General features: G+C 31.1%; 3 protein-coding genes and 1 long non-coding RNA gene across 4 annotated transcripts; all 4 read right to left on the reverse strand.

The window, feature by feature from the left end:
- Nucleotides 1-14,203: 14,203 nt before the first annotated feature.
- LOC131622511 (uncharacterized) lies at nucleotides 14,204-15,555 on the reverse strand. Its single transcript, XM_058893547.1, has 2 exons — nucleotides 14,803-15,555; nucleotides 14,204-14,725 (listed from the first exon to the last, which is right to left on the reverse strand). Exons 1-2 carry the CDS (start codon nucleotides 15,553-15,555, stop codon nucleotides 14,204-14,206), a joined length of 1,275 nt encoding a protein of 424 aa, XP_058749530.1.
- A 5,363-nt stretch (nucleotides 15,556-20,918) lies between these two features.
- Nucleotides 20,919-23,694, reverse strand: LOC131622469 (peroxidase A2-like). Its single transcript, XM_058893506.1, has 4 exons — nucleotides 23,419-23,694; nucleotides 23,110-23,301; nucleotides 21,698-21,863; nucleotides 20,919-21,605 (listed from the first exon to the last, which is right to left on the reverse strand). The coding sequence occupies exons 1-4, from the start codon at nucleotides 23,641-23,643 to the stop codon at nucleotides 21,127-21,129; spliced, it is 1,062 nt and encodes a 353-aa protein (XP_058749489.1). The 5' UTR covers nucleotides 23,644-23,694; the 3' UTR covers nucleotides 20,919-21,126.
- Nucleotides 23,695-45,040: 21,346 nt separating this feature from the next.
- On the reverse strand, nucleotides 45,041-46,070 carry LOC131622419 (uncharacterized). Its single transcript, XR_009289895.1, has 3 exons — nucleotides 45,881-46,070; nucleotides 45,466-45,771; nucleotides 45,041-45,383 (listed from the first exon to the last, which is right to left on the reverse strand). It is a non-coding gene; the product is annotated as an uncharacterized LOC131622419 (long non-coding RNA).
- A 15,894-nt stretch (nucleotides 46,071-61,964) lies between these two features.
- LOC131622470 (peroxidase 15-like) lies at nucleotides 61,965-63,661 on the reverse strand. Its single transcript, XM_058893507.1, has 2 exons — nucleotides 63,312-63,661; nucleotides 61,965-63,018 (listed from the first exon to the last, which is right to left on the reverse strand). The coding sequence occupies exons 1-2, from the start codon at nucleotides 63,531-63,533 to the stop codon at nucleotides 62,170-62,172; spliced, it is 1,071 nt and encodes a 356-aa protein (XP_058749490.1). The 5' UTR covers nucleotides 63,534-63,661; the 3' UTR covers nucleotides 61,965-62,169.
- Between the last annotated feature and the right edge of the window lie 8,428 nt (nucleotides 63,662-72,089).

Here is a 72,089-nt window from a genome sequence, read left to right on the forward strand (position 1 = left end):
ACAGTAATTTTAAAGTGTTTGACTCTTCTAAAATAGAGTTAATTCTGCCTCTAAAATTAATTATATTTGAAATAGTTTTTATACAGAAAATAACGTGTTAATTCACTTTTACATAAATGAACTTAAATATAAATAAATTTAAATATAAATTAATTCTTCTAAATTTAATTATATTAAAAACAGTGCTACTAAACTTTACTATTAAAATTAACAGGGATGCTATCTATACACTATTATTTCTTACACAGGTATGTACACCGTAAAAAACAACAAAGCAAATGTTGGTCGCACAAAATCCAAGAAAATATAAATTAATAAAAAAAATAGAAATAGTATATTAAGTGTAGATTTATACGGTGTAGTGTACACTTTCAGTGTACATATATCTTTTCTGTAAAATTAATTATGTCCATGTTGATTCAAACACACACTAATTCTCTATGTTAAAGTATGTTCATTAAAAAACTCTTAGTCCTAGTTTATTTTAGGTCTTATTTGTCTGCAGGTTCTTTTAACTTTTTTTTTTCTTTCTTCTTTTTCTCTTTTTGAATAAAGAATATCTAGAAGTTGGCCTTGATAATTTATTTCAGATTTCTTTATCTCTATGCACTCTCACCTAAACCTTTAGACTTATCCTACTTAAGCATATCTCACTCCATCTGTATTCTATAAAGCTGTCACCATATTCAATGTCTACTTATAATTTTAATATTTATAAAAATATCATACACGCATTCTTTAATATATATTTTCAATCATTATTGTCATTGATTAATTAGGGTTCATATACATTTTACTAAATTCATTTTTTTAGGATATTTTTAGTTATATAATTTTTAAACTTTTTTTATAATTATTTCAGTTCATCTAATTTATTATTATTTGATGATTAAAATTTTGACTATTTAAAGCTCATATGCACATATGATATAAATAGTATTCTTATTGTGTATTATATAGTGATTTTTTTTTTTTTTTTTTTGGCTTTATACTACCGGTTTAGTCCGGTTCGGGGGCGAGTTCTGGCATCAAGTGGTTCCATCCCCCTCCCGATCGCAGTTGCGGGGGATCGAACCGCGGTTCTCCCTACCAAGTCCAGCGCCAATCACCACTGGACCAACTAACGATTGGTATATTATATAGTGATTTTGAACATTAGAAAAAAAAATCATTACTAATAGTTCATTTATATCATCAAATAGGTTGAAATTTTTAGCACCAAATTAGTAATGAAGGAAATTTATAGTTTATTTAGTTTATTAATTTTTTTATTAATTTTTTTAATATTTATAAGTATTCTAGAATTTCTTATTATGACTCTTGTCTTTTTTTGTTTTGAAAAAAAACTTGTATTAATAGCACAAGGAATACAACCCAATACAAATTATGACTCTCATCTAATTTGTTTAAATTGAAAACACTTTTATACTAAGTTCTCTTTAAGAAAATGAAATCTACAAAATTAAAATTGAACACATGAGTCTTAATGTTATTCGGGTAGATCCAAAGAACTCGACATAGCTCCAAAATTTGAAGGAAAAAAAATCACATTCTAGAATCTAGAAATAAATGTTGAGATTTCTCATTTTTAACATGTGGAGGTATTATTTGATGTCACTTCAGAAGGATTATATTATTGACCAATTTTTAAATAAATAGAGACATTTTCAACGGTGTGATACTGTTTTAAATGATCTCTTGGATCAATTTGGGTTAGGTCTAATTTTCATTTGTAATTGAGTATAATATGATGTCCACAATGTTAATTAGAAAATAAATTCAAAATTAATTAACTAATGTTCAAATTAAAAAAATAAAATAACACATACTTAAAAGCAATTTCTTTTGTTAAACCAAATCATTTTAAAAAGATGAAGTATTAAAAACAAATTTTGATTATAATTTATTAGAGAGAATATAAATTAATCAACGAATTGCATGTGATGTATTGAATTTTTAAATGTTGACCTACACAATGGTCTACAAAACATAGTAACTAATTTTTCTAATCTTGGTATATGCGATTGTCCTGATTTCAATATTCCAAAACAAGTTCACATTGTCGTTTCCTCAATTTGCTTCTTGTTTACTTTATTTGTCAAAAAAGGTGTTTGGTTCATTTAATTGTTCTGCCCCTTAGAAGAGAGACCAATCAACACACGCCAAATTTATAACATAGTACATATACTTTTTGTTTAATGGTTTAAGATATAAGAACTACTAGTAAATGTCCCTATGTGCTTTTCATAAAAAATTATTCTATTCTAGTTGTGCATATACATTGGAAAATGATTAATTCAGTTGTTTTCAAGGTTAAAATACATTTATTGTGTGTTTAATAAACTAGTGAAATAAGTTGTAGTATAATAAATAAGTATTATTGAGAAAAAAGTTCATTGAGATTTTAAAATGACACTTATTTTAAAATAGAAAAATATTACAAATGAATTTTTCTTTTTATGAATCTCTATCATAATTTTTATTTTATTTTAGGCGAATTTTTTATTTTTACTAATTAAGTTCATATTTGTGCAATTTTAAAAAATATAGTTGCATTTTTTTAATTAATTTGAGAAAAAAATGAATTACGTTAAGAGATTTGTACTTGTAGTGTAATACATGCAGGGCCGACCCAAATAATATAGAGGCCCTGTTCTAATTTTTTATAGGTTTTTTGATAAAAAATTTTTTTTTTTAAAATTATTATTTACTTAAATTATAAATAATATTAAAAATTAGATAAAACAATTTATTTAAAAATATTTTTGTAAAAATTTAATTCGTACAAATATGATTTACATTTTTTTCTGCAAATTTTTTTATAGAGTTTTTTTAGATCTCATAGTCATTAAATCATTATTTGAATTCATATTTATAAAAAAAGATAAATATTAATAAATTTAAATTTTAAATTTTTTTTATTTATAAAATTATTAAAATTTAGATACATCGTGCTAAGATCCTAATGCACTTCCATTAATAAAGTTAAATAAATTGTGATAATGATGAGTACAATTTACAAATATAAATTTTTTATACAAAACATATATTAAATATTTTAAAAAAATTATATATAAAGATTTTATTAGGAGCTAGACAAGAAGAAAATTGAATTATAATTGTGAATATTTCACCTAAAATATTTTAAAATTGAGAAGCACCAATATTAATATAATATATATTTTTTACAATAGATTAACGTGATAAACTTTTATGAGAAGAATATCTAGGAAAAAAACAATTAAAAGAGTTATAATGGTAGGGTCACACCCACAACTTTTTCCACGACTAACAGAAACTCAGGCGTTGGCTATGTAAAACAATAGTACATTTATATTTTCCATAAACGATATATCCTATACTATTAACCGGTTGATTATTAACCATATAGAGTATATCTAAATTATGATGCCCTTATAATTGTGGGGCCCTGTGCTGTGGAGCAGCTTGCATAGGCACAGGGCCGGGCCTGAATACATGGCAACTTGTCTACAATGAGATGTGATCTTTTTATTTCATTTTAATATGTGAAAAAGTAAATGAATTTCCCAACTGCACGATTAGAGCATTTTTAGAATTGATTCCATGCTTATATGTTTGTTATGAGGACCAGTTCAACCTCATAATGACACCAAGAATTGAGCCACATGCATGACCATGAACCCAGCCACGCAACCCTAGCCTTAGCAAGCTAGTGCGAGGGAGCGGAGCTAATCATCCTCCATAATAAGGGATCTAATTAACCTCATAATGACTTGAATTATTTCCCTAATACGTGAATTGACACATTCTTTCACGGTCCATACCTTAGAGAATGAGTATTAGGCCAGAGTCGGTTCACATGCTCGCCACGTGACCCTTCTCGTTTGCACCATAAGACCATCCATGTTATATGTGGATAGGATGATAAATGTGTCAAATTCTCTAAGGCTCACACGTGCTTTTTTAATAATTCACATCCTTTCAAGCACCAAACCTAAAAGAGCGATGTGATTAAGGAAAAATATATCAGCTCATAACATATCAAACACGGGGCCAAGAAGGGTGATGCGATTAATGTAGGTCATCCCAATCCACGACCAATTCAATCAGGGAGGAATTCATACAATGCATATTGATGTGGCTAAATATTAAAATAATTATAAACTAAATATATTAAAAATAAAAAATAATATTGTATAAAACAATACATTTATAATGAAAATTGTTGATCAAATATAAAAGATTAACAAATATAAAAGTGTGAGAGAAACTTGAGAGGAGATGATACTATTTCAAAAATTAAACGGTACCGACTAGTCGAATTGAGAACTGGAAGGGTCATCATTCTAATTTATTATTGGATCGAATAAGCTATTAAACCAACGAGAGCCGGTCAGAACCGACCAAAACTAGTAAAATTGGCGAATTGACGATTTTATAAAATCGACAGATAAGCTATAAAATTAAAATATAAGTAGAGTTTGTTCATAATTTATTTGAAACAACTTTTTCACCTTGAAGTTAAATTATGAACAAACTCTACTCATAATTAGGAACACGCACACGCACATGAGAATATCATAAATAGAAAACATATCATATGAGTTATAAGAGAATGTGAGAATGTACTAACAATCATTGGATTTATATTTAATTGTTGAGATTAAAAGATATTTTTAAATTTTGATTAATAATTTCTCTTTCCTCTTAATGACACATAATTTAGTGAAGATCCCAATTTAATCTCAAGCATTCCTTTTTAAATCTGATGGTTCTGATGCATTCTCACATTCTCATATAACTTATCCATTCTCACTAAATATAGCCACAGTGTGCCTACATGTAGGTCTGGCCATGTATTCAATACGAGGCATGTAAAAGCGAGTAATTTAGGCACTAGGCCTAGAAAGATGAGTTTTTTTTTTGGTACATTAATCCAGCGCAAAGTGACACACCTTTGTTCGCTAAACAACAAAAATAAGTTTTATAATTATTGTATCCACAAAGACTAATGGTTTCAAAGAACGTTTGATAATTTTTAAAATTCGAAATAGAAAAGAGTTGTATATTTGTTTGATGCGTGAAAATAAATTACAGAAAATAAAATGGAGATTTTAGTGTTAATAGTAAGAAAGCTTGCTAGGAGTAGATTTCGTCGTTACGTATTTATGATGCACATCTATAGGTCAGTAATATGCTCATGTATTAAGTTATTAATATTACCTCTTGATGCCCTCATTCGTATCTCCTTTCGGTCTCCACGTGGTCAGATCCATGCATTATCTTATAGCCAATATCTCAGTCTATTAACCAATGCAGAGCATTAAGTTTCAATGGTTATAAAGTAGAGATACTTGACACTGGTCCCACTATAGTATGTGAAAATATTGAACCTAATCATATCTCCAGGCATTAGTATCCAATAGATGATTATATCGGATCTACTAATGGCAAGAACCTTTCAAATGTCAAGTCATACCATAAAAAAAGTTGTAGGTAAAACAAACAATGAAATTAAAGAGTCATCAATATTAAATCTTGAGTAGAATTACATTGAAAGCCATGAATTATTTAATACATGAATATAATGACCATATCTAACCCCTAAAAAAGAGATTTTAGCAACGCTTATTCATTGTAGTCGGTGGTAATTGCGTGAAGCTAATCTTGTAAGTTTATCTGCCCTATCACTTGATCCATTCTTTTTCCTTTAGGCTTCCTGTCTTATCTTTCTGTTATAGACCAAGGTGAACCTACTCTAATTCTACACTACCTCAATTAACCAAAACTCCATTTGCAAATGAACGGTAAGTCTTTATTTATAGGCACGATTTTGGACCCCTCATTAGGTGCATCACCCTTGCGGCTAGCGAGCATGCTTTATTTCCCATTCAGTAATTCTAGCTCTCTGACAAGTGGCCATAGCCGACTTGCCTCGCTAAGCGCACTCCCTCTGCGCTTTAGCGCATAAACCCTTACTTCACCATAAAGTACTTGCATCTGAACATACCACATATCCATCTTCTTGTTCCTAGCACACATTTGGTTAGGCCTATTGAGCCTTAATTTTTAGGGTTTTGCTCTGAATTGGTTTTTCCAAGCTGAATTGTAGTTTTCCAGTCCTTTTTACCTGTGTTTAGTTAATATATACTAGGAAAGTCCAAACATGTGTTTTCTCATTGGGGATTTTTGTATTGATTGCTTGTAAAATAAGTTAATAAGTGCCTACGTATTTTGAGACCATTGAAGTTTTGTTAGGAGTAAATTAATGGTAAATTCATGTGTTAATATAAGTGATTTCTTCTCTAAACTAATGCAAATTGTGATAAATCCATAGGTTTTTATGAAGAATTGAATTGAATAAGTTTAGTTCAGGTATAAAGCAAATCGAATCACTTGTGGGTGTTATTGTTGCAGGTTTTGAGCTGAATTGGAACTTAAGAAGAACATGAGGAGGATAGAGAGCTTGAAGTCTCAAAGGCAAAAGAAAAAGTTGGTTTTTGCAAAGGTCGCGCCGCGAGAGTTCTTCCTTGCGCCACGAAGATATCTCTGTTTGAGGGGCGCGCCGCGCCAGCCCGTTGCCGCGCCGCGGCCTCGGCGTTAAAAGCCCAAAAGTTCTGTTTAAAAGCCCTAGCTTCCAAGAGAAAAGGGGGTTAGAGAACTTTGTGAAGAGCGAAATTAGGAGAGCATTCTGAGTTTGCAATCAAGAACAACAATTGAAGGCCAATTCTTTACCAATTGAAGACATTCCATTGATGAAGATGAATCCTTCTATTAATTCTTGTGTGTTCTTCATGTCTATGGAGAGCTAAATTCCTCTTGTTGAATCTAAGGTAGTAGTTAACCTATGAATATACAATACCATTAATTAATTCCTGTGAACAATTATTTGAATTCATTATCAATAAGAAACCTTGTTTTTATTCTTAAATTATCGTTGAATCTTTGATCGAAAGAAAGGATTTAACTTTTGCCCTAGGTTACTATATTGATTCAATTGCAATTTGCAGAGATGGAATTGGGATTGAGTTTTCATAATTATCGTTCTTAATTACTATTATCGATATTGATATTTGGAGAGATCGAATCTCATACCGATAAAAGTTATCTAATTTGATTTGCAGACATGGAATCTTATTTGAGGATAAGTGAAGATAATGATTCAAAAGATTGTTCAATTGTGAATTAATTGATAATTGTATAGGAATAGGTTGATGAACCCTAAGGTTCAACATATTTCTCTAATCGTTAACAACAGTTCATTACTCGCTTTTAATTTATTGTTTACTTTTGATATTATTAGAATCATAAAACAATCCAACTCAATTTTCCTAACTCAAAATAAACAACTATAGAACGACAGTGATATTAACCAATCCCTGTGGATACGATATATTACCGAAAATATTTACCCAAAAATACTTTCAACAAATTGGCGCCGTTGCCGGGGATTGGTGTCAATATTGCACGCATTGCAATAGTTTTTTATTTTGAGTTATTTCCTTATTTTTAGTTATATTATTTTTAGTTATTTACTTATTTTTAGATTCTTTGTTTAGTTACTTATTTTTAGATTTTTTGTTTAGTAACTTAATTTTAGATTTATAGTTTAGTTCCTTTATTTTATATTTTTAGTTAGTTACTTTATTTTAGATTTTGTTATTGCAATAGTCTTTTAATTTTGATTTTTTTTATTATTATTATTTTTTTTCTTGTTATTTCACTTGTTTGCTAGTTTTGTAGATTTGTGTTTGTCGGAATGTTTGACCCAAATATAAATGTTGCGATTCATGCTCAAAACGAGATCCTATTTCAACAAATGGAGTATCTCCTTCAAAGTGTGTCACAGTTCACACCTCAAGTTAATGAGTTTCATGATATCGGATGGTGCACACCGGAAGATGCGATGGAGTATCATATGGCTAACCATGAATACCAACAACAAGGGTTTTCACACTATAATCAAGGTTATCAAAGAGGACCCACTGAGTTAGAGGAAACCATGAATCAATTCATGCAATTCTCTTTAGCCATTCAACAAAACCGGGAAACGCAAGATGTTCAACTTACCAAATTCTTCACCGAGCAAAACGTAAGTCAAGTCTCAACCTTTCAAAACCCTATGACTTATGTAGAAACCTGCAATGCTACTTCTATAAGGAGTGTAAAAGTGATTGATGAGGAAGTTGAAAACAATGATGATGACAAGGAAGATGTTGTTGAAAAGGACAATATAGAGCATGTAAACATCAAGAAAAATATAGAAAGTGAGTATGAGCTCTCAATGAAGCTACCTTATCCAAGACCTCCTAAAAAAGTAGATGATATGTTAGTCGAAGGAACAAAAAAGGAGGATATAATTAAAGAAGTTGTGAATGAGTTAGAAACTTCAAAAGTTGAAACTTTTTCAAAAGAGAAGATGGTGGACTTAGAGTTGAAGAAGAGTAGTAATGCAAATGAGCATAAACTCTCATTGGAATTACTTCCTCCACAAGTTCCTAATAAAGAAGGGAAGGAGAGTCATTGCTTTCAACCAATGGAAATGTTTAGCAGTTTGCAAATCACCATCCCATTTTTAGAAGGTTTAGAGTTAAAGCCAAAATGTGTCAAATTCATCAAGGATAGGTTCTCACAGAAGAAGAAATTAACGGATAAGGAGGTTATCTCTCTTGAGGAGAGGAAAAAACAAATGAAGGAAGAGAGATCGCGAGTTGAAGTGGTAAGAATTAAGGATGAAGAAACCAAACAAGCAAACATGAAATACTTTTGGGGCTTCACATTGGTAAGAAAAGTGCCAAGAAAACGAGATAATGGTTGATGATTCAACCATGAACCGTCGAGCCATGCGACGTTAAACGAAGCGCTTCGTGGGAGGCAAACCACGCTTCTAATGTTTTATTTTGTTTTGTTTATTTTTATTTCAGGAAATAATAAGGGAACCTTTCTGGTGAAAGCTAGGAAGAGGCAATTGATATTGCAATTCCCTCTGTGAGTCAACCCTCTCGGGCTTGTTACGAAAAATTGAGGTCAATGTTTAGTTCAAGTTTGGGGGTGGATTTACTCTTTTGCATTTTTCAATTTTTTATGCTTTTATGTTTGTTATTTGCTCCCAGTTAGAGTAAGTAGTCCCATAACAAAACGAGAATCTCAAGCGAAGTATCAACAATGAAGCAACATGTATGAAAGTGGTAGTAAGTGAATGAAACAACATATTTTTTTTAGTTTCACTTTCTTTTTCAATAAGAAACAAAGCAGGTATGAATTTTCAAACTCAAACTCTTAATGTGTGCAATGAAACTTAAGGTGTTAGTAAATACTGTCAGAAGTTCTTTATGGTACATTGTTTATTGGATCAGCTTAGCCTTAACCATTGTGAGGAAAGCTTTCCATTGTTTACTATATGCAGGAGACCATCAATTATTTTGACGTGTTTGTATGATGCTAAACCAGTTGTCGCATCGTTTGTGGAAATCTGTGGAAATGATTTAGGCATTTGTTTGAATCTGAGAGTTTTTCTTTGAGCCGATTCCATCTAAAAAACTTATTTGCTTCTGTGAGAGTGTGATCCGTTGCTAACCATTCTTTGAGCCTGAGGTCAAGATAAGCATCATAATATACACCAAGGAAAATATCTGGTGAGTTTTGATCTCAATAAAAAGTTTTGTTCTGGACCATCAACCATAAAATTTGGTGATGTGTTTTCTCTTTGACCTTTTTAGAAAGTAGGGGAGCATTCATATAATCTGAATACAGGTTGATCTCCAAGTTGGGGAGAGTCACACTCAAAAGAAGAGTAAGTACTTATGGTAATCGGTGAAAGAAAAAAGAAAAGTTGTAGCTTGAAAAAAAAGAGAAGTAACAACGTTTGAATATAACGATTGTTGAAAAAAAGTGAAAAAGAAGAATCAAGATACGAATGAATGAAAAAAAAGATGGACAGGTAAAGGAAGTAGAGTTTTAGAGAAAAAGAAATAAGTTATGAATTGGATGCTTCCCTATATTAGGAACAACCCTTGATTATCTTCTTTTCTTTGAATCTAAACCACATTACAACCATAGAAAGACCTTCTGATTCTCAGATTCCACAGTACTTGATGCTAGCAATTTGGTGAACGTATGATATGGATCTTTGTTGATTTAATTGTTTGGATGAGTGTTTAACCCCTCTTTTATTCATCATACTTTTTGATGAGAGTGATTAGTGCTGATTCAATTACAATTGTGTAATGTCTTGAACTTCTGGAGGTAATTTGCTTTCAAAGTTTGTTTCATGTGTATATTCTGAGTTTGCAGGCAGAAGAGGAGTATTTGACTTAGTTACTGGATTGAACCACTTGAGAAAAACTTTTTGAAAAAACTTGTTGCTTGATTGTCGATAGACTTTGCTGGAGGTAAGTAATTTTGTTTAGGGACAAACAAAACTCTAAGTTGGGGAGAGTTTGTTAGGAGTAAATTAATGGTAAATTCATGTGTTAATATAAGTGATTTCTTCTCTAAACTAATGCAAATTGTGATAAATCCATAGGTTTTTATGAAGAATTGAATTGAATAAGTTTAGTTCAGGTATAAAGCAAATCGAATCACTTGTGGGTGTTATTGTTGCAGGTTTTGAGCTGAATTGGAACTTAACAAGAACATGAGGAGGATAGAGAGCTTGAAGTCTCAAAGGCAAAAGAAAAAGTTGGTTTTTGCAAAGGTCGCGCCGCGAGAGTTCTTCCTTGCGCCGCGAAGATATCTCTGTTTGAGGGGCGCGCCGCGCCAGCCCGTTGCCGCGCCGCGGCCTCGGCGTTAAAAGCCCAAAAGTTCTGTTTAAAAGCCCTAGCTTCCAAGAGAAAAGGGGGTTAGAGAACTTTGTGAAGAGCGAAATTAGGAGAGCATTCTGAGTTTGCAATCAAGAACAACAATTGAAGGCCAATTCTTTACCAATTGAAGACATTCCATTGATGAAGATGAATCCTTCTATTAATTCTTGTGTGTTCTTCATGTCTATGGAGAGCTAAATTCCTCTTGTTGAATCTAAGGTAGTAGTTAACCTATGAATATACAATACCATTAATTAATTCCTGTGAACAATTATTTGAATTCATTATCAATAAGAAACCTTGTTTTTATTCTTAAATTATCGTTGAATCTTTGATCGAAAGAAAGGATTTAACTTTTGCCCTAGGTTACTATATTGATTCAATTGCAATTTGCAGAGATGGAATTGGGATTGAGTTTTCATAATTATCGTTCTTAATTACTATTATCGATATTGATATTTGGAGAGATCGAATCTCATACCGATAAAAGTTATCTAATTTGATTTGCAGACATGGAATCTTATTTGAGGATAAGCGAAGATAATGATTCAAAAGATTGTTCAATTGTGAATTAATTGATAATTGTATAGGAATAGGTTGATGAACCCTAAGGTTCAACATATTTCTCTAATCGTTAACAACAGTTCATTACTCGCTTTTAATTTATTGTTTACTTTTGATATTATTAGAATCATAAAACAATCCAACTCAATTTTCCTAACTCAAAATAAACAACTATAGAACGGCAGTGATATTAACCAATCCCTGTGGATACGATATATTACCGAAAATATTTACCCAAAAATACTTTCAACAAGTTTCTATTCAAATTTTTGTTAGGAATGCATATGACCAAATGGGGAGTTTGGATTTTGGATTCCTATTTCTAAATTTCTCATGTATTCTTGTAGTGCAAGTAAGCCTCTATGATAGGCCTCAATTATGTTCCATTCATGAGTGAAATAAGTTTGTAGGTTTCTATTGACATCTTCCAAACTCACTGATACCTACTGGTTCTAGTGAGGTTTCGAGGTTGGTATTTTGAGGTTATTGGTCCTATCACTACTACAAAAGTACTTTTAACCTCAGACGCTGTTTACAGTGATTTCTAGTAAACAATCGCTAGTCCTCCAAATCAATTACTTTAGTAACTTACTTGATCGACTAGATTGATCCTAGGACATGTGTCTGAGTTTCTTATGATTATATTTACAATTGAAATCATGTTTTGATGCAATTGCTTCTCTAATGAATGTACTAAAGTTTCTTGAAGACAATAAATAAGAAGAATGTAAAGTAAGACAATTTGACTATTGAAGATAAATGACAGAAAATAGTAAAGAGTTCGACTGGGCAATAAAAGAACAAAAGAATTGTAAATTGTATGTAAAAGACTTTGTGTTTGATAAAATAACTTTGAAAAGACAATAATGGTGTTTCTTATACTTACATTCTCTGCAACTCTTTTCTCTAACATTGGTACTTTGAGTAGATTGAGTGATTTGTACAAATTGAACACCTCTGAATCCTAACATTAAGATTCTTATTTATACTAATTCGACCCTAACGGTCTTTTGCTAAGAACATGCCATGTTAGACGTTTGCATAAATCTTTCGAATAAGAGATCTCCACGCGTCTCTATAGATAAAATACTTCAATTCAAATTCAAATTATTACTTATTCGCAGGTATCGAGTCTTCGGCGCATTGCATCCGAATGATTTAAAATTTAAATCCAATAACGAACAAAATTTGATTTCGACCCTTCTGCCTTTAAGATAATTTGGGCTTCTGTCTAAACTTGTCCAATTACAGCCCAAAGCCTTAAAATCAATATTTTAAAAACCGGACCGGTCATCAAATCGGCGAGGGTACTGGGTCACTAGTTCATCGGTCGAACCACTAGGTCACTGGTTTAACTGCATGATCAAACCGGATAACTCGGTTTAATAAAATTGTCATTATAACCAAACTATATAGATATAAAACCAGTTGAACTGGATCATTCAATCTCTAAAAATTTATAATTAGCACTTAAATTTTTGAAAAATATATTATGATAAATTCACTAGTTGATAAATTAAATTCAAATTTAAACATAAGTATCACACATAACAAAATAGTACAAAATTACAAAGTCTAATTTAAAGCAAAGTCTAATTGCAACATAATCTAATTGAGTACTTTAGAACAAAAATACTCAAATATCTATTAAATTTAGTTCCAAGGAGGTAAAATTATTTCAATGTTGGGATCTCCTTCAATATCAAAACCATCTCTAGAAAAATCAATCGCATTTGCAGCATTTCCCCCATCAATGATATCATTACTTTGGTTGTTTTCTCCGGAGTTAAGTTGTGCATCTCCCTCAATATCAACCTCATCCAAATTTAATTCATCTATAACAACATCAAATTAAAGAGTTTAGAAATTGACATATTTTAAGAAATTAAAATAACATAATTGTAATCACAAAAATTAATGTCATACCAATATCATTTGAAATAGGTTGGATTGTCATACTAGCAAGATCTTTGCGTAGTGCTTCCACCTCCTCAATGGTCAAGAATGGTGGTGAATCCTCCAACACCCAATTAGAATGATCACCAAGTGTTTCAAAATTAATAGGATCATAATTTTGTTTCTTCTTGGTTCTATAAATCATTAACGGTAATGTCAAACATAAAAGCAAATAATCTTAACAAATCAAACAATAATATATATTCTTAACAAACCAAGAAATATCACATACTCTTAAATATAGAACCACAGAATATTCTTAATAAATCAAACAATATCATATATTCTTAACTATAAAACCAATATTTTCATGTCATCAAGACAAAAACAAAATAGTCTTGTTTATAAACCAAACAAACCAAACAATCGCATATTTCTTAACTATAAAACCATATCCTATATTCTTAACCATAGAACCAATATTCATGTCATCAAGTATCGAAACAATATCATATAAAGCATAATAAGTGCAATACCTATTTTGTAGCCGTAAATTGTAACGAACATAAACGAGATCGTTAAGTTTTTAATGCTCCAATCTATTTATCTTTTTTTAATTAATTCGTTCAAACACACTCCAATTTCGTTCATAACCAGATGCACTACAAGTTTGACTCAAAATCCGAATAGCCAGCTTTTGCAAATTGGGCGCTTCAGTTCCATAAGTGTCCCACCATTGATCTAGAATAATGCATCTGAAAATAAATTAGAAAACATTTTAAAATACATATTGACATTGTACTAAAATGCTTAAAGTTTATCATATAATTTTACCTGGAAAAGCTTCATCTCGGTTTTCTACGATTGCTGTCCTTCCAAAACTACCTTCACAATTTTTGAATGAAGTCATCTAAGCAGTTAATTTAGATCGCAAGTCCTTACTATCATAAGAATACTTTTCAATGACATCCAAAAGGCCTTGGGTGGTGGACTTGTTTTTTTTTTTCATATTCCGGACCAAATCTACTAGATGGATTTAACCAATAACCAGCAGCATGAAGATTTTTCCGAAGTTCTGCATCCCAACAATTATCCGAGATCTTCAAATAAGGCTCTACTTTCAGCATATTTCTTCTAAACCTCTTCTCAATCTCCTCTCTTGCTTTATACATAGCTCGGTAGAGATATCCCATAGCTGGTTTATCTTCACTATCAACAATAAACACACGTACAAGAGGTTTTGTAATTTTCACTATGTCAGCACATGTAGACCAAAAGCTTGAGTCTAAGACTTGTTTCACAAATTGCTTTGCCTTGACATCTTTGGAATAAGTAGTGGTTGTCCGCTCTTTGGATGTTACCATGGCTCTTAGTGCATCTTTATGAGACAAAATACTTTGCAATGCAATGAAATTACTAGCAAAGTGGGTTGGAGCAAGACGGAGTATTTCTTTTCCACTTCTTTTCCACCTGTATTTTGTCTCATCAAATACAATGCAAAACAATGATTATATATGTATTTAGTAATTTTTGAAGCACGTGACACTGCCCCACTTACTTCCTCTAATTTCCCCATGTCTTGCAACATCAAATTAATACAGTGTGCCGCACAAGGAGACCAAAACAACTTAGGAAACTCCTTTTCCAACAACTTTCCAGTAGCAACATAGTTCACAGCAATATCTGTAACGATTTGAACAATATTTTCTTGGCCAACATACAACACTATTTCCCTGAAAAGCTTAAACAATGTTTTCGCAGTTTTAGAAGCACCTGAGGCATCAACAGACTTTATGAAAACAGTTCCTTTGGGGCAATAAACTAAAAAGTTGATAAGAGTTCTCCTACAACGATCAGACCACCCATCTTCCATAAGAGTACAACCTGTATCCTTCCAAATAGAACGATATTGCTCTATCTGTATCTTCACGTTATCAGCCCACTTATTTAACAAATTACCACGAAGAGCATGCATGATAGGAACTTTATATCCAACACCCATACAACAAAGAGCATCAACTGCAGGTTGAAAATACGGTGAATTTGCAGCATTGAAAGGAATAGATGCATCAATAAACCACTTGGCAATAGCAAGATAACACTTTTCTACCACTTCTTTACTTTGCATCACACTTTTTAAAGTAGGTTGAGCTCCTGGAGTTGTTCTTGGTAAAAAATAAGTACCAATGTGAGTGTCATTCTTTTTAGATGCACCAATTTGCAATTCACCTCCCTCCGCAGCAAATGACTCACTTTCAGCCACATCTGAAGCTTTTCTTTTCTTTCTCCGCTCATTGAAATGTTGTTTCATCTGAAAAGGAATTTCAGCCCAAGTGTTGCTTTACCCTATGAATTCCACCTCCACCAAAAGATTTGTGACAGTACATCTAAACAAGATATTTTCCATTAGGACTTCTAGTATAATGTGCTCAAGCAATATCAGCCTTTCCTCTAACATTATTTTGAACTAAACTTTGAGCTGAAGATGCTTCTTGTGATGGTGGTTGTGATGATGGTTTTTCCAGAAGATGCCATATTCCTGTAAAACAGTTTAAAATTACCATATAAAAAAAATACCTTGTTAATGGATCATAAAGTAACAAAAAAAAGGACTATACACAAACAACTTATACATAGAAAAAAAAGTAACAAAATTGCCATATAAAAGTAAAGTATACCTTGGCATATTCCTGTTGGAATACATAGACAACTTATACACCTAAAACAGGACTTTAAAAAAATGCCATAATGATAACAAAAAAAATACCATTAGGCGAGAAACAAAACAAGACTTTGAAACAAGTTCCCCTTTCATATTTCTCCTTATTTTGAAAAATGCCATAATGTGTAATTGTATTTCTACAAAGACAATACGGAATGTCCACTGTGTGGAATTTAAAACTTGAATATGGTCATGAAGAATACCAAAAATATAGACCATATAAATATGACATAGTGATCCTACACAGAAGCTTGGCTAGCAAAATCTTTTTTTTCATTATGTGTTATTAGTTTTATTTGTTTTCTCTTTTGCTTTCATTATGCTTTTTGCCTACTACTATAAATTTCTTTATTTTTTCCTTCTCACACCATAATAGACTTTGAAATAAACATTGGAGCTATTGGAAGAATACATAGACAACTTAGCTACGGTATGGATTTGATTAACAGAGGCTTGAGTTTTCTTTACACCTAAAATAATTATAAAAGATTTCATTCTTGTTTGTCACAGATACGTAGTATTATTTATATACATAAATTCATCATTAGAACAACAACAAGTGCAGAAGAATTGACATACGATAGAAGATAAGTCATCAAGAACAACAAATACTCTAGACAACAACAACAAAATCAATAATTTCAATTTCAATTTGAACACTAACCCTAATTTTTAACATATATCGGAATAAAAAATGAATAAACATACGATGGTGCAGCAGGATTGAAGATGGAGGTGCGATGGCGGAAAAGGAAACAACCGACGTTGTTGTGTAGACGGAACGGCAGTGCATGGTTGCCGTTGTTCTTGTTCGTATTCCACTCCTTTCTTTTGTTTCTGGAAATTTATGTGTGGCTGAAGACTGAAACAAGTTAACAAAACAATTTTATTTTATTATTTTTTTTAAAATTTAAAAACCTCAAAACGACGTCGTTTTGAGTAAAAAAAAAAAGCAGTTGAACCACCGGATTACAAAAACCACCGGTTTTCCCGGTTCGTACTGGTTCGTCCCGGTTCACACCGGTTCTGAGACGTGGGCGATCTAACAAGTGAACCTGGCTGGTTCCCGGTCCAACCGGTCCGACCGGCTGGTCCGGTCTGATTTTTACAACACTGCCTAAAATATTCTTTTTACTTTCGATCGCTATGTCGAAATTACCAGCCAACATACGCGAAATGTGTTTTACCTCGGTTATAGAAGTGAGGTAACGAATGGCGGCATAAAAAGTAACGACTTAACACCTCAATTTTTAAAACACCGAAGGGTAAATTATTTGCACATGAGTTCGAACTCCATCATCTTCACTTTTATAATTTACAATTCTAGTGCCACATATATCTCGGTTTATCAATAAAACCGATGGGTAAATTAGCTTTTTTAAAAATTAAAACTCGTTACAATGTTGACATAAAAAATTAATAAAATAATTTGTTTACAAACAACATTATTTACCCAGAATATTACATTATTTACACAGAAAAAAGTTAATTATCACAAGATATAGATTTTAGATTTTCAAATCATATAATTCCGAGGAAGATCAAATGATGGGTGCATAATATTCTCTATGACTTTTGCTTGCATTTTTTTGATATGAACATAAAAAAAGGTTAGAAAAAAAAGGTTAGATAAATAAGTGATTTTCTGCTCGAGTAAATATTTAAAAACAAAAACCATAAATCTAAATAATTTTCTGCTCTTGCAATCCATCATAGAGAACTCTTTATGATAAACACTCTTGCGAACCTTAAAGTGAAGGATAGTTTCAAGCGCTTCATGATGTTTAATTATCAATTTTTGATATTCAGAATGCTTTTGTAATGGAAGTTATTTATGTTTCAGGGGACCACTAATGATAGTGTCTTGAGCATTAATAGTCATGAAATGGACGACGAGAATTTGATTAAGGACAGTGATAAATATCCTCAATTTTAACGCTAAATTATCCCCTCGGTTTTTAGAAAAACCGAGGTACAAAATATTTTTCTTTTTGAAGTTACATTGTTTGCACATGATATTAAAACACAATATTGCAATAAATCCAACTTCTTAGTTGTGAGGAGTTATCTATTCCAAACATTGGAAAATGTTATATGGATTGAATGCATCCAACTTCTAAAGGAGATATTCATTCCAACCATTGGAAAATGTTTCTCTGCACTTGCATTCCATCATAGAATTATTTTTCATGTTTCTTAAAGGAAATGATAAACATCTCTCTCAAAGAATGATGCGTACGAGTTATGATTATGGTAAAATCTATTTAAGGAGTGATTTTCTAGTTAAATATGATTATCTTATCCCTCGGTTATAATGAAAACCAAGGGGTTAGACCATTTAATTTACAAATAAAAAATATAATAAAAAAGAGATGTTCCAGTTTGTTTTTCCCATCGGTTATGTGAAAATCCGAGGTAATATGTTGTTTTAAAAACTAATTAAAATGTGACGAGCATGCATTGAAATCATATCACTAGAATAGCAATGCTCATCTATATTTAAGTCGTAACGTCTCTTTTGGATTTTCAAGGAGGCTTTTGAGCTATTTAAGCGTAGCATTCCCAACCCTTTGTATCTTCAAACCTTGTTTCAAAGTCTTTTCGTATTTTCAACGTCTCATTTCAAACTCTCTGTGTCTTGTTTCCTTGTGTCAAACTATTTTTTATATTTAAAAATGGATGCAAATCTTTTGTTCGTTATCATTGAAAAGTTTGTTGATTTCAATGATTTCGATCGTTTTGAACTAAGAAAAGATGTTAACAAACAAAGGTTGAATGATTACTTTCACATTCTACACGGCTCCATATACACTAATCTTGTTAAAGAGTTCTGGATGAATGCCTTTCTTGTACCAGCTAGTCATAATGAAGTCATCCAGTCCTATGTCAATGGCTCTAATTTCTTCATTACTCTATCATTGATTGCTATGACAATCAAGTGTCAAGAGACGTGTAAGTGTATTGAACATTATCAATTCAACAATGTCTACTCAATCCAACTTCACTAATTTATGCCAACCAAGATAAACCCACCAGTCCTGCTTCTCTACGCCCTATTGCAAAATTTTGGTTTCAACTTCTAGTGGCAAATCTCCATCTAAGAGAGAAACAACTGGAAACGCTTGTTTGGTATGACAAACATCTCTTGTACTTCCTCATCTACAACGTCAAAGTTAATCTTCCTCTTACCATTTTCAACTTCTTAAAGAAAATGATAAGCATTTCTTGGGAGGAAATGACTTATCTCATACCATATGAAATAGTTGTTTCTGAACTTTTCTCTAAGTTAGGGATAGTTAGGAATAATGTTGAAGTTGAGTGGACTGAGAAGTGAGAAGTTTGAATATGTGAAATAATTTTCTCTATTGTCTTTTTTTTTTTATTATCAATGAAACATTTCCTTTTTTATTATTGCATATTCTTGTTTATTGATAACAATGATTTTGAGAATTTATAATTAACAAAGAAAAACATGGAATCTGAAAAAAATGCCAAGTGATAAACCATTGAAATTTTTTTAAATGCGGTAACGGAGATTCGAAGCGACATACCTTATAGCTATATTACCTCAATTCTCCAAAAAAACCAAGAGAATATGTTTATAATTTTTTATGCATAAAAAATGGCGCTCACTTATAGTTTTGTTAGCTCAATTTTTTATAACACTGAGGTAAATGTTGTTTATTTTATTAAAAAAAATCAAACAAGGCATTCCCAAGACATATACTCTCAATTTTTAGCATGTTTGAGATGAAAGCTTCGTCATAAAAAGTGTTATTCGTTGTAGTGTATAATGTCTTGTCATACAGTTACGACGAACATAATCATCATCCATTAGACTATCTAGGCGACAACGATAGTAGTCAGAGAAATCAATTTCATATACCCCGCACAACCTTGTAATCAATTCAGAAAATGCAAGAGGAGACTTTGATACAGAATGCACAGTTGTCCATATTTTGTTAGAGATTATGGTGGCCACATCTTTTTCTACCGAGGTACCAGATGAACTGTGTCGTTCGTAAACTTGCAGACGAGATGTTTAACTTAAGAGTGGCATTGTGTAAGAGGAAAAATCAACCACATTTGAGCTTCCGTGTTAATTAAGTTAGACTTTTAAAAATGGATAGGTTTACTCGACCGACGTATTTCATAAACTTCATTTTCAATACAAATGTCAGCGGCTATTCTATTATAATTCCAATCATTTTTATGAACCTCCCATGAAAAAGCTTCTAGTCCTCGTTCAAGTAAATCATATGTGTCTTCGAAATAATCAAGAATAGCATCTCTGTCATATGAGATTGTTCTCCCTCTTACGCATCTTCTTCCTGCGGGCTTGGTATTTTTATTAGGGTTAAATATATTTTTGTCCCTACGAAATTATTACGCGCGTAGTTTTAGTCCCTACTGTAAAACTAATATGTATTTTTAAATGATTCTTTTACAGACATGTTTAGAACGTTTTAAAAAGTTTCTTGGAAAAAAAGGAACTCAAAATTTATTTTATAAGCCAAAATTTTCAATATTTTTTGAAATTTGAAATATTCATATTTAATTCTTCACATTTTAAAAAATTCTAAAATTTAGTAAATAAATATTTTACAATATTATAAACATGTATAAAAAATTATTTAAAAATTTAAAAATTAAAGAGTAATTAAACAATTTTTAAAATTTTAGAAAATAGTAAGGAATAAAACTTCAAGCATGAAGCTTTTAGAAGGACCATTCATCGATTGAAAATTTTTTAAAGACTAAAAATGTAAGGACACATATTTACATGGATCCGTGACATATTTAACTTTTTTCTAAAATTTTATTATTAGGACCACATTATTTATCCAATCTCAATTATATTATATTCTTTGTTGTTGAAATAGCTTAAGTTAAACCACATTTGATATCATCATCATCATCGTTAGTAAAAAAACTAGTACTCAATACTTAAGTCTCCAAACCATATCTCGTTTTTGTATAACACATAATTATTATCATAATATAGGAAAATAGATATTACAAACACTGCATCAATGGCCATATTGTACAAAGTACAAAACTATCACCATCCATCACAAAAGCACAACACGCACATGTGCTTCTAAAACACACTCTTTATTAGGTACTTTAAGCTCATGCAACTTGTGTTAATTAAATTACTTAGTATGAGCTAACACCATCTTGTGAAGATTCTCTAGTAACCACTGAATCAAGTCCAACAGAAGCCCCATTAATAAAGTTACACTGTTTTCTAATTTCACCTTGAGATCCAGTCAACACACCAATATTACCCATTTTAATCATTGAGGCCTTAAAGTTTACAAAGAAAAGAGTTTGATTGTTGTTGAAGCTATTGACAATGGCAACAGTGTCTGCGCCCGTAGTCGAAAACAACTCTTGGTCACTCTGAAACAAACCCTTTTGAACTTGAAGATTGGAGTAGTACTTTGAGTCGAATGTATCGGGAGTGGTTAAGTCCAAATTCGCGAGGGTGGTACCCGGTCCACCATTAGGACATAATGCTCGCAGTGTTTGCAAGTACGTCGTGTTGAGAGTTGGATCGGGATTTCCAGTACTACTAAAATTGTATAATCGATTGACGAAGAATTTGCATTGACCTCTACCGATCGTATGAGCACCTAAAATTGACACATAGAGTATCAGATGTCAGTTCAGTGGTAAGAGTTTGACGGAGTTTAAATATAGAAGACTATTTTGTGTAAGATTATACCTGAGAGTGCAACTAGATCAGTAGTGTTGAGGCCTTGACGGGAAAAGAAGTTTTTTAGTTGATCAAGGGTGGAAGATGGACCTGGAAGATTTTGATTAGCAAGTGATTGATTTGCTGTTAAACTATCTCTTCTTCCTAATGGAACTTTCCAATCAGGACCTTGAGCCTGTGAATCATAAGTTGATAGAAAAAGTCAGAATCACAAGTAAAATATGACAGTTAAGCACTAGTATTATAGTTTAAATTTTTTTGTTTTTAATTATATTTTTGACTAATATTTATAATTATGTTTTGCATTCTCATGACATTATATTTATGACAAAAGTGTATATATCTATATTAAAGAAGAATAATCTAGTAAGGTTAGTATTTTATCTTTTCTGATATAACTGATTATTTTGTGATTAGATTCATTCAAAGTAAACTAATATGTGTATAAATCGTTATCATAAAACAATGATATAAAATGAGTTGGAGACCATATTTTAACCAACGATTTTAAAAAATTAGATCTGCGCATCATATCCCTCTTAAAATGTTCTAACATTTACTTTTCAATTTAATTTAAAACTCATATATAAGATAATGCAAATAGGGACGACAAACAGGTATGACCTGTAATTTGGATAGAGTGGACGTTGAGGATGTGAATTTAAAACTTTAGTTATTTCATTAAAAAAAATGAGAGCGGAACAGACATGTAGACTTTTCACCACTAAAGGTTAAAAGATTAAATTTTTTTTATTAATGTCTGTATTTATTAAAGGTCGGAAAAAAATCCTACAAAAAGTAATACAATACAGACATATTTAGCGGATCGGACCCGTGTTTTAACCAGGACCGTCTTTGAGGGCGTGCAAGGCGGACTACCGCACAGGGCCTCAAATTTTTTACGATTAAATCGTAACTAAATAGGGTCTCATAAATCTTTGCCACTGTTAAAATGGTGGTAAATAGAGCCTCTAATTATTTTGTCATGGTTGAATCATAACTAATCTACACAGGGCCTCCAAAAAATTGAGACAGCCTTGGTTTTAACCCTTAGATGTAAATTCTAATGATCAGCCTATACAACTAAAAAAAAAATATTATATTGAAAACTAAAAATCTATTAGTCATTTTAGAACATTTTAGGTGAAAAGAGAGTTCATTTCCTACATATAAAAAAACATTTATTAACACCCAGTGAAGAGAAGAAAGTACAAATAAATCCGACAAACAAGTTTCCATCAAAAGAAAATTCCAGCAAATAATTGTACGTTTTTAAAAATGACAAGACTCTTTATGTCACTACCATGATAAAAATAGAACAAAAAAAAAAAATTCAACCAAACTTTATTTATGGTAACTATTCTCAACTCTTGACTGCATATCAAGAACTGGAACTCTAGAACTTAATTTATAGAACATACCAGAACAGATGAAATTTCAGCACTAAGGGCAAGAATATCCGCACAAGAAACTGTGTTAGGACAAGCACTTTCCACTGCAGTTTTGATTTTATTCACAACATCCAAACCTCTTATCGAGTTGTTATTCGGAAAAGCTCCTTGCTCACTCACAATTGTCGAAGTATCATTCAACAAAATCGATGCATCACAACCCTTCACAAAATGATTATAAAATATATGAGCTAAAATTTTTTAATTTTTTTTTACGCTACTTGGCATGTGTTTATTATAAAATACGAATCGAAACGACAAGGGAGGTAAAATACATACTTGAACAAAGCAATCATGGAAATGAAGCCTGATGAGACTAGCAAGAATACGAGGATCTGTCTTGGAGACGTTCCTTAGAACTTCGCGAACAACGGAATGAACAGATGGACAAGAGGTTTTGTAGAAGGAAGGATCAAGCTGTGCATCTGAAGAGGAAGGTAACCCTCCAAACACAAAAACTAGACAGCACAAAGCTGTGACTGTTAGGTGAAGAGAAGAGTTCATTGTTGTATTTTTAGTTTTGGACAATGAAACTTGTGCTTGTGCTTAGCACGATTATGTTTATTTATTTATAGAGAGAAATGGCTCGTGAATGCAACGTACATGCATTTAATTTTCTGCTTTAGTTGTTTAAATTAATGATCATAATTGAATATTGAATATTTTAATCATGTTGATCTAACTATAGAGAAAAAAAAAAAAGAGTTGAAATTGATGTCGAATGTGAGCAGGTAAACGTTGAGAAGCACTGAGACGTAATTGAACAATTAAAATGTCATAATTTCTTTTTTAGTTTTGTTTTTTTAGTTAAGAAAGTAATATATCAAACATTATTCAATTAAATTCAATAGATCCTAAATGTTTACAAATTTATTAATCGTAAATTGGTTCAGTGGTGATTAACGTTGAACTTAGTAGGAAAAGTCACGGTTCGATCTCCCGCAGCTCCAGGTTTGATAACCAAAAAAAAAAGTTTAAGTTATTAATGCTTAGTGTATGTTTTCTTTTTATCATTGATACTTGTAAATATACTATTATGAGTCAAACAAATAATACATGGGATGGGAACTAAAGTCTATTTTAATGATAATAACGAGATATAACAAGAAAATTAATTTGAGTGGTCCATTAAAATATTATACAGATAATATCATCAATAAATAGTATTTGTCCAGGAAATTTCCAAGAACCTCTCAAAAGGAAATAATCAAGAATTTAAAGCTATTTTTTTTGCTTGGTCAAAATACCTATAATAAAAAGTTCAAGTACAAGGCTAGAAATAAGATTTAAGTCCATTTAAAATGTTAACCCACATGATTCCAAAGATTTTGTTTGTTGTGATTTGTGATGCCATTTTTTATCAAAAAAGATTCCATTTCAGTACTATTGTATTATTCATATTATTTATCTTTATTAGCCTAATTTTTTATTAAAAATCCGTCAAAGTTTTATTTTATTTTGTTACAAAACTCATTGTTGAATCAAATGTATAATGTAGACCACTTCTATAAACTTTTATATAAATTTAAATCATATATAATATAGGGTTAAAAAGTTTGTGGTCTCTTAAATATATTAAAATTCATTTTTAATTTTTTAAAAAATTTTCTTCAAACAATCGTCTTTGTAATATTTTACATTTACATTTCTGGTCTCTAATGTTAACGTCTGTTAATAGAAGTTAGCGTGACACATCACTTGAAAGTTATTTGATGGATGAAAATACACGTGACAATATAGAAAACAAATCAAGAGAGGATGGCTAATGTCTTCTCTTTTCCAGTCCACCTAAACCCTAAAATCGTAAACACTATTGCCTTTTGCCGAACAAATTCTTCCCTAAACTTGATCTAACCAACCTTTAAGCATACAAAATCATTTCCTTTCTCCCATTATCAAACATGTCTTCCAACAATCTGACTACTGATTCTTAACTACACAAAATAATACATTTTTTCTCCATGTTGTCTTCTATTCATAACCGAGAGTGATTCCTTAGTTCTTCAACCTAATGGAGCATAAGAGTGCCGAGGATGGGTGGAATAGAGTAACATATATGAGGAATCGGGACATACAGAACGAAGAAGCTCAAGGTGGGACGCAGCAAAAGGGAAAAGAAACGGAAACAGCGATGCTAAAGATGAAACAACGTTCTTCTTTACGGAAATACCAGAGTACTATGGAGAAAAAGAGATGTTCAAGATTTTCAATGATTATGGGGATGTGGATGAAGTGGTGATCCCGACGAAGAAAGATATGATGGGAAAGAGATATGAATTTGTAAGGTTTTTCTGGGTGGAAGATGTAAGGGTGATGGCGGGGAAACTAGATAGCATCATCGTTAAAGGGAAGGAAATTTATGCTAATGTTCCAAGATTTCAAAGGGTTCATGTGGTCTTCTTGAAGGTCGCGATCTAAAAGGGTAAGACAACATATGAGATCGTTTCAATCCAATGCAACCAATAGAAGAGAACATGATATAGGGCCAAATGGGGGGAAAGATTATAGAACATATGTGCAGGTAGTGAGGGATAAAGAGACGGTGGGAAAAAATGGTGTAAGAAGAGAAAACAATGGGGAGGGTAGGGCAAGAGAATTTTGTTGGAAGGAACCCAAACCTGAATTTGCATACTTGGCATATACCGTGAAAGGCGAAGATCTAGATAGATCCAAAAAGGCGTATGTAGGTGTTGTATCTGAAGTTGGGATGACATATAATATTCATGCATATGGAGGGGGTGTTCACCATCATTGTAACTCCACTAGGGGCTAACCTATGTCTGTTAGAGGAATCTGAAGAGAGAAATTAGGGCGTTGGTGGAGGAGGTGAAGGGGTGGATGGAACAATGGTTTAACAAAATAAAAGAATGGACGTCTGAAGCTGTGGATAATAAGAGGTTAACTTGTATTCGATGTTATGGTGTACCATGCCATGCATGGTCCGCATATTTCTTCGATTTCATAATGTCTCCATTGGGTAAGTATTTGTGTTTGAATGAAGAAACTATTAAACACTCTAAGATGGATGTGGCTAGGATATTGGTGAGAACCAAGTATTCAATAAATCTTAACCAGGTCTTTAACATTGAAATCAATGATGGAGTGTACAGGATAAAAGTGGTTGAAGATGACCATGGGCCAAAGAGAATAATTATGTCAAAACAATCCAGAAGCTACAAGTAAAAGGTATGATTATAGAGATACATACGATGACTCTTCGAAGGAGGTAGGTGGCACGTGGAATACATATGTTGAGGAAGAGGATAAATAGGGATATTGGATAGAGGAAAGTAGTGGTCAAAAGAATGATGAAGGCATCAGGAAGGACACAACAGGAGGTAAGGCAATTGTCATGTTGGATGGAAATTAACAAGGGAGTTAAATGTAAAGGAAGTGTGCACACTCCATTCTCCTATTTCCCGTGCAGAAAGTGAAAGAAGCAGTACTAATGATGGCAATATGGCAGAGGTTGGTATATAAAAATCAACTGTAAATGAGACTTTTATTGTGGAGAGACATATTAGTAGGGAGGGGGCTAGTCAAAGGACAAGGGACAACATGGATGTAGAGAGAGAGAGTCACAAGGCAACAATCAGGAGGGTTTTCTAATAATGGGCTAAAGGGATTGTTTGCCTAATAAGAAGAGTCTGACCTAATAAGTGTTATTACAATTACTTAGGGATGCATTACTGTTAAAGGCCAATCAACTAGTTAAAAGATCCAATGCCAATATGGATATGTCTCAATCGTACTTTACGACCCTCAAACCACCAAAACCAAAAAAGAGTAGGAATGCAAGTGTTCAGACAACGACTTCTACTAGAGGTTCAAAAGAATTGTCTAATCATTTTTCTGGCGTGTCAATCTTATGCTACGAAAGTACCAAAGATTCAAATGTGCAACAAGGTAATAGAATATCCTTTGGGCAGTTGGAGACGGGATGTGGCGGGTAAAGTATGGAAGATAATCAAAGACTTGGGAATATGAGCTAATGAACGGGATGTTGTGTATGAAGAGGTTATTAGAAGTTTGGAGATTAAAGATAAAAAAACCAGGCTATTCAACAATGAAAGAAGGTGAAATCACTAAGATGATATGAATATAGTTTCATATAATATAAGAGGGTGCAGTAATTTGATGAAGCTTAGAAGGCTAAGTCTATTACTAGATTAAGGAAAGGCAGATATTTGCTTCATATAGGAGACAAAGATCCAAAATATAAAAGATCAGATGGCGGCCAATCTTTGGAATAGTAGAGATAGTGAGTGGTCAAGAAAATATGCAGTAGCGCAATCAGGAGGGCTAATCTTCTTATGGAAAGAAGGTGTTATCCAACCATATTCAAACTTTGAAGGAGAGGGCTTCATAAGCATCAATGCGATGTGGAAAGGTAACTTATGCTACTTCATTAATGTCTACTCATCTTATAGAATAGGTTTGAAAAGAGAGTTGTGGGAAAGGTTTCCCTACCTTAAATTCAATTTAGAGCCGGGAGAATGGGTTGTAGGGGGGTTTAATTGTGTGAGGAGTTGTGAGTAACGTGTGGGTAGAAATTTTGCTTCAAAGTCTACCAAATTGAGGGAATTTAATGAGTTCATTGATCATACGGAATTAGTGGATATCTCGGTGGTTGAAAATATTTTCACATGGTCAAGTCTAGATGGGGGTTCTAGAAGTAGATTAGATAGAATATTGTTGTCTGATAATATTTGTGACTGGTGGAAGGTGCAAAGGTATGTTGTGGGTGATAAGGGATTATCTGACCATAGTCCAGTTTGGATTTGGGAAAATAGTCTAGAATGCGGACCAAAACCCTTTCGAACACTTAGTTATTGGCATGAACATAAGGATTTATAAAGTTTTGTTAAATAAGAGTGGGATTCTTTTGTTGTTATGGGGTATAAGGATTATGACTTGAAATAAAAGTTGAAGCTCTTAAGGACCAGACTCACATGGTGGAACGGGGTTGTGTTTGGGTGGGTGGATCTTAGGGTGGTTGAGGTAGTGAAAAAGCTGAATTTGTTAGATACCAATGCAATAATTATGGATAATAATTTTCTAGGTGAGGAGAGAGAGTTGAGGAGGGTTTCTTCAAAAAAAGATTTTGGATACTATTCACCATAAGGAGACAATGGAAATTAAAAAATATTTTGAGTTGAAGTTCAATAAGATTTTGTTGACAGACCCCTGTTCTTGAAGGTGTGGAATTCAAATAATTAAACTTAGATGCGAGAATGGGTTTAGATGTGGAATTTACAAGGGAGGAAGGTCACCAATGGCAATGACTGCATCATTTCTAGATCTGACCCTAAAGGTGAATATTCCACAATCGCTATCAAATTAAAGGCATATATGTTTAGTTAATAACATGTATGAAATATTGGCCAAAATACTAGCTGCAAGATTGAAGAGATTAATAGGCTAAGTGATATCAGAATATCATACATCCTTTATTCCTGGCAAGAAAATATTAGATAGAGTGTTGGTAATCAATGATATATTGGATTTAGCCAAAAGGGAGAAGAAAGACTATCTATTGTATAAAGGTAGACTTTACACAAGTTTATGATTGTGTTAGTTAGGGTTACTTAAGGTACATGTTTAGAATATTAGGCTTTGGTCCTAAATGGTGTAGGTGGATGGAAGCATTACTGTTTGAGAGTGGCATGTCAGTTCTGGTAAATGGGAGCCCCACAATAGACTTCAAAACCCAGAGAGGGCTAAGACAAGGTGATCCATTATCACCATTTTTGTTTGTAATAGCTGTTGAAGGTATAAATGGTTTGATGAAGATTGTTGTTAGGTCTCAAATGTTCATAGGTTTTAAGGTGAATGAGCAGGAATCATACAATCTTTTGTAGTTTGCTGATGACACTCTACTGCTTGGAGAAGCTTTGTGGGAGAATCTATTGGCAATTAAATCACTGCTAAGAGGGTTTTAGATGATTTCTGGTCTTAGTATTAATATGGTGAAGAGAAAATTGTATGGTATAGGTGTTTGAGATTAGGTAATGAAAATGTCTTCTTTATTCGTTAGCTATAAAAGTGACAAGATTCCTTTTGATTTTTTAGGAATCTCAGTTGGGTGCAATCCAATAATAATTGAGGCATGTGACCTTTTCATAAAGCAGATCAGAAGAAAAATCTCAACTTGGAAAGGAAGACACATTTCCATTGGGGGAGAGTTACCTCGATGAACTCTGTTTTATGCAATTTACCAATATATAATTTATCTTTCTTTAAAGCTCATGTCAAAGTCCAAATGGTTATTAGGAGCATTCAAAGGAAGTTTATATGGCAACGCAATGAAGATAGAATAGGAGTTGCTTAGGTCATTTGGAAATCAATGTGCTTGGATAAACAACAGAGGGGATGGGAGTCAAATATGTAGGTTTGTTTAATAAGGCATTACTAGAAAAATGAAAATGGAGACTTTTACATGACAATGAGGCATTATAGGTGGGTCTATTGAGGCACAGATATGGGGATCTCCATAACAACTCTGTGAGATTTAAAGATAAGAAAACTAGATCTAGAGAATCATTATGGTGGAGGGGCTTAGAATTGGTGAGTAAATAATACAGGAGGTTGGAAGATAGTCTTGATAAATTGGTATGTTACAAATTAGGAGATGGTGTGAAGAATTCCTTTTGGAAATCTAGGTGGATTGGGAAGGCACTATAGTTGACCAATTTCCATATCTATTTGAGTTAGCAGTAAATCAAGATGATTTGGTTGTTGATCATGGCTATTGGTAGGAAGGGATTTGGAGGTGGAGAATTTTAGTTTCAGGTGAGGATACCGGCAAGTCTCTATGCTATTTCTAATTACCCACAAGTCATCAATATATAAGTAAATATTGGTTATATCTTGTGCCATGACTTTCCCATAAATACCATATTCAAATTTGCACCTGATGAATCCCAATTCGACTAGGTATGAATCAATATTCTTATTCCATGCCCTAGGTACCTGTTTGAGACCATAAAGCGCTTTATGTAACTTGTATCCTTTCCTTGCTTCCTCTTATCTCACAAAACCAAGAGGTTGTGTGGCATATACCTATTCATCTAAAGGAGCATTCAAAAATGTTTATTTCACATCTAAGTGAAATGTCGACCAACCTTACTTGCATGCCAAGGCTACCACCAATCTAACAATCTCCAATCTTGCTACTAGTGCATATACTTTAGAGTAGTCGACTAACTCTTGAACACCCACTTCACTTTGATAGCTTTTGTGTGTGTTGGCAATTCGACTAGATCCCATGTGTTGTTTCTTTCAATTGCTTGTAACTCTTCAACCATATATGACTTCCATTGTTTATTCTTTAAAGTCTCGCTATAGTTGATTGGTTGAACACATGCAAGTAAAGAAAAATGAACTAATTATCCACCTTTTGTTACTTCATCATCACCAACTGTAACATCCATAATTTAATTAATCATTTAATTAAATTATTTTTGGATTATTTATTGATAAGTTGTTATATGTTGCGTTGCTAAGTTGATTATTTAGTTGATTAGTCGGTCGGTTACTAATAGTATCATTTAGTATGATTAATATTATAAATAATATTAATATAAATATTAGTGTTATATGAGATTATTTGTGTTGGGCTTATTTTATAGTTGTGTGTAGTAAAGTGGGGGTGTGAAATTAGGCCCAATAAGAATAATAGAGTAAAAGTAATATTATATTGGTTAGTTGAATAAAAATAAAAATTAGAAGTAGTAGTAGGAGAGTTTTAGGTTTATATTAGAAAAAGAGGAATAAGGGTTTTGGAGAAGAGGAATACGTAGAAGCTCAAGGAAGAGGCAAAAGCTAGGATTTGATTAGAGAGTTAGAGCAACATTCAATCCAAGGTAAGAGTGGGGTTCTAACTCTATAATAGGGTATATGACGAATAGTATGTGGAATTTGGGTTGTTAAAATTGTTGTTGTGTGTGTTGATTTGTTGTGAATGTTATAAGATTGATGCAATTAGTTACTGTCAATGAATTCGTTATTGAAATTTTTTCATGTTGTTGTTCGTATAATCGTCATGTTGCTGTAATTGATTACTGTGTTGGCTGGAAATAACAGAAAATAATATATATATATATATATATATGTATATATATGTATATATATATATATGTATATATATATATATATATATATATATATATATATATATATGTGTGTGTGTGTGTGTGTGTGTGTGTGTGTGTGTGTGTGTGTGTGAAGAGGGACGACCGCCCCTCATGCAAGGATGTGAGGTGGCGAATGCCACCATTAAGAAAGGGGGCGCCCACCCCTATGTGAGAAAGCGATATAGGGCGCTCACCCCTTGTAGCAGGAGGAGATATGGGGTGCAAGCCCCTGGAAGTGGGGGTGAGGTCCACCATTATTTTAATGTTTCCACTTAGTTAATTCATGCACAGGTGGATGTAGTAGTTAGTGACAACCATTAAACAATTCATGCAAATGTAGTTAGTGGATTACTTTTCTTAGATAGGTTATAATAATAATAATTAACTATCATGGTAAACTATAATGGAAGCATATGAAGGGTTCAGTTACAGTAATGAAAAATAATTATAAGAAAAACATTATTGTAACTAGCACAATAAATTGGTAGTGCAGAATGGTAAGAAAATAAATTAGCAGAAAGTCACTGTAGAAATCAACAAAGTAATGAATAGTAAAAACCAGTAACTAAATAATAGGTAGTAATAGGATGGAATTGACAATAGTAGTACTGAGTAGAAAATATTGGTAAAAGTAGTAGATAACGAGTATTAGAAAAATAATGGAAGTTAATGACAGTAAAATAATAGTATTATTAGGATGAATTAGCAGAAGCATCATATATTAGCTATCAGTGAAAAGAATAGAACTTTTAGCCGATAATTAATTGGCCGGTATAGTTGAATTGTCTGAATATTTACAAAATGTTTGTAGCATAATTTGGTCGATTCAATGTGTTGCATACTCGTTGAAAATGTGAAATTACAGGTGGCGTTGAATTGCCTTTGATTATTGACAAATATCAAGTTGTAGGCTTATGTCCAATGTTGATTTTGTTGTTATGTTGCTGTTTAACTTTGTTGTTGTTATTCTGGCATTCAAATTGTTGTCGCATACATACCATATCAAGTTCGGAGCTGATGGTCGGTAAGTTTTCCTGGATTGGCAAATATTAAGTTGAAGGCTAATGCCTTGTTGACGCCTCTATTAATTGGCAGATTACTAAGTTGGGAGTTTTGCTCCATTGATATCACATGCATGTGCATTGTAACGAGTCTCATTTCGTGTCGCATATTTGAATTGTTATTATGATAATATAAGGATGTTTGTGTTGTTGAATTGTGATGATGGATGTTGTTTGAAAGTTGTTGAAGTAGTGATTATATATAATCTAATTCTAATATATTATTTATCATACGTTCTATTACACGGTTTGATATCTTACCACTTCTGTTTGAATGTTGCTCCTATGTTGGTAACGTGCAGGTAATCCAGAGTGAAGGCTGCTATCTTCATTAGTTCAAGTCAGGTGTCGTTGCTCTGATATGTAGCACTCAGGGGGATGAACGCATGTTTTCTTTATTTTTGACTCTATTTCAATTGTTGAACTTTAATTTGTTTCATTAAAGTACTTTAGTTGTGTTTCAAGTTGCTTTCAGTTGGACATGATGCTATGATATTTTAAGTTGAAATTGTGATTCCACTGTGTATTAATGAAAGTTATTTTATTTTTAGAGACTAAACAGGTTGTTGGCGGTACATCCGCAATTATGTGTTATGTATCTGTTTTACTTGCGATTAATTGTTGTTGATCTAAGTTGGAATTGTAGCATCCCATATGTGTGTTGAAATTTTATATCTCTGATTTTTATAATATTCGCCGGGTAGAAATGGGGTGTTACACCAACCACTTCACAGTCTTAAAGCCTTTTTGGAAGAACTCTAGTTCTTTGTGGTTTTTGGCTTGTACTAACCACAACCTCTTTGACTCCGATTGTGTTTAGAATGTTAGCAACTGCTTTGACTTCGACTTCGACTTCATTAATTTCTTCGTCTAATCCATAACTCATCAATGGTTTATTAATTGCATCAGTAGAATTCCAATCCTAGACAGAATTTTCATCAATCACGATATCTCGATTCATCACTATCTTTTCATTAATTAGATTGAATAGCCCATATACTCCAATTTTATGATATCCTACGAGAATCATAGGCTCACTTTTGTCATCAAGCTTTCTTCTACTCGCATCAGGGACATGCTTGTAACAAATAGAGCCAAACACCTTCAGATGACTCACTGAGGGTTGTTTACCACTCCAAACTTGTTCACGAAACTTGTTCTTTAGTTTCTTGGTAGGACAAATGTTCAGGATATAGACAGCAGTGGTGACTGCTTCACCTCATAGATATTTTGGAAGATTCTTTTGCTTCAGCATGCATCTTGCCATATCTAGTATAATTCTATTTCTTATTTCTGCTATTCGATTATGTTGAGGAGTATAAGGAGCAGTTATCCCATGATCAATACCGTGTTCTATACAAAATTCTTCAAACATTTTTTATGCATATTCGCCACCTCCATTGTTCGTAGAACCTTGATCTTATTTTCACTTTGGTTTTCGACAAGTATTTTAAATCTCTTAAAGATGGCAAATAATTTGTATTTGTGCTTGATCAAAAAGATCTAAAGCATTCGACTATACTCATCGACAAACGAAACTAAATACCTATTTCCACCAACGGTATGCTCCTTGAACGAGCCACATACACCTGAATGTACTACTTTGAGTATGCAGGAGGATCTCGTTGGCATAGTCAAAACAAAAGACTTTTTGGATTGCTTCCCTACTAAGCAGCCTTCACAAAGTTTGTCGGGCATCACAAGACTTAGTATACTAGTTACCATATCTTGAGTAATCAGTTGATTTAGTGACCTGTAATTCAGATGTCCAAACCTTAAATGCCACAACCAATTATGCTTGTGGTCAACAACTATTTTTAGACATTGTACCTTAGTTGAACTGATCATAATCTTAAATGTACGATTCTTTGACAGAGGAGATTTTAAGACCAATTTTAAGGCTCCATTTTTCATGACCACTGAGAAACCCTTTTTTGACTAGTTGTCCAACACTTAGCAGATTGCACTTCATGCCAGGTACATAAAGTACATATTTGATCATAGCCTTTGCTCTGTTGCCCCTTTAAATAACTATGTTGCCTATACCTATTGCTTATAATGAGCTATTATCTGTAAGTTCGATGTGGCTCCTCTTCGACTCGTCAAACTCTGTTAGCCACTCTCTTCGACCAGTCATGTGATTTGAATAACCTATATCAAGAAACTAGATCTTGGAGTTGACATTCTCATCTGCCACTGCAGCCATAAGCGCCATATCATCAAAATCATATGAATCTTGACATGCAAGGTTTGCTCTTTCATCCTTTTCTTTTGTCGCTCCCTTGTCTTTCTTGTACCAACAATTCTTGGTCAAGTGACCCCCACTTTTCACAATTATACTACTACACACCTTTAGTTGTCTTTTTGATATGGGATTCCTTCTCCTCTTTTCGAGGATTCAGAAGCCATATCATATGCTTTATGCTTTTGAGGATTCACCCAAGACTTCTTCCTCAGTTTCTTGTCTCCTTTTCCTTTGAGCTTGTTGGAACCACCATGCTTCTTCCATGTTTGCATCTGTAGTGCTTGTATTAATTCTTGTACCCTTTTCCTCTCAACAATTCGTAACTCACGTGCCTCCAATAAACCAACCAAATCTTTCAGTTTCATGGTTTCAAGATTGTTGGATTCTTGAATGGCTACGATAACATGATCAAAGTGAGAGGTTAACATACACATTATATTCTCAACTATAATCTTATCAGTTAAGGCTTCACCACAACCTTTCATGAGATGAATAAGATTATGCAGCTTCGTGAAATAGCCTTCGATCTTTTCATGTTCTCCCATGAGCAATAATTCATACTGCCCACGTAGCGCCTACAATATGACAACGTTCACCTTCTCACATCCTTCGCAATATTGACAAGAATATCTTATGCCTCCTACACCGATTGGGCATGAGAAATTCAATCAAAGTTTGGTGCGTCTATCGCCGATTGAATACAAAATGTTGTCTTGCAATCCTTCTTCTTGGTGTCCTTGTGGACGGTTTTCTGGGCTTTGGTTGCATTCTGAGCAAGTGAATGAATGTCATTAGTAACCACTTCTAGGGTTTCATGAAAGCCAAACAACGGCTGCATTTGTTTACTCCATCAAATCCACTTTTTTCCGTCAAGAATTGGAAGAGAATTTGAAATAGTGTCATTGTTACTAATCATATTTGCAACGATTGATTAACAACCCACGATCTCGGAAACACAATCACCGATGTGTGATTCTTGAAAACACGGTCAAGAATTTAACCAAATCTCTAGAAACCAATTTGTTAGTACTTGATGCACTTTGAGAGAGAGAGAGAGAGAGAGAGAGAGAGAGGGAGAGAGAGAGAGAAGTAAACGATATAATTATTATATTGAAAGTTGTAAAAACTAAATCACAAATATGTGTATATATATTCAAGTATGTTACTTGTATACTAAATAACTAATATAACAAACTCTAACTAACTAAGACTAACTTTTGAAAAAATAGGAATAACCATAAAACTGTGGATTCAAATGTTACATTGTCTGCAGCTGTAGCTGCGTCTCAAAATTCTTTTAGGCTATGTTTGCGACTTTGGAAGGGATGGGATGACTTCTGAAAACGAAATTTTTAATAAATATAGAAAAATATTTGATATTTTTTGAAAAAATGATTTTTTTTTATTTTTAGAATGATAAAAGAGTCATTATCATTACAAAAATTTTAACTTTCAGAATAGTATAACATCCTAAATGATATTTGGAAAATTTATATAAGCCCTCCAAAATTCTCCTTCAATACAATTTTTGAGTTCCCCCATTTTATGGGGTTTTTGGTGTTCTTAATAAAATCAAACTCTCCAAAATCCTCCTACCCATTTTTTTTTAATTCTTTTCACCTAATTCTTCCTATTTTCTAAAGCCCTCCACTCTCTTCCCCTACAAACTCGCAAACAAAGTCTGATGCTCTAAATTTTAATTGTTAAGCAGAACGAAAGAAATGTTACAATATCAAAGAAGGAAAAGAAAACATTGTAAAGAACTAGGCATTTGTATGGAAGCATAGGTTGTACTTTATGTTTGTCTATTTCCATTTTTAGTGGGGGTTAAAAGTGAACAAAAAGGGGTGGTATACGTAACAAAGAAAACTAAATAAGGGAGGTGGCTAATTGATTAAGAATATAGAGAGGATGATAGTGATAATTTAACAAAGCTTAATGGAGGTTATTGTAATTTGACTTTATTTTCAAAATAAACAAAGTAATGCATATAGTTCATTAAGATTTTCATAGAATAATAATTTTAAAAAGGTTGTGTATATTTTAATGGTATATATTTTATGTTATAAGGTCAAAATTAGTTTTTTAATTTATAATAAAAGAATTTAAAAATAATAATTTATAAAAAAAATTTGAACTCATTTTTAAAAATATATAGAAATTTTATTTTTGATTTACAACAAAGGGATCCTAAATCCATAGAATTATATAAAATTAAAATAATTAATTAAATATAGGTGAAATTACATTCACCTATTATTAAAATGACAGTGACACTTTTTGTAGTTTTTAAATATGCACTAATCTCTTGTGAGGTCTATTTAAATGATATTGACACCTAGAAATCATAGATATAGATTACATGTACCTACGAATTTTGATTTATCATTAAAATTTTCTGTTGGTATATGTATGTTTAGGAAATGTTAGTGCATATTTTAAAATTAAAGGGAGTGTTAGTGTCCTTTTAACAAATCTCAGTGGAGATGAATGTAATTTCCCGTTAATATAATAATCAATAATTTTAAAAATGGAATTTATGAACTTAAGATTAAGAGTGTTCATCATTAAAAACTCCATTGAATTAAACTATATTAATGGTTTTGTTCGATTTTCAATAATTGAATCAATAAAAAATAATTAATTATTAAACATTTTTAGTTCAATCTATAATCAATTTACAACTAATTTATATTTATAAATAGATTTATAATTCATATCCATTTATAAAGCTATTTTATATTTTGAATTCTTTAAGAATCAATTACTTTTTTAAGAACGTTTTTCTATTTATAGTATAAAAATGTGTTTTTTATTTTTCATAAAAAAACAATTATTTTTTAAAATGGAATTAAAATTGTTTTATCTTAATTACAGTTGGTCACCCCATTTTTTTATTCACCAAATTGGTCCATGTATTTTAAATTTAAACAGTTTTAGTCTCTCTCTTTCTCTCATACTCTTATATTTAAAATTTATGATATTTCTAATTTTTTAAATGATAAATTTCTTGCGAAATATGACAAATCATCGTAATATAAATTTATTGTGCAATTTTATAGATAAAAATATAAGTTAAAAAATGAATATCTCATCAATTTTTTATTAAAAAACAAGAGAGGGGGTCAAACCTGTATGAATTTAAAATATGAGGAATAATTTCGTGAATAAGGTAAAATTTGGAGACCCAAAATGAAATTTAGTCAATAGTATTTTAAAAAAAAAGTTAAAATATTTTATATTTTGGTCATTTTTTTTTATATTGTAAGAAAATAATTTAAATTTTATTGTTGATTTTCATATTTGTTTTTGAAAAAAAAATTAATTTTCAAAAGAAAGTTTTAATAATATATTTTAAAACCATAAATTAAAAATTTTAAATTGACTTTTAACTTAAATTTAATCAATTGGATTGTTAATTGATATCTGGTTTAGTGCAATTCAATTTGAAAATTAACTATATTTTTTTGCACATGTCTACTTAATATACACAACATTGCTATTTATGATCATTTAAAAGTAGGTTAATAATGAGAAGACAGTTTATCATGTTTAACTATTTTTTATAAATCTCAATCTTTGATTTCATTAGGAAAAAAATTTCAATCAGATTCACACCGCATGTTTTCTCCATATCCATCAATGCACCATGATATCTGATGTTTTTAGTGTCGATCGTTACAGTAATAAATCAATTAAAAGAATTCACAAATGTCTCTTTCATCCTATACATTTCATCTGGCCTAAAATAAAAAAAAAAAATCTACTTTAGAATTTTAATATGTTGTTCTTTAATAAAAATGAAATTCAAATTCAAAACTTTGATTAAATTAAAATGAATCAATATCATCTTATTTAAAAGTGATTGAATAATAATCTTTAATCACAACTTTCTAGAGAGAGATGTTCTCCATTCTCTGAAAAATTTCCCCCTAAACCTTTAGGGTTTGGCGACTGCCTCCCACCTTCATGGTGGCTCTCCTCCCCCACCTTTATAGTGGCCACCTCCTTCTCTTTTGAGAGTATTATCCACTCCTTTCAACTACATCCACGTGCTTTTACCAAAATCAACACACTCATCAGTTACTCCCTTTCTCCACTATGAACCATTGTCACCCTCTCCTTTCGTTTATGTGGCCGCTCCTAGAGCCACTACCATGAAGAAATGGGGAGTTTGTAATGTAGTGTTATGGACGGGCCCAATGGCTAAGCATGGCCCAATCCACTTCTGATTCTATGACGACCCAAAAGAGTTGGCTCAATCAGTGGGGACAGAAAAATGCATTTTCCTCCTACCTCTCAACAGGGCATGCGTGACTGGTTGCCTCACCTGGCCCACCAGATCTACGCTACCCTTAAATCACACTCCTTCCCGCGCCAAAGACTAGTTTCACTCTTCCCAGGCAGCCCATCCAGGACGTTGAGTATAACTTGCTCGACTCTGCTTTCACGCAGAAATTCCTGGCAGTCACCTATTTTGAGCCTAGGTCACCGACGCCCACTCAAAATAGGGACCAATGGCCATGCGTTGGGACATTATAAATACCCTCATTTGAGAGGGCTAGATATTCAATCTTATTCTAAACACTCACGTATCTCTCAACACTCTTATTGACTTTAGCATCAGAGTGCCTTGCAAGTACATCCCCTCCTCCTTGATTCCAACATTGTACACAAAGTCTTTGACCCACTTTAGGTTCTGATCAACCGGTAAGATCAGGTAGGTTAAATGTACCTCTCTCCTATGTAGCTATTCTTACACCTCCGATGGTGGCAATCATTCGTCTCCAAAGTCGCCATGGATACTCTACACCTTGCATTTATTTCCTCTGTCAGATATGTCTACTTCTGTTTATATTTTTGTGTTTTTTATTTCGTGTCTTTGTTTTTTAAGGACTATGTTTGCACTCTTGGTGTTTGATAAAAAGCCTCAAATGTGTTTTGTATCCTGGAGCAACGCCTACATTTCCTATATTTCATCAATTAATCTTCGAACATTCAATAAAAATGGACAATCTTGAAACGATAGATAGTTGAAATGCACAAAAACAAGTCAAAGAAATCATTTGTAATTAAATCTAGAAAAAGATTGTGGATTCTCTTTTCTATCTTGTCATTGATCGTATTCATAAGATAATAAATTTCTGGTTGATAAGCTGTTGCTTTTGTTTTTGCTTTTATGTCTTTTATGATAATCTAATTTTTTAGTTAGAATTTACTCTAAACTATAGATAGGGTATGTTCTATTTCAAGATTATTTACTTTCTCTTAATATATTGAGTGCATTACTTTTAGAAAATTATGATTGAATCATCCGGGTATGTTCTGTTTCAAGATTATTTGCTTTCTCTTAATATATTGAATGCATTACTTTTAGAAAATCATGACTGAATCATCTCTTTAACTATTATCTTATCTCTCTCCTAACTCTCTATCATTCTTAATTTTTCTTTGAACATAAGGAGATATAAAGAAAAAGGAAAGGATCCACACTCTTTTTTAAAAAGAATTTGAAATATATAACTATCATATTAATGCTTTTGTCAACAAGTTGTGCATCATTTTCAATATAATAAATATACACGTCAGTAACATAGAACATCTATGTCAGAAAAGCAGAAACAAGAAACCCGATACATTGTTTATGGAGTATTTCACGTTCACTCAACCAATTTTTATTATTTTTATTTTGGGTCATTGACTTGCTTTTGGGTCCTTCTCTAATTACTTTATTTGTTCAACTTTGTCTCCTTTTAATTAATTAAATTTTAGATTTTGGTGTATACCTGTAACGGGATACAAATCTTTTTAGTCTCACATCACCATCTGCTTTGTGAAAAGCATTTACCCCCACAAATTGACATATTATAATAATTCACTTTTTTTTTTCCTTTTTTTTTTGCTCAAGACAGATTTGAATATTTATTATGGTTTTTTAAATGCCACAAAACTAAGAAGAAATTTAACATGTTTTGTTTTTTTACCCAAAACATATTGAATATTGTTTATTATGTTTTTTAAAATCCCCCAAAACTATGAAGAAATTTAGTATGTTTTGTTTTTTCCTAAATAACTTTAAATGTTACACGTTATTGGTACTTGACTGATTTCTATTATTGGCCCAACGTTTGCTCAATGTTTTTTTTTAATGGTAACGTGTGCTCAATGTGTGCTCAATGTTAGCTTTCAAATAACTTAATATATTAATTTGACTTATAAAAAAAGACTTATTCAGGACAGGTCATAGAGTATAGGACAAGCATCATGGAAGAAGACGAAACTGAGATTTCTTTGAACATTTGGGTAGGATAAAGATCTTTTATTTGGTACTAGTAAAGGACCCGTGCGCCCGCACGGGTCACGTAAAGTCGGTATAAATATTAAATAAATATAATATGGTTATGGTTAAAGAATTCTATTAAAATATATATTAATTAAGCGAAATAATTTCTTCAATAATGATTATCATATCAATATTAATTTAATTTATCAATTTGTAGTTGTTTTCAATGATGATATTTATGTTGGATAAAAAATAAAATAATATTAGAGATAATTAATTATTATTGTTGATTACAATTTTAACTCTGAAAAAATATAATTCTTGCTAAAAAGTAAAAAAATAAATAAAAATTGAGATAATGTAGTTATTATGTACTATCATTATCAACAATTTTTATGGCTCCCACCCCTAGTATGTCTACCCGCCTTTTTTTCCGCAGACGCACATTATCAATTTTTATGGGCTCCCACCCCTAGTATGTCTACCCGCCTTTTTATGAGCATGATTCAAATTGCAAATTTAAATTATCAAAATAAAAAATTGCAAAAAAAATTATAACATCTATATAAGTCAAGAAACAAAAAATAATGAAATGACATATTATAATTCAATGCAACACATTTAAATCTCATTATTTAACTTTAAATATATATTTAATTTGATTTACCAAAGAAAAATTTGTACAAAAGATATATATTATTAATATTAATGTTACTTATCACATATATGTCGTTAATTTCTCATATTTGTGTTAGCTACTCATACCGAATCAAAAATACTAATGTAATGGAATAAAAACAACAAAAATATTTAATTCAAATTGCATATTCAATAACAAAAATAGAACATTTATTAAATAAAAAATAACTTATAATTTTATATATAATCTTGACAGAAAAAGATTTATATACCAACTCTTTCTTTATATTTGATATATTTAATGAAATGAATATAAATTAGAATTAATGTCAAATATTTTTTTTATAGATATTAAAGAAATGAATATAAATTAAAAGTAATGTCAACTATTTTCAATGGGAAAGATACAATAATGCAGTATGCAGTTGATAAATACAATTATAGATAAAGATACAATAATGAATATAAATTAGAAGTAATGTCAACTATTTTCAATGGGAAAGATACAATAATGCAGTATGCAGTTGATAAATACAATTATAGATAAATTAGAAGTAATGTCAACTATTTCCAATGGGAAAGTTGATTAGATTTAATGAATTGAATAATATTATTCCTGTTAAATTTTTGTATTAATTTAAAAGTTATATTCTATAGTAATTCAGAAGTCATTAAACATATGATCTCTAATATTTATTCAACTTAGGCAAATATTTTGTCGGTCCGTCAGAAAAATAGATCCGGCCCATCGAGCATGGTTATAATTTAAATTTTAAAGGATCCACACACCATAAAATCTCCACTTTATTTTTTAAATCTCTTCTTTTAAGTTTGATTTTTTAAATATATTTCATTAATAATAATAATATGTAAGAATAGTTATTTTATAGATAAAGTTATATTATCTCATTCACTAAAATAAATAAAAAATTACATATTAATGTGGGAGTGGATTACCCTTTAAAATAATGAGAATCTTTGTTTTTAATATAATATTTTCTAGTGATTATGTATTAACGTGTATATATATATATATATATATATATATATATATATATATATATATATATATATATATATATATATATATATATATATATATATATATATATATATATATATATATATAACGGATATAAAAATTATAGTAAGCAAATAAATACCATTTCTAATAAGTCTATTTTCTTTTCTTTCTTTTTTTTTTTTTGCTAAATATCTATATCAATTGAGATCTTCATAGAAAATAAATAAGATAATAGATTAAAAATATTAATGCATTATACTTGAAATGAAGAAAAAATATTTAAAAAATTATAATAACAATTATATTATATTAGAAATATTAGATATTCATAGAAAATAAATTATACATTAATCCTGTCATAAATTTCACACAAACACCTGTGATATGTAATGTTAAATCGTACTAATGTTTATTTAACATTAACTTGGATCAAAACATAAAAAATTTGTATATTATACACTATGTATATTTCATACATCACAATTTGTATATTCCACTGAACACCAATTATTTGTTGAGTTACCACCAATTATTTGTTTAGGGTTTAGCTTGTCTTCCCCTTTAGAGACTTTGGGGTCTATAGAGCCGTTGCATCCCAGCTCATGAGAAATAAAAAAAATAAAAAACCTCATATTTGTTTTTTTGAAATAAATATAAATAGTAAAAAAAATTAAAAAACATATAAGAACGATTTTCCCATTTATTTATTTGAAAAGATATGGGGAAGTAGAATAGGATTTTAAGAAATATAAAATCGAGAATTAATTAGCCCGATCTTAATAATGAGTACGTATTACAATAGAACACATTCCAATAATAAATGACTGTTATAAAATTATTGCAAGCTAATGAAAAGTTGTTTTTTTTAAATTGATAGGGTATACATGCCTAATAAATACTACCTATTTTATTCGTTTTGGAAAAAACATATAAAAATATTTCAAAGATTCAAATCAATTATTTAAGACTATCATTAATGATGGTTAAAGAAAATATTGAAATATTCTAAAGATTCAAATCAATTTGAATTGAGAAAATTAATATTGCCATAATTACATAATTTTGCAATAATAATAATTATTAATATATATTAATTACATGAAATTACATTTTTTTTGGAGAATAGAACAAATTTTTATTCCACAAAACAATGTCAAAACAGACGATCCTATAAGGATCCAGATCAGCTACAAAATCTAACAGCCAAATAAATCAAACAACTAACAACCATCTATATCAGACTGGTTAATGGTTGATAGGCCAATCCATGTGGGAACTAAGTTTACTATGTAGAGTACTTCTAGCAATAATCATGTATTTAACTTGTTCTATCAAATCAGTAGCCAGCTGCTTGTTGTTAAATATACAATCATTCCTTGCCCTCCACACAGCATAAGTCGTTTCAGCCAGGGCGATTTTTAGTAAAATCCTCTTCCAGCCTTTCTTCCTACCTTCCATAATCAGCCTATTGTTTCTCCAATTCCCACTCTTGGGGCTGATGCGCATATCCTATCCAAGTCAAGATAGTTCCCCAAACCTGCTGTGTAACTCTGCATTGGAAAAACAAATGAAATTACATTTTTATTATAAAAATAAACACAAAAAATATAAGAATAAACAATATCACATATTTTTATTGATACAATACACACTCTAAAACAAATAAAAAATAGTTAAAAAATAACCAATACCTACAATACAATTCAATTTGAGACGTCCAATGAAATATCATTCGTTTAATTACACGTTTAGAGGCATGAAAACCTCTCTTAAAATTGTTTTTATTAGGGTAATCAAGTATTTTTTGTGGTAGTTAATTTTTATATATTAAAATAGAAGTAATATTTAACCAATTTTTGAAACACTATATATTTTAAAATTGTTGTATATCTAATTTATTTTTAAAATAAATAAATCAGAATTAAGTAATTTATCTATAATATGGTTGAATATTTTATTTTTCCTGAATTATTGCCGAAAAATAATTTCCTAAAATATATGTGAATTTTGAATAAATTATATTTCGGGTTTTTTTAGCCATTTACTATTTTTCTCTTTCAAATAAATTGTGATCTAAATATTAATTATTATTAATTATGATATGCCATGTAACCAAGAATATTATTATTTGTAATAAATAAATATAATTGGATAATTTTGTATCTATTAATTTGAAATTAAAATAAATCATGCAAATTCTTACTCCAAGAAGTTAAGTATTTTTTTCTTTTATTATGTCAAAATATGCGATATAATTTTGTATCTATTAATTTGAAATTAAAATAAATCATGCAAATTCTTATTCCAAGAAGTTAAGTATTTTTTTCTTTTATTATGTCATAATATGCGATATCATTGTTTCATCAAGTTTATCACATTGTTTTAAATAAATACTATTTCATAAAAAGGATAATAACCAATTTAATGAATCAACTTTTATAGTACCAAACTTATATTGTCAAAAGTGGATAAAAAATAATCTGAGAAGCAATGAGAAGTGATATATAACTTAGAATGAATAAATTAATATGCATACAGTCAGCAAATAATAACTATAACTATTTTTCTTAGAATGCAGAGATAGTGGGTTATTGATTCAAATTATAGACATTAAGTAATTTATTTAAAAGTAAAGATATTCAATGAGGAGGACACAGGTTCCTATGATCCACCGGTTATTATTGGAATCATTCACAATCTCAGCCTGGCTTGTAGCATGAATAATGGACGACTTCCCAACACTAACTACATGACCTTTATACAGAGCCATCAGCAATGTTCCTGCAAATGTTATTGCGTTGCAGTACCAATCGTTTTGGCTTGACATGCTACCTCTTTTATCTTCATGTGCTCCAACCTGCACATTATAAACAATTAGTTAATTAATTTACCAAAAAATATTTTATTCAAAAATAATTTAGAACTATGATGATGTATACCTATTAAATTGGTTACTTTAAAATGACTGCAAACAGAAAAGTAATAGAGGGCACATAGTTAATCACAGCTGAAAGGAACGAAATGGACGTTAATTTCATCCTCAACAGAGCAAAACATTGATCAATAATTATTCTATAAATGTAATATAATATAATTTAGTTAATTAAGTTACTACAGAAAAATTAAGATTGAAATTCATATATTATAAACTATAAAGAGTAAGAATATATAAGAATGATTACTCGAAGAAAGCAAGTAACATAATCTCTGAAAATACACAGAGACTCATCCTCAGTCTAATTTTCCTAAAAGAAAAAAAAAACAAAACAAATTTTTCAGAACATCATAATTAAAATGTTTGTTAGTGGAAATAGTAAAAATAATGAATGAATGAATGAAAGAGGTTGAAGAGACCTTTCTAAATAAAATGCAAATGGAGCTAATGTTACATGTTCTTCATTTATGATCTCAACATCAGGAACTTTAGAAGAAACCCTAAAAAATCCATAAAAAACCAAAGAATCACAAATAGAAGAATAAGAATATTGAAAAAAATAGACATAATGGAAAAACAATACTAATAGAAATCTAACCATAGCTATAATTTGACTTATAAAAAAAGACTTATTCAGGACAGGTCATAGAGTATAGGACAAGCATCATGGAAGAAGACGAAACTGAGATTTCTTTGAACATTTGGGTAGGATAAAGATCTTTTATTTGGTATGACTTTCTCTTCATGTGTTTGGGTGATAGTGAATCTATAGAGTTTTGAAAAACACTTTAACGAGCAAATTAATAATAACCGTAAATAAACTTCACATTTTTTTTTAATCAAGATATATTAATTTAGAACAAGAGTTCTAACAAACTCGGTTACAAAAGGCAAAGACCGCCATGAATGGTCCTTATAAATATGCGACCCTGCACTTTTAGTCCCTATAAAATTTTCCTTCAATGAATGGTCCTTATAAAATTATTATACATTTAGTTTCAGTCTCTATTGTCAAACCGATGTGTATTTTAGAATGATTATTTTGCAGATATTCATAATGTTTTAAAAAGTTCCTGGATAAAAAAGAAACTCAAAATTTAATTTTTAAGTTGAGATTTTCATTACTTTTATCATTATTTTTTGAAATTTAAAAAATTCATATTTAATTTTTCTCATTTTAAAGAATTTTAAAACTTGGTAAATAAATATTTTGCAGTATTTTAAACATATATAAAAAAAATTATTAAAAAATTTAAAAATTAAAAGGTAATTAAACAGTTTTTAAAATTTTAGAAAATAACAGGGACTGAAATTGCGTGCATAAAAATTTTAGAAGGATCATTTATTGAAGGAAAATTTTATAGGGACTAAAAATGCAGGGTATCATATTTATAGGGACTAAAAACGTATTTAACCCTTTATTCAATGTATCTAAAAAGAGAATTTTTTCTTATAAATTGGATCAGAGGGAGTAGTACTTAATATTTTAATTTCACTTATTAAAAAAACTTATCCAAGACAGGCCATACAGTAGGCATCCGTTTCAAAACCTATTAATTTTATTGGCTAAACATATAATATATATTTATAAATGAGAATAATTTTCACATTGTAATTTGGTTTTTGAATGATTGTATTAGGTTTAATTGCATGTATAAAATTAGATTTTTATTCTAGATTTATTTTACCATCTAATATATATATATATATATATATATATATATATATATATATATATATATATATATATATATATATATATATATAATATATTATATCTCCGCTCGCACGATCTCATTTATATTCACGCATTAAATTTAATAGAAGTTATGAGAGTGATGAAATGTATTAAAATTTGTACATATATATAATCTAAATATATATTTGTAGCTATAGCAAATTATCATATTACAAACTAATTTAATAAAATTGAGTTAGATTTAACTATAATTTTAGTTTTTTTAGTGAATCTTGCTATAATACATAATTTTTATAAAAAAAAAAAATTCTGATGAAAGTATTTAATAAATATTCTATCTTTTTTAACTTAATATATATTAAAGAACTTACTGAACAAGTGTTATTTATAAAAAATTTTAATCATTTTTTAATAATTCTGCAACATTTAAGTTTTAATATAAAAAGAAGTGTCAGATTTGCATGGAGTGGATATAATAAAGTTTTATTTTTCTCGTTGAATGAAGTTATTATATATTTGTTTGTAACTATGACCTGTTCCATATGGGGGTGCTCTTGTTTTCTTTTCTTTTATTTATTTATTTATTTATTTATTTTTTAAACTTTGCTCTTGATTGTTTATGTGTGAAAGATTGCGGGGATCGATGTAAACAATATCTATATCCTATCACAATTTCTTAAATTAAACAGATTTAACGACAACAAATCTTTGAAAAGTATACATATTGATGAAATACAAATCTTTGAAAAGTAAATGGTCTATAGATCATCTTAATTAGTCGGTTAAATATTTTTTTAATTTATAGATTTAGTTAGTACGCATTATTGGTGCAAACAGTTATATGACATCTAATTATCTCATATATATATATATATATATATATATATATATATATATATATATATATATATATATATATATATATATATATATATATATATATATATATATATATATATATATATATATATATATATATATATAATATTAAATTTTAAAATATCCTTAGAATTAATATGTAGTGAAATATGATTGAATATATAAGCATATGAATTGTTTCAATATTATGTAAAAGAATAAATTCAAATTATATCCAAGAGACATTTGAAGACTTATGCAAGTAATGTTTAAAAAAACTTAAGAATAATTTTTAACGCATACAAACCTAGTTAATTCTAGAGATTAATTAATATGGTTTTCTCTAGTTTTATTTATAAAAAAATAGATTTTAAATTTATTAAATAATCATTATATTTGATCTATATAAAGTTTAAATATATTACTTATTCAGTAAATTTTAAAAATAAGCATTTTCTTATAAATAAAATTAAAGGGAGTAACCGTTTGCATGCATGAATAAGCACTTCTTTAGCACAGTAAAAAAAAGAAAGAAAACTTCAATAAAACATAATCTATGTACATATTCTAGATTTAACCTAATGCATATTTTTGGAAGAAACAAGAATCACTTGCTCAAGATTTTCGAGATGAAACTAAACCTACTTTTGTCTGTGTCTTGTTTGTCTCCCGGACAAACTTGTTGAAGAAATTTTGCATGGCAAAAGAACAGCTATAAACGACCTTTTGGTAAAATTATTTATGCAATTATATACCTAAACTTGGACAGCTAATCTTCTTTTGGTAAGATTATTATATGTCATAATCACTTGCTATAATAATAATTTGTTACATTGTTCAAACTATAAGTTAGCTAGATCAAATCTAAATCTTTAGACTTTTGGTGCATGATTGGTCATCATACATATCCCCACAATTCAATAAGATGAAACTTAATCTACTGCCCTGTCCCAAGCTAATTTGAATTTAACAAAAAAGGAAGTTTGAATTTTTTTAACAAATGTGTTATTAACGTTTTGTCAATTTGACTTTAGTTTGTACATTTATTTCTATGGTTGTTCATGTTAATATCATTCCGAAAATAGTATGAGATTTCAAGTTGTGAGTCTCAACACGAAACATGTCATTGACTAAAGTAAGCTAGGAGAGTAGAGGTATTAGGAGTAATAGATTAGGATCATTTTTAGCCTTGAATTTGGATTTTTTTTTTTTTGAGTTTTATACGTGTTGCTTTCTTTTGTTTTAATCAAAATTTTAAGTGTCCTAGATGTGGAATGTTTTTATTCAAATAACTAAGTTTTTTTAAAAAAATTTCTCCAATAATTAAGCGTACCCACTACTTTTCATAGTCTCTATATTTTTTTTATAAAAAAATTGACAATACAGAATATTTGTCCGATGATTTGTCGGCTGTATTAAAAGAATTAAAGGCGTCGTCAATTAAATTGACGACTGCATACAAGACTTAAGTGAAGAAGTCAATTCATCTGACGTCTGTATACAAGACTTAAGTGAAGAAGTCAATTCTTCTACCATTAACTCCACACATCTTCTCATTTTCTACTTAATCTTTTCTTCACTAGTTTTATCATATTTGTTAAAAGAAATAGACATTTATGTTTTTTGAGAATCAAGTCTCCGATGAAGATGCGCTATTGCAACATCCAGAATTTCGAGCAACTTGAAATGTTGGTTAGACTGAGAGAATAATGATGGTGAAAGAATAAGAAGTATTAAGAGACTTGTTTACTAAATTAAATCTCTATTGCGGATGAAAATAATGGTATCCAGCGTTTGTGGATGCGAGTTAAAGACGACAATGATATTAATAGAGATATGAAGTTTGCACCAAATAATATTATTTTGAATGTTGTAATCTCTTAGACATGTTGGAGTGTTAAATCTTTTCAGTTGTTATCTGTGTTGTTATTTTAGCCATGATTAAATGCCAAGATTAGAATTTTTTTTAAAAAAAATATTGTTTCATGCCGAGCTTGTTCTAACATTGAGAGAAAATTTTCAAATGTGTTCTAACTTTGGAAATTTTATCTGAGACTTAAAAAATATATATAGTTAAAAATACATCTATAATATAAGAAAATTAATAGTTGTGGAAAAATCCAAAATGCCCTTATTTGATTTTTTGCCATCACATTAAAATTGTGGTTTTTTGATCATTGTACCATAAAGTTCTTAATTTTATTATTAAAATAATACAACTCTTATATTTTATCAAACTTACCAAATCTCTCTCTATTCTCTATTTTTTTCTCTTTCATTACTTTCTCATTTCTTTCTTCCACAGAAAAAAAATCTATTATTGATATATATTTTTTTATATACGAAAAATAGTATTTATGATCGAAATATTTTTTGTCAAAAATGATATACGAGAAAAATTTATTCAAAAAATCTATTATTGATCTAATTATTTTTATATTTGAAAATTTAATATTGATCCAAATATTTTTGTAAATGATACCTAAATAAAAATAATATTTGTATACGGAAAAAATCTATTATTTACGAAAAATGGTATTTATGATCCAAATATTTTTTATTCAAAAATGATATACGGGAAAAAATCTACTATTGATCTAAATATTTTTATATACGAAATTTACTATTGATCCAAATATTTTTGCAAATGATACCTAAACAAAAATGAGGCTTGTATACGGAAAAAAACCTATTATTGATCTAAATATTTTTATATACGAGAAATGATATTTATGATCAAATATTTTTGATCCAAAAACAGGTATACGGGAAAATAATCTACTATTGATCTAAATATTTTTAGATAAGAAATTTAGTATTGATCCAAATATTTTTGTAAATGATACCTAAACAAAAATGAGGTTTGTATACGGGAAAAAACCTATTATTGATCTAAATATTTTTATATACGAGAAATGGTTTTTATGATCAAATATTTTTGATCTAAAAAAAGGTATACGGGAAAAAAAATCTATTATTGATTTAAATATTTTTTTATACGAAAATTTAATATTGATCCAAATAATATTTGTAAATGATACCTAAACAAAAATAATATTTGTATACGGAAAAAAAATCTAAAAATAATATTTGTATTATTATTTGCGAAAAATATCATTTATGATCCAAATATTTTTTATTCAAAAATGGTATATGGATAAAATCTACTAATGATGTAAATATTTTTATATACCAAATTTGCTATTGATCCAAATATTTTTGTAAATGACAAAAATGAAGTCTGTATACGGGAAAAAATCTATTATTGACCTAAATATTTTTATATACGAGAAATGATATTTATGATCAACTGTTTTTTATCCAAAAATGGTATACGGGAAAAATTATATTATTGATCTAAATATTTTACTATACGAAAATTTAATATTGATCCAAATATTTTTGTAAATGATACCTAAACAAAAATAATATTTGTATACGGAAAAAAAATATATTATTTATGAAAAATGGTATTTATGACCCAAATATTTTTTATTCAAAAATGGTATACGGAAAAAAATTTATTATTGATATAAATAATTTTATATACGGAATTTACTATTGATCAAAATATTTTTGTAAATGATATCTATATGAAGTCTGTATACGGGAAAAAAAATCCATTATAAATCTAAATATTTTTATATACGAGAAATAGTATTTATGATTAAATATTTTTAATCTAAAAATGGTATACGGGAAAAAATTTATTATTGATCTAAATATTTTTATATACAAAATAATCAATAATTTATCTAAATTTTTTTTAACATTTTTATTTAAAATAAATTATGTATCCAAATTCGTGTAACCGAACAGAACCCGTGCGTATGCACGAGTTTGTTATTAGTTTGAAATAAAAATACTAAACACATTTGAATTATATTTTTGTATTCATACTCCAACTATATATTAAGTATTGTTATAACAAATATTTCAATAACAATTTCAAGATAAATAAAAATATTTTTTATAAACATATATTTTTATGAAATTTTTAATATAAAAAAATATTTTAGTACGGTGTTTTTTATATAACATTTTTAAATCTTAAATATTAATTTAATCTAACAATTAATATTGATAGTTCGTTTTTTTAAAAAAAATATATAAGAGAGTATAATATAAAGTTAATTGTCCTCCAAAATTTTGATATTTTCAGTTGGAAATCAAAACATGGTTGTAATGAAAGGTGAGAACATTATCCAATAATAATTAAGAGTTTAAGGTGCAAAATATTGACAAAAAGATATACAGGTGTTAACGCAAATAGTACTTCTTGCTTGCTGAATGGACCACATACAACACAATCACCGTCGAAGTTTCCTTTGTGTCTATATCAAATAGTTATGACTCAACTTAAACATGCGTGGCACGAAATTTCTTTAAATTCAAAACATGACAATTTACTTGTGTTAACGAGTCTTCTAACCACATGCCATACTTTCCTTGAATTTACATGCCATACTTGTGTTAAAGTACCACATTCTCAAAAACAATATCCAAAATACAACATTTTATATTAAAATAACGTGGGTCGTTCATTGAATGGGAAGACGTGACCTGCTCATTTAGACTTCCGTCTATTCAGTTTAACTTTTTTTTTTTTTGTTTATTTATTTATTTAAGGATTTGTTAAATTTTTTGAAGGAAATATATTACTTGTAGATTTTTCTTTCCGATTTTGATATTTGAATTTTACAATAATTTTTTTAAAAAGGTTTCGCAAGTAAGACAACAGGAAAGTTTGTAAGTAACGTGTTTCTTACAGAAATTTTGTTTAAATTCATAGACAATTTTGTAGGTAAATTATCAAATGTATTTGGGCCTTATTCTAGTCCTTTACTATAGGCCCATTAACCAGTCTTTTTGGTTATGAGTTTGTTGAGTTTTCAATTAAGGGTAACAATATTTTTCCTTTGAATAGAATGAAGTCTATCAATATACAAAGGCTACACATTCTCTTGTTGTAAGAATGCTTTCTTCAACTTTATGCTTCCTCCATGTGTAATATCAGCATGGTATCAGTAGCATACATGCTCTGGTAGTCGTTGTTTTCTTCGTTCAACCTCTATCGTTATCTTTCTCTCCTTTCAATGGCTAACCTGAACTACTATGATTTTGCAACAAATTTCGCAAATCCCTATTACCTTCACCTAAATGAAAATCTAGCATTTGTCCTTGTTTCCCCTCTTCTTGATGCAAAGACCTATCACACATGGTCCTGGTTAGTGGAATTTTCCCTAATTTCAAAGAACAAACAACATTTCATTGATAGAACCCTCTCCAAACCATCACCAATGATCCTTTTCATGAACCATGGACAAAATGAATTATAACGGTTATTGCTTGGCTTTTTCGGTCAATCACTGAATCAATCGCTAAATATGTTCTTTGGATTCATACCGCTGTTGGGATTTGGGAAAATCTGCGAACAGATTCCCTTAGAGTGACACCCTCAGAATCTCTGACATCCAAGAATACTCATACAAATTTCGGCAAGGTACTCTCACCATTTTCTGAATATTTTACTCAGCTCAAAGTTTTATGGGATGAGTGGAATCATGCAGACTGTTGTGAATCTTGTTGTGAATTACGACAAAATTTAATATCAATTTGTGAGGCAAAGAAGAGTAGCAACCAAAATAAATAGTCTACAGCAATAATAATCCGTAAACAGATAATATAACATAATAAGGCAAGAAAAAGACGAAGGTTTGGTTACCCAGTTCGATCAAACAATCTACTATGGAAGAGAGAGCAGCTCTCTAATTCACTATACTCAGAAAGTTGTTACATGAGATTACAGATGAGTTACAAGAAAATAGCCTTTGTAGTTCCCAAAGAACAAACCCTATTTTTTTACCCAATGTTTCCCAACCTCTCCAACTTTCAATATAAGAATCGCTCAAACCCAAGGTGTTTAGAAGTATTTCTCAATCCCCTTAAATAACTCCAAAGGTTTTTGGGAAAACCTTTGTCTTTCTAATTTTTCCCTTGTAATTCCTTAAACCCTTATCCTCCCGTATTGCTATAAGCTCTAAGATTGTCACACTATAATAACAGAAGAGATACACATTTATAATAGCCAAAATCCAACAAATCCATAACCAATCCAAAAAAATATCTCCTTAATTATTAGAATAAAATATATTATTATAATCTTATAATATCTCTCAAATATTATAAATATCTCATAATATCTCTTAGAATATTATAAATACATATCTTATAGAATATTATAAATACATTTCTTATAATATCTTTTAGAATATTATAAATATCTTATAATATCTTTTTATATTAATTTACATGTTTTCCAAATTAATATAAAATATTTTAACATTAATGAATGAATCAATGAACCGAACCGACCGAGTTCGATACCCGTGAATCGCTCAGACCAGACCATTTTTGACTTTTTGATTTCTGCCAATCTCGAAATATGTTTTCTTTCGCTTCGTCAACAAAGGTTTTAAGGCATATTCCAACAATTTCCACCTTAACTTTAAACCGTGTTGATACCAATTTAACAACCAACAACATTGTTGCTCTATACTAAGTTAAAACTCTAATCAATAACCTTGATCAAATTCAAACAATCTTGAAATCTTGATCTTGCCACTTGCATCCACTTATTTCTAATTACCCTTTCCTTCCTATGTAATTTAACAAGCCTACAAGTATGATTTTTCAACCACCCTTGACTCCACCTATTTTCAAATGCCTCCCTGAAGGTTTTTCTTCATTTACTTTGCAGTCCTTCAGCCACATTAAAAACATAATATCCAAGGCTAGCATAACTGTCCCTTTGAGATGCTACAATAAACTTCCTTACCTTATCATGAGTCAAATGATAATCAGAGGTCTCTGTAGTTATTCCCTCACTACTACTAGTATCCATAGTAGGAAACTCCACCTTAAAATGAGTTTTCTCCGTTATAGTTTCTCCCATGTTTCTCCCTTGGTTTTCACTATTCTCCCTCTAGAGAAATTCGCAACCAACCAAGTAAGTTGTTTTATCTTCAGCTCTTCCCCAAAAACTCAATAACAACTCAACGGTAACATGCATTTTATCCCTTGATTTCTCCAAATTTTATTCTACTCCTCTGAAACTTTCTCAAGGCATTCATAACGCCATAAATCCAAATCCCATAGTTCTTCCTTGTCATAAAAGCCTCCACTAGTTAACGATGAATGAATAACAACATTTGAACCTTCTAAAATATATAGACCACATATTTTAGACCCTTTAGCAATAATCAATTCATCACGCGAAATCTTCAACACTCCATGTTCAACTCTAGTACAATAGACTAGATCATCAAACATACTTATAAATAACAAATTTTGCTTGAGTTTTGGAACATACCTCACATTGTGAATAAGAAGTTCATGATCATCAAATATTTTAAATCTGACCGTACCAATACCATGAACCTTGCATGCTTTATTATCACCAAGGTGAATTGCTCCACCTTGCACCATTTTCAAAGTTTCATAGTATTCTATTCTTGGACACATGTGATAAGAGCAACCTCAGTCAATGACCTAACTATCTTTAGTTTCCAAACTTGACACTACTAGTACATCGACATCCTCATAACTTTCCTCACCCAAGGCAACTGCAGCTTGAACAGAATATTCGTTGACCTTTCTTTCAAGACAATACCTTTTAAAGTGACCATTTTTTCGACAATTAAAACATTTTCCCTTTGACTTGTCAGATCTCTTTGATTTGGACATCCCTTCACGCTCACCTTATCCTCTTGACACATTCAAGCCTTCACCACTATCTTCAATATTCAAATCTTTCGACTTTTAAAATTCTTCGGATTTCACTACCGTCGGGATTTCATCAAAAGTAATAGTACCTTCCTTACCATAAGAAGGGCATCCTTAAAGTGCTCAAAGGATCTGGGTAATGAACTCAACAAGAGCAAAGCCTTGTCCACATCATCAATCTTCACTTTAATATTCTCATGATCATTGATAATCTTTTGAAATTCTATAAGCTGCTCAACTATGGATTTGTTCTCCACCATTCGGAATGAATAAAGTTGTTGTTTCAGATACAACTTGTGAGCCAAAGACTTAGTCATATAAAATTATACAAGTTTTGCCCACATAGCAACCGCTGTTTGCTCCCTGGAGACTTATCTAAGAACTTTATCCCTGAGACACAAGATAGTGGCACTACTGGCCTTATCCACCATCTCGGTCTTCTGTATCTGTGTAAGACCTGCAGGCATCAATGTTCCACTCTTCAAAAATATCAATACACTTCTCTTGAATTAAAATTGCTTGCATCTCAATTTTCCACAACCCGAAGTCATTGTTACTGGAAAATTTCTCTATCTCCTATCTAACTATGGTGTTCACTTGTAACCAGTACCTCTTTGATCTATGCTCACCGCACCATTTATTGTGAATCTTATTGTGAATTACGAAAAAAATTCAATATCAATTTGTGAGGAAAAGAATAGTAGCAACCAAAATAAATAGTCTACACAATGATAATTTGTACACAGATAATATAACTGAATAAGGAGAGAAAAAGACAAAGGTTTGTTTATCCAGCTCGATCAAACGATCTACTACGGGAGAGAGCAGCTCTCCAATTCACTATACTCAGAAAGTTGTTACAAGAGATTACAGACGAGTTACAAGAAAATAGCCTTTGCAGTTCCTAAAGAACAAACCCTATTTTTTACCCAAGTGTTTCCCAACCTCTCCAACTCTCAATATAAGAATCACTCAAACCCAAGGTGTTTAGAAGTATTTCTCAATCCCCTTAGATAACTCCAAAGGTTTCCCAAAAACCTTTGTCTTTCTAAGTTTCCCCTTGGAGTTCCCTAAACCCTTATTCTCCCTTGTTGCTATAAACTTTAAAATTGTCACACTATAATAATATAAGAGATACATATTTATAATAGCCAAAATCCAACATATCCATAACAAATCCCAAAAATATCTCTTTAATTATTAGAATAAAATATATTATTATAATCTTATAATATCTCTCAAATATTATAAATATCTTATAATATCTCTTAGACTATTATAAATATATATCTTATAGAATATTATAAATTTATATCTTATAATTTTTTTTATATTAATTTATATGATCTCAAAATGAATATAAAATATTCTAACATTATTGAATGGATCAATGAACCGAACCGATCGAGTTCGATACCCGTGAACCGCTCGGACCAGATTATTTTTGACTTTTTGATTTCTGACAATCTCGAAATATGTTTTCTTTCTCTTCGTCAACAAAGGTTTTAAGGCATATTCCAACACAAACCTATTCCTTCTTGTTCTTTCCCAATTGTTCATGTGAAGTGATTGCATCCGTTAAAAGCTATTGAGAGCAAGACTACGTGATTCGATTTTTGAAAGGCCTTAATGAGAAGTTCTCATTTTCAAATTCGTAAATCGTGATGCATCACTTACCAGATATTGATCGAGCTTTCTCATTGGTGATTCAATAGGAACATGAGATGAATCCCCATTCTTTTATGGATTTGCCTTCAATCGATACAATGGTTCCTACTTCTATTTTACAGGTTAATGCAAATCCATCTCAAGGTGGAAACAATACTTGGAACCTTAATTTTAGACGAAAACCCCCTTTCTCCACGCTTAATCGTGTATGCACTCATTATGGTCGTACCAACCACACGATTGACACGTGTTTTGTCAAACATGGATATCTACTTGAATTCAAGAATATGTACATGTGTAGTGAACGAGTGGTGGCGATAAGCTAGTGACTCCCTCAATAAATACTTGAGTAAGCTTTGAATATTTTGATGTTTTTATATGTATGATTTAGCAATGTATGACCTTTTTATATTATCTTGTAGATTAGATGGATAAAATATCTTTAAAGGAGCAAAAGAAAAGATTGGTTAAAATCAAGGCAGTATGCGGGGAAACTAATAGCCCTCAGAGCCATCTAGAAGGTGTGTTTATTAAAAGGGCGAAAATGAAGGCTGAATGCCACCCTGACTCACCAAGTACCAAGACCCAAAGGCTTGAGAGGAATCATTCTAAGGCTTTTAGGAGTGAAGTTGTTTTGTCTACATCGGAGGAGGCGGGCTTCCAGAAGTCTCCTGGTGGTGAGATTTTGCCTTTCAAGTCTTCCTTATGAAAAGGAAGGCTTTGGTTGTGACGTCGTCAGGTTTACCGGCTCCCACCTCCTTTTCTCCGAAGAGTTTCCTAGCAACTGTAGGGCTCTAAACACCAAGTTGTCCCCCAAAAACTATCTAAAATGAAAGAGAATCACTTGCTAAGGGAGTTGATGTTGGAGCGTGTCGACAGGGAGAAGCGAGACCAAGTCAAGAATGAGCTGAGAACAACGCTGAAACGTTATGAGAATAAGGTTATGCCAAGGGCCAAAATCTTCTTGTAATTAGGTAAATTATTATCAGGACTAAAAATATTACCAAAAGTAATTAGTACTGAACTCAAGATATGAATTTTCCAACGTTATCCAAAGATGCAAACATCGACGTCATGTAGTGACACTCTATATGATATCATCCTGTCACAATTTAATATATTACAGTTGCTGCAACCATTTTTATAATAAAGTTCATCTCGTTAGCTTTCCGACGCTTCAAACGGAGCTCAAATCAGATGTCCAGAACTCCAGTTATGAATTTTCGAAGTTTCATAACGATTCAGAAATTTTCTTGCGTTTTGCTTACGGAAATTCCACTCCAAAACTCATTCTCTCCAACTCGATCACATTCCAAACAGTCCCTTATCGTATCTCTTCGCTACCAAACTTCTTATAGCTTGAGCGACACATTCCTTCTCCGAAGTTCAATTTCCGAAACATCACGACAACAATCTCCTTTGCGAACTTGCAACTTAACCACCTCCGAGAAGCAAAGCTTCTCCCCACTTCGCTCAAACCAACTCTTGCAATAAAACAAACAAGTACCAACAGTGATTCACTCACGTGTCACGTACCAAGGGATAATACACCGACAATATTTAACTGTCGCACAACTCAACTGACTCGACAACTTGGCCGTACGGACCGACCTGCTCTGATACCACTATTGTAACACCCTTCTAAAACCCCACAGAAATTATTAAAATAATCAGAGTAAAACATGAAAACAAGGGTGCCACAATTAAAAAAGTTAAAACCAAGTATAATTCATCTGTCATGCTTTATTAGGAACGATTCACCAAAATAACAAAACTCATGTTCAACACAGCAGAGTCTTATTCAAACGGAATAGCATAAACATCACTGATGCATAAACCAATAAAACATAATCCAAAAACCAACAAAATAGAGTACAATAATGAAACTCTAAGTCTAGCGTTCCCCAATGTTACAAATCAGAGCATGACACCGATGCGAACTAACGGACTAGCGTATAAGCTATCCTCACTAAATCAAGAGCCGCTACTCCTTAATCTGAAAATGTCAACATGTAAGGGTGAGTCTCATTAACAATTAACAAATGTTATTAATTCATAAACAATAACATATCATAAGTTTATTTTTCACCCAATTGTAATATGTTTAGATTTTCAAAAAGGTATTCATCATCAACAACGACAACAACAAATACATCACCAAAATATAGCACTGGAAACCATCCAATCATGTTATAACAACATGCACATGTAATGTACTGACACTATGCATGTGGTACCATACATCATGGGATTAACCCATCCGACCGATCTAAACATCAGCAAGATACAGTCCAACTGGAACAAATTCCACACAATGAGAATTATGCCCACCATTTGATCCACAACATCACCAGGATCCATCACCAAAATGCGTATGAATGAATGCACACATATGACATACTTATAACATCATCGATCCGATGCATCACATCGTCTCCTTACAACTCACCATTTCATCCCCAATAAGCATGCACATGTCTTAGCAATCATTCAAAACCAATCAAATTATACATAATCACACCCAATATCACATCAACATCACAATCATGTTATCACAACATTACCACATTGTCACATTCATCAATAGCATTCACATAGCACGTATCGATCACAAATGACATCATAATAAAGCAACAAGGCATAAGCCTTCACAATAATTTCTTTTGTTTCAGGTCAACAATAACAATAACATCATTGTAATATAGTCTACAATTTATAGGATCATCATCCCAACAACATCCTCATCAATTATCACCAAAATCATCGCATTATACGCAACACTGACACCCGAAATATAAATTAACAGCAGAAAAATTTTAATTTAAAAACCCAAAATTATGATCATGTTAAGGATAATATTTTTAGCTTTCCAACGGTTCAAACGACACGTCAATCGGACTGACGGATCAAAAGATATGAATTTTCAAAGTTTTTGAAAAATCTGTCAACATAGTGATGTAACGGGTTACATCATTCATGTAACCGGTTACATCAGTTCCAGTAGCGAAAATACCCCATTTCTCGTCGATGTAACCGGTTACCTAAACCATGTAACCGGTTACATCACCCAAAAATTCCCAAAAAGTTGCGTTTTTCATCATTTTTCACATAGGTAACCGGTTACCTCAACCATGTAACCGGTTACATCACTGAAGAAGTGTCAAAATCTGTATTTTTCTTCTGCTACAAGATTCTATATTCAAACCCCTAAAAACCCATCTTTTACACTCCAGAAGATCATTATAAGTCCTAATTCTTCAAGTTCAACACCAGCATTATGTAATTATTCAAATACATACATCAATTCTATCCATTGTACAGAAATCATACATCATTCATGTCATCACAAACACATCCAATTTACCCTATAGGTTTCAAAACCCCAAAATTCTCAAAACCTAACACACATCACAATTGACACAAACAATATACTCATTTCAATCTTATCATCTACAAACCAATAAAAGATGATAATCGGAAGAGTCCCCCCTTACCTTAGCCAAAAATCTTGAATCTTCCTCTTTCTCTATTCTCCTCTTCCTCTGCTCTTTTAGGTGTTTCAGTCTTCTCCTTTTTTGCTTTCTAACTCATCTTCTCCCAATTTCCTTTATTTTATGAAAATAGCATAACTTAGTAAAAGACCCACTAATTAACACCTCCCCTTTACTAATTGTCACACTGACCCAATTACCTCATTCTCATAATTTTCTCAATTAAATCACTAGATTCCAAAAATTCCAATTAATTCCAATTAAATAATTTAAACTCTAATTAAATTAAATAATGAAAAATATGGGGTGTTATAGGTTTCGCCTTTCAAGTCTTCCTTATGAAAAGGAAGACTTTAGTTTTGACGTCGTCAGGTTTACCGACTCCCACCTCCTTTTCTCCAAACAATTTCCAGGCAACTATAGGGCTCTAAACACCAAGTCGTCCCCCAAACTATCTGAAATGAAAGAGAATCACTCGCTAAGCGGGCTGATGTTGGAGCGTGTTGACAGGGAGAAGCGAGACCAAGTCAAAAATGAACTGAGAACAACTCTGAAACGTTATGAGAAGAAGGTTATGCCAAGGGCCAACATCTGCTTGTAATTAGGTAAATTAATATCAGGACTAAAAATATTACCAAAAGTAATATTACTGATATTTTTTTAAAAAAAGGATTTATTTGAAGCCTACGTTTTCTTGATATATAAGGCAGTTGATTTGTTAGCAATCCATTGGGCCGGCCATGTTTTCTTGCTAGGCCATGTAAGGCAGTTGATTTGTTAGCAATCCATTGGGCCGGCCATGTTTTCTTGCTAGGCCATGTGACTTTTTACCTTCCTCATTTTCCTGTTTATTTAGGTGAATTGAATCGAAAGGTATTGTCTTGTATATTGAGAAACCATTCTGAGATGGGTTATAAATTATAATCAAAATGATGGGCTATAATCTAAATCATAAACCAAATTTAAAATTTGCAAAAAAAAAAAAAAATCCTTAGCAAAATATTTACATTGAAACCAATGATGTGCTTAAGTGTACTTAAAACTTTATTTGATATATTAATATGAGTACTCATAATAAAGATCATGTCTTCTCACATACAAATTACAAAGCATAGGTTTTCAATTGACATGAAGGTCCCTAGTTATAACTTACGATTTATTAGTGGCCTGTAATCACATAATTTAAAGTACAATGACCCTAGTTTATTTATATTGAACTAACAATACCATCCTCCTCTGATGAATCAATAGAGGCTATGGTATCTATATCTAGTTCTGCTGATTTTGAGTTAACAAAGTTGCATTGTTTTCTAATCTCTCCTTGACTCCCCGTTAACACACCAATATTTCCCATTTTGATTATTGCAGCCTTAAAGCTCTCAAAGAAAGCGCTTTGATTCGCGCTAAATTTGTTCACAATGCTTATTGTATCTGCACCAGATGTTGAGAACAATTCTTGATCACTTTGAAGTAAGCCGTTTTTAACCTTAAGATTCGAGTAATAGTTTTTGTCGAATTTATCAGGAGTTGTTGGATCAAAATTGGTAAGGTTCGTGCCAGGTCCACCGTTGGGACATATCGTGCGCAATTGTGTTAAGTACGTTGTATTGAGAGATGGATCGGGTTTTCCTGTATTGCTGAAGTTGTATAATCGGCTAACGAATAAAGAGCAATGAGCTCTTCCGAATGTATGAGCACCGGAGAGAGCAACTAGATCAGTAGTATCGAGGCCTTGAGCTGTGAATGCAGCTTTGAGTTGAACCAATGTGTTGAAAGGAGCTGGAAGATTTTGATTCGCGAGTGTTCGGTTTGCGGTTAAACCATCTCTTCTTCCTAAAGGGACTGTCCAACTAGGACCTTGTGCAAGAACTGAAGAAGCTTGAGCAGAAAGTGCAAGAATATCAGCACAAGAAACGGTGTTGGGACAAGCTTTTTCTATGGCTGTTTTGATCTGATTTACAACATCTAAACCTCTTAAAGAATTGTTGTTTGCAAATGCTTGTTGTTCGCTAACGATCGTAGCAGTGTTGTTCAACAAAACCGATGCATCACAGCCCTGTTAAAATCATTGATCACACCATTAATAATAAGAAGAATAGCATGTTAAAAAGTATTTACGAGGGTCATCTATGAGGATACGAGAGCCCAAAATGTTGGACAGTTGAACTATGGTTAAAAATGATCTCGATAAATTTTTGTTACAGTTAAAATCATGAAAAAATAGGGTCCCTATTTATTATGTCATAATTAAACTGGTTATAATTAAACTGTAACAAAATTTATACAGAATCTCTAAAAATTTGACGTCCAACATATTGACTCGTAATAAAAGAAATAATATGTACATACTTGAACAAAGCAGTCATGAAAGTGAACTCTGACGAGACTGGCGAGCATGCGAGGATCTGTCTTGGAAACTTTTGTTAGAACTTGGTTTACAATAGAACCAACATTTGGACATGTTTTGTGGTAAAAAGATGGACTAAGTTGTGCATCAATGGAGAATGGTAATTCTCCAAGCAGAATCACAAGCACAACACAACAAGTTGCTACAAGATGAAGGGACTTCATTATTGGTCAGTGAGTTAATGTGTGAATAACTCTATTACTCTAAGCATTTATTTATAGAGACAAATTTCCATGGTATTAAAGTGTTGTGAATGTGGTTGCAATGAAAGGTGAGAACATTACCTAGTAATAATTAGGGGTTTGAGGTGCAAAATATTGACGAAAAAAATAGAGGTGTAAATGTAAGTAGTACTACTAACTATGTGTGTGGACCACATATAAGACAATCACCATCGAAGTTTCCTTTGTGACAAATGGTCATGACTCAACTTAAACGTGGGTGGCACGAAATTTCTTTAAATTCAAAGTATCTCAATTTGTTTGTGTTAACTCACTCTTAATTACTTTTGTATACATTTGGTTGCATAGAAACTACATGGAAATAAGAGGGTGGAGAAATAAAGGAAAAAGGTTGTTGTTAACTTGTTAGATAATGGAATTTTGTACTTAAACTAGTGAACATTTTATATTTGGAAATTTCTTTCCCTACCTCCCTCTTTTTTAGATCACCTCCGGTGAAAAACCCAAAATACCCTCACTTCGGAAATGCAGTTCCGAAACGTTTTTTTTTTTTTCAAAATTTGTCTTATTTCGGAAATGCACTTCCGAAAACACGAAAAAAAGGTGTTTTCGGAGATGCATTTCCGAAAACACCCTTTTTTGGGTTTTCGGAGATGCATTTCTGAAAACACTTTTTTTGGGAGGGGGTCTTCGGAGATGCATATCCGAAATATTCCAAGACCAAATTGGTCTTGGAATGTTTCGGATATACACTTCCGAAAGAATTCAATAATTATTAAAAAATTAAAATCAAGGTGAATCAATACAATTAATAGGTATAAAATCAAGGTGAGTCAATAAAATGAAGGTTAATCAATAAAATCATGGTGAATTTCTGAAAACACCCTTTTTTGGGTTTTCGGAGATGCATTTCCGAAAACACCTTTTTTTTGGGAGAGGGTCTTCGGAGATGCATATCCGAAATATTCCAAGACCAAATTGGTCTTGGAATGTTTCGGATATACACTTCCGAAAGAATTCAATAATTATTAAAAAATTAAAATCAAGGTGAATCAATACAATTAATAGGTATAAAATCAAGGTGAGTCAATAAAATGAAGGTTAATCAATAAAATCATGGTGAATCAAAATTTCCTAAACAATTTTAAAGTTAAAAATAATTTTTAACTTATATAAATATATAATATATAAATATATAATAATTAATATATAAATATATAAATATATAATAATTATTATAAATTAAAACACTCATTTTTTAAATTTTTATAATTATATTATATAAATATATAAATATATTTATAATTAATATATAATAATTATTATATAAATATATAAATATATTTATAATTAATATATAATAATTATTATATAAATATATAATAATTTTTATAAATATATAATAATTATTATAATTATTATATAAATATATAAATTAAAACACATTTTTTATAAATATATAACAATTATTATAAATATATAAATAAAAAATTATAACCTATTTTGTAAGTGAAATTATTTTAATTTTTTAATTAAAATTATTTTAAATTTTAAAACATGAATCAGGATAGAAATATATAATAGTTATTATTCATAACTCATAAATTATATTAAAATATATAATTATTATTATTCATTACTCATAAATTATATCAAATTTATGATATGTGAATTAATTAATATCCTAAAATTAATTTTTGGGATTTTTTTAGATTTTTTTTTTGTTGTTTCGGAGATGCATCTCCGAATTAGTCACAATCTCAATTTTTGGGATTTTTTCGAAAATGCACTTCTGAAGTCTGGAAAAATTTAGAAAAAAAAATATTTCGGAAATGTATTTCCGAAGCAGGGTAAAATGGGGTTTTCGCTGGGGGTGACCCCTATAGGGAGGTGGGTAAAGAAAAAAATCTTATATTTATAAGTTAATAGTTTAGTTTTTTTTTTTATGTTTTGCTATTTTTTTCTTAACTTTTATTTTGATAAGTTGTGTTATTGACATTGTGCTGGAACATTTAATGTTTGAGCATTTGTAATAGCATGTGTTAAAGTTAAGTGTGGATGGTGAAATAGAAAAATCTCTTAAGTCTCAAGATTGAAAAATAAAACTCTAATTTTCATATTAGGTATCTTTCCGTAGTCAAAGGAAATGTTAGTTTATAAGTTTATGGGTCAAAGGCTCAAAGCTAAGAAACTTATACTCCCTCAGGTCTTTATTGTAAGAGAAAACTTTCTTTTTTAGGTTTATGGAATGGTTAATGTATTTGACTAATATATGAACAAGATATATTAATTATTGAATGAATTTAAAAAGTAAACTCTCTTTTATAATAAGGACCAGAGGGAGTAGTTTTTTTCTCTTATTCTCTTTTATATTACATTATAATTTTTCATCTTCATTCTCTATTCTTCCCGTTAAGAATGTCAACAGGTCGGGTGCGGGTTTCGCACTATCCGAACCCGCATTCGAAATCGGCATCCGAACCCAAATTCAAAGACTGTTCAGGTGACAAAATGACACCCACGCCCACACCCGTGGGGTTCAGGTTTTTTCACCCAAACTCGAACCCACAGCAAAATACATAAAATACATTTTCCCTACAATTTTCCTACGACTTTCCAATATATATATATATATATATATATATATATATATATATATATATATATATATATATATATATATATATATATATATATAGGGAGCATATCAAGTGAGAGCAATTTTTAAATGAGAGATGAGAGGAAGAAATATCAACCCTTGGATTCATCAAGAGAGAGAAATTAATAGCCTCATTAATGTGTTAACATTCTCTCTCTTGATGAATCAAATGGTTGATATTTCTTCCTCTCATCTCTCATTTAAAAATGCTCTCTGCATTTTATAATGAGAGATGAGAGGAATGAATATCAACCATTGGATTCATCAAGAGAGAGAATGTTAATGCATTAATGTGACTATTAATTTCTCTCTCTTGATGAATCCAATGGTTGATATTCATTCCTCTCATCTCTTATTATAAAATGCTCTCACTTGATATGCTCCCATATATATATATATATATATATATATATATATATATATATATATATATATATATATATATATATATATATATATATATATATATATATAAGCGGGTGTGATTTTGGATTTTGGGTGCGGGTTTCACACTACTCAAACCCGCACCCGAAATATCGGGTGGCACCCGAACCCAAACCCAGTGAACTCGGATTTTCACTCGTTGACTCGGGTTCGGGTGCGGGTGGGTCCCGCAGGTTTGGGTGTGCTTGCCATCCTTACTTTCCGGGGTTATCAAAGTCCTTTATTCCCTTTTTACTCATTGAACTTTTCAAATATTCTTTCCTACATTCAGAAATTCTCTTCGGAGAAGCATTGTCTTTCGAGAAAATATCTCATAATCAGAGAAATTATTATGAGTGGTCTTTCTAATATATTTTGAATGTGTATTCTAGAATGTTTCTTATAGTGCAATCGGATATAGTTTTATTAAACTGTTTTATCTTGGAACTTCATGGTTGATAGTTTGTTTTCAGAACTTTGGGAAAAGTTGTGAAACCTCTTAAAGAGTGCGACTTAATACGCGACTAAGACAATATTCATTTTGGTGGCATATTTTTTTATATAAAAAAACACGTTATTATAATCTTACTCTTCCATAATTTTGTAATCTCTGTTATAAACATGTGTTGGTATATCAAGTGTGAGTATGAATTCCATATTGAATAGAAAAAATAGATGTTGAACACTTTATAAGTGAAAACTATAGAGCTAATGTCTTAAGGATTTTAGTTAATATGTGGTGTCAAACTCATTTAAAATTTTTGCTAGTTTCGTTTTATATTCTTCTCTAAATTGGTTTGAATTGATTTGATTATGTTTTGTTTGATATGATTCGATTAGAGCTGAGGTATAGCCGAGGTAATAACATGTTATGATATGTGTATTTTGTAGTAGTGACCATTGCATCTCTAATTTTTTTCTAACTAGGATTGTCACATCTTCCCCCTGTCTTCAACTATAATGTTCTAAAGGTTGTGATAGGAACAATGCAAGAGATGCGAATTTGTAATTGCTGAAACCTAAATGATCCATAACAAGGCAAAAACATAACCCATAAACAACCACATCCACAAACTAAAACAATAAAGTTAAATACACGTCAATTGAGAAAGCCAGACCGCATGATGTAGGAAGGTTTTTTAAGTCATCCGAGTTTGTTTCAGGCTCAAAAATAACATTTTAATATTTTTTTTATAATTTTCTATTTTATTCCTGTTTTGGATTAAAAGTCCGTTAGGGTTTATTTTTCTATTTTATTTTTGTTTTGGATTAAAATCCCTTTAGAGTTTATTTACTTTTGTATTTAAACATGTTTGGCGTGAGTCAAATATCATCTTTTGATATAATAAAATTTAATATTTTCTTTATTTGGTGGATTTCAGAGTTTATCTGACAGGTTTTACTCTTGCAATTCTGTGTTCTCATTCTAGGTTTAGCACTTACTAATCCTTAGGGTTTCCGACTGTGTAGTTGGCATCAGAGCTAGTTTTCTTCTATTCTTTTCGTAACTTGACAACCATGACGGGTAAATCGGCGACCATAACAGATCTTGAGAGAATTACTATGGCTTTTACTGTAGCTCTAACTGCTTTGACTGAACAAATGGCGACTTTAACAAATCAGGTTAACAACGCCAACGACAACAACAACAATAAGAATAAGCAAAGAGACACGAGAGAAGAGTCGATTAGAGTTCCACGAGGTGGAAATTAATCGTGCTGAAGGTTCAATTTATGAAAAAGAAGAACCTTACGATGAAGAGGTTGATCGTGGGAATCGACAAAACAACCACGTTTATTGAGTGAAGGCTGATGTTCTATTATTCTACAGAGCGATGGGAGTGGAGAAGTTTCTTGATTGATAGATTGACGTCAACATGTTCTTTAATGTTATGGGCGTCCCTAAGAACAAGCAGGTTAAGATGGTGGCGACTAAATTTAAAAGTATTATTGTTGTCTATTAGGATAAACTTGTTGTTCAAAGGCAAAAACAAAGGAGGGGCCAGTCATAAATTGGCGAAGAATGAAACAATTGATGCTAGAGAAATTTTTACCGGAGGATTATGACCAGATTCTTTATAAGATGTACACCGAGTGTGTCCAGATCAAGAGAACTGTGACTGAATACACAACTGGGCTCATGCGTTTTTCTTAGCGCAATGAACTAGGAGAATCAGAGATCCAGAAAGTTGCTCAATAGACTGAAGGAATCCTTGTAGGAGAAGATGAGTTTATAGACTGTATGAGCCATATTTGAGGCATACTGTAATACGGTGAACTGACTTTTTTATCGAAATGTAGCGGTAAGCAAGAGTCGCCACCGACTTTTATTTTATCCAAATTAAATCAGAAAGGCTAAAAGAACAGGAAAATACCTTTTAAAAAGATTTTGAGTTCGGGGGGTAAGTTATACAAAGGGAAGGTGTAAGGCATCCTTTGCATCCATGGTTATCCATGGGCTCTTAATTGCTTAGCTCACTTGTTTGTTTGAAAAGTTTGAATAAGAAAAGATTTATTTGAAAAATGAGTGGGAAAAGCATTTTTGATTTGAATTTGAATCGAGCAAGCAATTAAAAGCTACTTACCCTAAGTTTGAAAAAACGTTCTTTTAGCTTTTCGGGCGAAAGGATCTATCCATACCATAAGAGGGCAGGAAGTCTTTCAATTGGATGTGAAGGAGGGTCATCGAGAATAATCGTTCGCCATAAGACTGTCCCTTGCCATAAAGAAGGCAGGTAGTCTAAGGGAAGGATATAATAGTCATTAATCTTTTTAGGCATCATGCGAGGATACCTTTAGCAATCGGGACAATCATCTTTTACCGAGGCAGCTTCGAGGGACAAAATTGATGATATCTTTGAATAAGGCAACCTTTGCTTTAGGTATCCTCAGAATCGAGGGACTTTGACTATTTAGTACAATTAGAGGCAACAGGCAACAAGGCAACAATAAGAGGAGTTACCCTAGAGGTGGGTGTGTGTAGCAATCACGTGATTGTATTCAGATAATATTTATCTTATAATTATAGTTATTCTAATTCTGTTAAAGGCTTGCACTCCCTAAGATTACTAACCACGCAGTTTAAAATTGCAGAAATTAAAAGGCAGAAAATAAATTCCTACGCTATTACAATAAACACCTGCGGGGATGGGGGAATTAAAAAATAATAAATATAAATAATTTAATTATCTTGATCTCCGCCCCGATCTTCCTCGAACCTTGATTGACTCTGAAAATTAAAAGGAAATAAACAGGGGTTGTTAGTGTATTACAGATTCAATGGCTATTAAGGTAAACCCTATTAAAAGGCAAAATAAAATAAAATAAAATAAAATAAAAATAAAATTTAAACCAGAGAAATTAGAAAACTTAGCTTTTTTTGATCTGATAGGGCGCGTAGGCGGAGGATTTCTGATTAACCCTGAAAAGAATTGACATGAAAAAGAGAAGCGTTACGCATGAACGATCTACAAACCCTAAAAAGTTTACAAACCCTAAAGGTTTAAGAAAACTCGTTGTGACCTAAAGGGTTCGTAAGGCTAAAAAAATACGTTAATGGATAACACCTACCAAATAACAGTGATTAGTGATCATGATAAAATTAGGGTTTAAGGCATAAAATAAATTAGCCTAAAATTATTAACCTAAAAGAAAAACTAAATTAAAATTATATTATTTTTAATCCTAATTATTTAAAAATAAAACCCTATTTTAAATTATTGATTTTAAAAACCTAAATTAAATAATAATAAAAATCTAAGTTAAATCATTAACCTAAATTGAATTATTAATTCTTTATTAATTAATAGTTTAAAAAAAAGGATTAAACAAACAAAACAAAAGAAATAATAAAAAAAACAAACAGCAAAGAAAGATAAAACCTGGGGCGTTGGATCCGGTGTGGTGAGCCATTGAGGGTGTATGGTGGAGCTGCAACATCTGGAACGTCAGATTTGAAGTTCTGCTCATCCGATGGTTGACAGGTGAGAGAGCATGGTGCGTGCCTGGTGCTTAGGCGCGTTGGATCTGTTAGAAACAAAAGAATTGAAAAAAAACAAGCATAAGTCTCACCCAGGGATTGAACACGTGACCCTAGGGATACCAAACCATTGCCTTGCCATCTGCGCTGTAGTTTATATGTGTTAAGCAATCATCACGAAAAATATAAAAAAACAAAACGTAAGTCAGTGGAGAAAATCAAAACTCAGTCAAAGTGGGACCCGTTTGCAGCCAATTAAATTGGAGAGAGGGTACGAAATTGCTGACTGGCCAATGAGCATGCAGCACGTTTGGTCAATAAGTCCCTATCACTATTCACTGTCTTCTTCACCAAATTTTGCTACGGATTAGCTTCAAATCTGCCATGGTTTTAGGTACGAGTTCTCGTAGCTATTTTCTGCAAGAATCAACACTAAACAAAACGCGTTAAATAAGAATAAATCCTGCCCAGATCCATCAAACCGAGTGTCATGAATTCGCTGGTGGCCTTGGTTTTCTCTACTAACGCCCGTAGATATGGATTCGAGGGCATCCGACCTTGATGCCCTAACAATGATGGTCCCTCATTCTTGCGTGAAAACGCCATAACGATGGTTCTAACAGCCTCCAAACAACATTATAAACTCAGAAGCATAGTTAGTTTGTATTGAAAACTATTAAATAATGTTATACGAAATTCAAGAACATGAATGAATATGATGAGCATGATACCATAGTTATTCGTATTATGGGACTTGGTTAAGAGTGTGTTCTTACTCTATGTTACCTGAGGAGTGGATTGGGATGATTGTTTGGACTCGAATGTGGCTGCAGCACCCTAAACGAAAACTTGCTTTTCTTTGAGATTTTTGAAGCTTGAAACCCTAGTAGCTCTCCAATTATTCGTCCTTAGGGTTTGGTTTAATTAGTTACTTATAGGAGCATCAAAATAGGTCAATAAAATTTGCTTGAATCTATGTGAATCCTTGATTTGCAATTTGAGAAAACTTGATTGAAATATATTTTCAATTCTTTCTAAATTAGTTCAATTCCAATATTTTTCAACCAAATTTTATGGATCACGAAAATTGAATCATCAATGTGATATATTTGATTGGAATTGAGGCAAAATAAGATCTCTAACTATTTTTATGATTTTATATGTTTAATTTATGATTTAAAATAATAAAAACCATAAAATAAATAATAAAACCCTAAAAATAAAAAACTTCTTGTCTTAGGGCGTGCATGGGCTTAGAACAATGATAGGATAAGAAGCTTATAGGCCCATTTGGAAATTTTTGGAGTTTTTGGCTCTTTTCACTTCATGCATACCCTTAAAAATCAGTGAACTTGTGCACTTTGCTATTTCCTCATACTTCAATATTTTTCCAAGTTATTGGACTTTTTAGAAACCTTAGAGAGTCCTCTAACCAGTGTCTTTAGTCTCATATCAAAATAATTTTCCATGCTCCTTGC

The sequence above is a fragment of the Vicia villosa genome, unplaced genomic scaffold (genome assembly GCF_029867415.1).
Source record: "Vicia villosa cultivar HV-30 ecotype Madison, WI unplaced genomic scaffold, Vvil1.0 ctg.000030F_1_1, whole genome shotgun sequence".
NCBI classification, from domain to species: Eukaryota; Viridiplantae; Streptophyta; class Magnoliopsida; order Fabales; family Fabaceae; genus Vicia; species Vicia villosa.

Excerpts from the sequence above, each read along its gene's own strand:
- LOC131622511 (XM_058893547.1), bottom strand. The coding sequence starts at position 15,555 with ATGAAACAACATTTCAATGAGCGGAGAAAGAAAAGAAAAGCTTCAGAT. Across the intron at positions 14,726-14,802 it reads ACATGGGGAAATTAGAGGAA|ACAAAATACAGGTGGAAAAG; the intron begins GTAAGTGGGGCA and ends GTATTTGATGAG.
- LOC131622469 (XM_058893506.1), bottom strand. The coding sequence starts at position 23,643 with ATGAACTCTTCTCTTCACCTAACAGTCACAGCTTTGTGCTGTCTAGTT. Across the intron at positions 23,302-23,418 it reads TCCATGATTGCTTTGTTCAA|GGTTGTGATGCATCGATTTT; the intron begins GTATGTATTTTA and ends CATTTTGTGAAG. Across the intron at positions 21,606-21,697 it reads TGATCTAGTTGCACTCTCAG|GTGCTCATACGATCGGTAGA; the intron begins GTATAATCTTAC and ends TGTCAATTTTAG.
- LOC131622470 (XM_058893507.1), bottom strand. The coding sequence starts at position 63,533 with ATGAAGTCCCTTCATCTTGTAGCAACTTGTTGTGTTGTGCTTGTGATT. Across the intron at positions 63,019-63,311 it reads TTCATGACTGCTTTGTTCAA|GGCTGTGATGCATCGGTTTT; the intron begins GTATGTACATAT and ends TGATTTTAACAG.